The 72,089-nt window shown below is 43.8% G+C and overlaps 1 pseudogene; it reads left to right on the forward strand.

Moving 5' to 3' along the window:
- Window positions 1–39,615: 39,615 nt before the first annotated feature.
- LOC124552855 lies at window positions 39,616–39,733 on the forward strand (annotated as a pseudogene).
- Window positions 39,734–72,089: the final 32,356 nt, after the last annotated feature.

The raw sequence follows: 72,089 nt of genomic DNA on the forward strand, positions 1-72,089 counted from the left end.
TTCTTGGATGTTCTCTTAATTTCAGCTTGGATATAAACGACACTTTCTCACACGGAAATGGATGGTTTACCGTTGCCATAGTAAGAGGTTGAAGCAGAGTTCCTAGTGGCTCTGAGCACTATGGGACTTAACATCTGTGGTCATCAGTCCCCTAGAACTTAGAACTACTTAAACCTAACTAACCTAAGGACATCACACACATCCATGCCCGAGGCAGGATTCGAACCTGCGACCGTAGCGGTCGCGCGGTTCCGGACTGAGCAGTTCCTAGTGTACCTGGACTTGAAAGTTTTAATGATAGAGATGTAATTGCCTATCGTACTTATAATGTGTTTGAAATTGGTAGTAAAGATTTTGGTAAATCAGCTAATGACTCAACGTCTCCACTTGTCTTGTATACTCGTAGCAAAAGAAAAATTAATCCACGTTTCGCCACGGCAGTGACGTTCTTCAGCAAGATAACGCGCCATGGCACAAGACTAGGAGCGTGATGCAATGCTTCGAGGAAACAGTGGCGAGTTCCAGTGGATGTGCTGGTCTGCCAATTCGCCAGATTTGAGCCCGATCGAACACCCCTGGGGTGCTTTGCAATTTTGGCTCGATTTTTTAATCACATCAGTAGCGCCACGTACCCCCTCAATCCGTGAAGTGTCATTCCGTTTCCTGCTCCCCGTTGGGGTGACTCAGGAGTTTTGCCAGGCAGCGTAATTACTATCCTTCCTGCTACAATCTGTATATGAGGAAGCGCCACGTATATGCGAAACCAACAAAGACTGTTGTTTAATCACGTGTCTCGTCGAAATCGTAACTGAATATTCACTGTGATTACCTTGGAGAGCCCAGTCGCTTCTGCGCTGGACGCATTCGTGCAATGGCGAGGCGACGCAGCAATTTTCAAAGCGCGCTGGCGTGCGCTTACCTGCAGCTCGTGTGTACTCGCGTTAAGATGCATTCCCCGTATACAAGGCGGTACTCACCTGCAACATAAAAACGAAAATAATCTTAGAGAATCTGTGCAGATTTGCTGTTAAATTAAGCATGGAGTAACCGACACTCCGAAGCAACATAGTATAACAAATGGCCTTCTAATATCAAGAGAATAAATGTGGAAACTTACTTTATTCCTCTGTTACAAAAATGTGAGGGCAAGGCATCATCGGACCGACCGTCCAGAAACTATATACCACGACAGTACATTCAATATAAAAACGTGATACAACATTCAAAATTTATTTTTCCAAAGACTCAAATGGTTCAAATGGCTCTGAGCACTATGGGACTTAAGTGCTGAGGTCACTACTTAAACCTAACTAACCTAAGGACATCACACACATCCATGCGCGAGGCAGGATTCGAACCTGCGACGTAGCGGTCGCGCGGTTCCAGATGTAGGGCCTAGAACCGCTCGGCCACTCCGGCCGGCTCCAAAGAATCAGTGCACTTGGCTTCAGACCAAGGGCGGGACACTCCTAACGATGTTTATAAAGACACACCCAGTACCCATGAGCGCTACCTACGAGTAGAGCGCCGCACTCGAATGGATTACAGTATTTCAGTTGAAAGTAATGTACCAGTAGAGCCACATTAGAGACTTCTGTGTTACAGTAGTGTGAGTGAACATCCAGCATGCCACGACATACAACCGCGACCAATGATCAGACGCACATCATCACGTCATGAGCAGAAGGCTTGCCAACCTGGAAATTCCCTTAACAAAAAATGGCTCTGGGCACTATGGGACTTAACTTCTGAGGTCATCAGTCCCCTAGAACTTACAACTACTTAAACCTAACTAACCTAAGGACACCACACACATCCATGCCCGAGGCAGGATTCGAACCTGCAACCGGGGCGGTCGCGCGGTTCCAGACTGTAGCGCCTAGAACCGCTTGGCCACTCCGGCCGGCTTCCCTTAACATCTGACACGAAGTCAAAGTGATATGGTGCGGACATGAAATCGGTCGCAAACTGACAGGCAGTATTGATTACTTACCGTGAATTCGTAGTCCACGTTCAACAGTGCACAAAGTAATCGATATCCACGACTTTTGAGTCGAAGGAAGCATGGATTGAGTGCTCCATAACGCACTTCGGCGTTTGAAGAAGCTATATTACGTCATATATCTCATGAAACAGTTAGTAGACGATGACTGGACTCTCCACTGCCGACGACCATGGCGAGCACACGTCGTACACCGCAATACCACAGTCTCCGTTACGGATGGGCGAGGAGTCGCGCAGAATGGACGCCCAACGATTGGCACAGGGTGATGTTTACAGACAAAAGTCGTATCTGTTTGTGCCCTGATAATGTGGTCTCGCGGTAGCGTTCTCGCTTCCCGAGCATCGGGTCCCGGGTTCGATTCCCTGCGTGATCAGGGATTTTCGCCTGCCTCGAGATGACTCGGTGTTGTTGTGTCGTCTTCATCATCATCATTCATCCTCATTACAGTCTGAGGAAGGCAATGGCCAACCACCTCCACTAGGACCTTGCCTGGTAAGGCGGTGCGGGTCTCCCGCACCATTCCCCTACGCTCTGTCAAGGAGTATGGGAATTCATCATCATCATCATCATCATCATCATCATCATCAACGGCAGACAATGCGTCTGGAGACAACACAGTAATATCGAACTCCTCCAATACAGAGTCCCACATTTGCAACAAGGTGGTCATAGGGTGAAACTATGGTGTGACCTTACAAGAGGTCACCGTCCATCTCTCGCGGTTGTTGAGGGCAGTCTCACTGCCATTCGGCACAGGGACGGGACTCGACAGCCAACAATGGGATCGTGTCACCAACGTTTTGGTGAGAGTTTCATTTGGATGGCTGACAGCCGGTCATTGTGGTCGAGCGGTTCTAGGCTCTTCAGTCTGGATCCGTGCGATCGCTACGGTCGCAGGTTCGAATCCTGCCTCGGTCATTGATGTGTGAGATGTCCTTAGGTTATTTAGGTTTAAGAAGTTCTAAGTTCTGGGGGACTGATGACCTCAGATGTTAAGTCCCATAGTGCACAGAGCCATTTGAACCATTTGATGGCTCACATCTGACGTGCTCCTCGTTCAGTTCTCGTGAACACGTGGCTTCAGCATGTTAGGATCACTTGAACAGAGTTGTCTGCCTGTTTTCCTGGTATGTATCCAATACACCATGTGTGGGATCCACTGAAACGAGCCTGTTTTTGGACGTCCACAACAAACCACGCGCTCAGCGCCACTTACGACGAATCGCCATTGAAGAGTGGAATAGTTTGGATCATAAGAGGCTTGAGGATCCCATCTATGATAAGCCATGATTGATTCAAGTTTGCATCAGAGCAACTGGACGTTCAACCACTGCGAAAAAATCCACATGGAAGAAGACGGTTTTGAAGTTCCACAGATGTTTCCCTTTTTCCTTTATTTGGCTCTCTGGCAGACCGATGTGGCCGAGCGGTTCTAGCCGCTTCAGTCCGGAACCGCACGGCCGCTACGGTTGCAGGTTCGAATCCTGCCGTGGGCATGGATGTGTGTCATGATCTTAGGTTAGTTAGGTTTAAGTAGTTGTAAGTCTAGGGGACTGATGACCTCAGATGTGAAGTCCCACAGTGCTTAGATCCATTTGAACCATATTTTGGATCTCTGGACAAATTCCAACTGAATTTATACGCGTACCTCGGAGCTAGTTTTTGTTTTTCAAAGTATAGAACATGTAGATGAATCACTTAACTGCAAATTCTACCCTACGCAAAGTTGTTACTTTATTGATGTTCTTCTGTTTACAACATGTTCCCTCGTGGCTCGCTGTCCCTATGCAAAGGAGCATGATTTCATCTACTTGTTATTACCAGCAGGTTGTGGGTTATACTCCTACGCTCAGGCAAGTCTTTGTGCACGTCTCTGCAAAGTAAGCCAATCACGCAATTTTGAGACCGTTCTGATGGATAGCCCCAGATACTCTAACGAAATATTTCATTATGCTGTAACTTCCATCATTAAAAGGAATGAATTGCTGTCCCGAAAGCGAGGGAGGAAAGTTGGTGATTGGAACAAGCTTTGACATCGGCACGAGTGTAAACAAGTTTTAATATCACTGGACACTAATACTGGACTTTTTTTTGCACGTGCTGGGACCTTGCATCGGAAATCAGAAAAAAATCGCGCCGGGCGCGAGAGTTTGGCCATTAAAAGTTGACAAATTGGCAGCGGTGAGCGATGCCAGTGGCGGACTTTAATTAGGGCTCTCGATTTCATCTGCACGGGGGCGGCGGCAGGGCGCGGTCGCGTGTTTGAAATGTCGAGTCCGTCCACCGCTCTACCATTCCTGGGGCAGAATTCGACGCAACAGCAGGGAGTATACTAAAGCTTCGACTATACCACGCAAGTCACCTTCGGGAGTGCGATGTGGGGTACTTTTGGTGCTATTTTATATTCCGGACAACTGCAGCTGTTGAAAGGGGTGATGTGTGAAACATGACTTTTGTTACAGAAATTTCAATTCTATGGTATAAATGGAATAGCATATGAGTGGTTCAAGTCATACCTACAGAACAGGAAGCAAAAAGTTTCCTTATATGGGTCAAGTGATTTAAATAAGTTTGCCACTTCATCTAACTGGGGTGAAATTACATTAGGTGTTCCACAGGGTTCAATCATGGGTCCCCTCCTGTTCTTGATAAATGTGAACGACCTTCGTTCCTATCTGAAACAGGAAGCTGAACTGACACTGTTTGCTGATGATACAATCATCATTATTAATCCAGTAAAAGAAAGTCCAATTGAAAATGATACAAATAAGGTCTTTGGAAAAGTCGTTAATTGGTTTTCTGCAAATGGGATTGCTCTAAACTTAGAAAAAACACAGTACATCCAATTTTCTGCTGTAGAAACTACAGTTCCTTCAATAAATATAATACATCAACATAAGTCAGTCGACAGGGTAGAGCATACTAAGTTTTTGGGTGTACATACAGATGAGAATCTTAATTGGAAAATTCATATTTTGGATCTCCTAAAGCGACTAGGTTCAGCAACTTTTACGATCAGAATAATTGACAATTTTAAGGATATAGAAATTAGTAAGCTAACACACTTTGCATACGTTCACTCTCTGATGGCATACAGAATAATATTTTGGGGTGGCTCAACATTTAGATAAAAAGTATTCACTGCTCAAAAGAAAGTGGTTAGAATAATGCGTGGGGTTCATAGTCGCACATCTTGTAGGCATCTTTTTACAAGATTGGGAATTCTTACAACAGCCTCACACTACATCTACTCACTAATGAAATTTGTTCTGAACAACATGGACCAGTTTAAAAACAACAGTGACATTGAAACTTCCTGGCAGATTAAAACTGTGTGCCCGACCGAGACTCGAACTCGGGACCTTTGCCTTTCGCGGGCAAGTGCTCTCGCAGGAGAGCTTCTGTAAAGTTTGGAAGGCAGGAGACGAGATACTGGCAGAAGTAAAGCTGTGAGGACCGGGCGTGAGTCGTGCTTCGGTAGCTCAGATGGTAGAGCACTTGCCCGCGAAAGGCAAAGGTCCCGAGTTCGAGTGTCGGTCGGGCACACAGTTTTAATCTGCCAGGAAGTTTCATATCAGTGCACACTCCGCTGCACATTCTGAACAGTGACATTCATGATTATAATACCAGAAAAAAGAGAGACTTACACTATAATTTGCTCAACCTATCTTTGGCACAGAAAGGGGTAAAATATGCTGCTATAAAAATTTTCGACAAATCACCAGATGAAATAAGGTGTCTGACAGACAGCAGTAATAGCTTCAAAAATGAATTGAAATCATATCTCCTTGACAACTCCTTCTATACCATAGATGAATTCTTGAATAGGAATAAATAAATCTTTAAATATTGTATATGCATTTTATGTCATTTAAGGGAATGGGATAAATAATAGAAATATTAATCTTTAACTCTGTACTGTAATGTATACATATTAAAAAATTTTGATTCGTATGTGCATTTTTTGTGCACTTGACACGTTCCACATCATAACGGCTACAGTACCGTGCGAGTGATCAAAGGAACACGCAACCAACTAACTAACTAACTAACTAACTAACTGTGAGGAAGAGCTCCGCTTATAACCGGTAAAATTTTTTAATACACGACCGGTGAACCTACGCGGTAAAAAGCAAAGTACAGTGTCACCAGATTTTATGGGTATTAAAATGAATAAAAAATATACTCACAACGTTAAAAGGTCATATGCATACCAATCGCTCCTAATCAAAATTTACTGATCGGAGAATATTGTCAATACTTTGGCGATCGTTTCGATAAAAGACGTTTTACTTCCTTTAAAATCTGCCTGCATGTAACACGAAAAAGGAAATATTTTATATATTAAAAATATATGAGTGTATGACATCACACTGTCCACACGGATAGCTTCCGTTCCGCCAGCTAGCTAGTCTCTCTATGTGGTACGTGCAGGCTGGCTTTGCATTGCCCTGCACCGAGCTGCCCTAATGTGACTCTGTTAAGACACTGCCAGCTCATACATTCAGGTGTAGTAATATGCCGCGACTAATCACATTAGCAGTGACAATTCTTTATCGCCAATCCGGCCTCTTTCTTTTTAAAAAAATTAGTGTCCGCTCACTATAAAATATACATTTATTTCTTTTTAGATGCAGGCAAATCTTAAATAAAGGAGCAAGTCTTTTTACCTTTCTCTCGCCATAGTATTGGCGATATCCTCCGAGCAGTAAATTTCGACTAGGAGCGACGGGTATGGTTATGATCTTTTAACGCTGTGAGTATATTGTACACACTGCTTTATTAATTTTATGACCCATAATATGTGGGGACACTGTACTTTGCTTTCTACGGTGTAGGTTCACGTGATAAATGCGGCTAGGAGCCGCGAAAGCGGTCGAGTTTTAATAAACAACAGTTTTAGCAACTGTAAGTGGAGTTCTTCCCAACATGATACTTTTGGTACTGCTTGATGATTATCTGGTTTCCTTTGAAATGGATTTAATAAGAGCACCTTATTATATATGAGACTAAGCAATTACCTCGGGACTCATTCAGAGATTAATGTTGTCTATCACAACTTGCAGGCGCAACGAAAGTGTAACTTTCAATATTTTGTGTAATAGTAGAACCAATTCAAAATTTCTGAAACGTTGGCATAATCTACTCATGTAGAATCTTATGTTAAAAGTTTAACGCAGTGACAAGTATTACATTTTTGAAACTGTGTGTTTGTCATGAAGCAGTGTAACTGACGACGCGGAAATACCCGAAATTTATTCATCCAATATCTGAGAACGAGAACTCATAACGTCTTCCTACAAAGTTTGCATGTAATTTCTTACATTTACGATAATTTTTCTTCCCGACGTCCCGCAAAATATGATGAAAGGATAAATTTTTATCGATTGCTCTATTTTCGCTATTCGCACAGTAAAATTTAACACTCGCCAGGGTATCCGAGAGCACTAATGCGCTGCTTCCGGGACTCGGGTAGGCGCGCAAGGCCCCGCATCGAATCTGCCCGGTTCACGCCAGATGAAAACCCGGCGAGAATCACTGTTCAGACTATACCTGGACTCGTCCATGAACATAAACTGGGACCACTGTTCCAGTCACCATGTACTGTGTTCTTGACACCAGGGTCAGTGGAATGCACCTTGCAGGTCTCCGGCGAATAAAGCGTGTCTGTTCAGTCGTCTGTAGACTGTGTGTCTGGAGACAACTGTTCCAGTGGCTGCGGTAAGGTCCCGAGCACGCCTACCTTCAGTACTCCGTGGACGTCTGCGGGCGCTGATAGTAGTATCTCGGTCTTCTTGTGGTGTTGTACAATATGGACGTCCCGTACTGTAGCGCCTGGACACGTTTCCTGTCTGCTGGAATCGTTGCCATAATCTTGAGATCACACTTTGTGACACATTGAGGGTCCATGCTACGACCTGCTGTGTTTGACCAGCCTCCAGTCCCCCTAGTTTTCTACTCCTCATAACGTCATCACTGTGTGTTCTTTGAGCCATTTTCAAAACACGGTCGCCATTAGCACGTCTGAAAACGCCTGCACACTTACTCGCAGCACCGCACTCTGACATGCACCAACACACCTCTGCGTATGTGGACTGCCTCCAGCGCCACCGTGCTACGACCACACGTTAGATGCACCGCATGGTCAAACCCCGAGGTGATTTAAACCCGCAAACCGCCCATCAGAGCGTTGTTTCACCAAGTACCATCATTATCCTTAATTTATGACCACGTGTGTAACTTACGCCAAGGAAAACACACCCACCCATGCACGACCGAGGACTCTACCTCCGACGGGGACAGTCGCGCGAACCGTGACAAGGTGCCTCAACCACGCTGATACCCTGCGCGGCTCCAACGATTGTCGCAAGGAGTTTGCGTTGTAACAGTTGTGTTACTAAATGTGACACTTCTGTCACTCAATGTAACTGGGTTTTCTCTTTTGATGCTGTCAATTGTCAGGATGGGCATTCTAAAGCATTCTGTCAGGGTGAAAATATTAAATAAATTAGCTTTTCTCTCTTAATAACATGTGGGCAGGGTGGGTTCTTCCTTGGCTCGGGTATGAGGTCGAATGAAACATCATTTTTACATAAGATAACTTTTATTGAAGACTTGTACAACTGTATCTTACGGGATGTTCTGGTTCGAAGAGCGGCAGCTGTGTCGTTTGTGAAGTCTTCTGCTGCGGCAGCGGCGGCGGCGGCGGCGGCGTCTGATTACGCGTAGCGGTGTGTATCTCGTGTCGCCGTCTCGCCCAGTTGACTGGAGACGCGCAGCGCGAGGTGGCCCGTTTAATTATTGCGAGCGAAGTCGTGCATCGGATGGAGATACCTTGGATGTGGCGTCCCAGTGTTCCTCTTCTCTTAGCGGCCGCGTGTGTTGTGCGTCGACCAGCGGAGCGGCGCGGTGGGGCAAGGCCAGTGTCCCGAACTCGAACCACGGACTCCCGCTTGCCAGTCTTCGGCTGTCAGGTCTTCATCCCAGCTCACAGGTGACTGCTGAGGTGAGGCCGTCTCCTTCTCGTCCTCACGAGTCACCCGGGTACGTAAAAATCAGACTTCAAATACCTTTTATCTTCTGTCTTCTGGCGCCGCGGCTGCTGCTTGCTATTCCATTACAGCGGCGGACTTGGTGCGTCTGTGCATGATGCAGTCTCTTCTTGCATGACGGTCTTCAGCACCGAAACTGACTGAAAACTACTGCTACTCTTCTTTTCTTCCTTCGTCTCTCGTCTTCGTCCCCGTCTCCGTCTTCGTCTTCGTCCCCGTCTTCATCTGTCGGGCCCACCGCGTCTCGCGTATTTATTCACTTCAGTTCACTGGAGGTGAACGACTTCACGGCCATTGCCTCTTCTGTCACGTTGAAAAGCTTCTCGAAGAATCTTCTTGACCTCGGTCATTGGCTCTTGGAATGTAGGCAGGGGCCTCTGATCGCATGTGACGACTGAGAAACACGTGAGCCGGTCATTGCCTCTTCCATCACGTTGAAAAGCTTCTCGAAGAATCGTCGGTCATTGTTTCTTGGAATGTAGGCGAGGGCCTTTGCTCACATGCGACAACTGAGAAACACGTGAGCCGGTCGGGCGATGCCCTGACAGCTGAATCGACAGCGCCCGCTTATGTGGAACTTGCTGACTTCACGGTCATTGTCTCTTCAGCTCTGCTGTTGTGCTCGCTGTGTGCCAGTATGTAACTCTCCAAACTAAACCAAGTTTTCCATTTATATTCTAATTTCTAGTTCACTTTGATTTCACTAATTTATTTACTTAAGTACCACTCAACAGCGTGTTGTACACGCCAACAGCCCTCTGTAGCACAGAGCATAAAATGTTATTCACCTGAAAAGGCCATCTACGGCCAATTATTCGACGTCTAAAGGCGGAATTGGCGTGCAAATTCCAGCTTTCGTCGCCGATGGAAAGCAGTCAGCATGGGTGCATAGACCAGGCGCCTGCTGCAAACTCCCGTACACAGCAACGTTCAATGAACTGTTGTTGAGAGGACACCGTCGGTTGCATCTGCTCGGTCAATTGCTCGACAGTTGCACGTCTGTTCTGTCATCTATGTACTGTGCTGAACCACACTTCCCTCGGCAACGGCTTCTGATGGCGCTATTTCGTCATGCACGGTACACTTTAACCACAGCGACATGCGAACGAATACAGTCGTTTCAGACACGCTTCCACCCTTCGCTAAGAAGCCAATGATCACTGCCCTTTGTACATCAGTTAAATCGTTCCGTTTGCACTTTACAACTACGACTACACTGCTATCCGAACCCGCTCCTCGCTCCCTACGGGCTTTACATATCCCCCACTATTAGTTCTGGCTGGGTCTGAGCACTATGGGACTTAACATCTATGGTCATCAGTCCCCTAGAACTTAGAACTACTTAAACCTAACTAACCTAAGGACATCACACAACACCCAGCCATCACGAGGCAGAGAAAATCCCTGACCCCGCCGGGAATCGAACCCGGGAACCCGGGCGTGGGAAGCGAGAACGCTACCGCACGACCACGAGATGCGGGCACTATTAGTTCTGCTACCTGCTATCCGTGACTCGTTCTCTCACGTTGACTTCGAACATAGGCGGTGATCACACTATGCAGTGTACATGGGTGTGAAAGTTACACTTCTCGTCCATATAATTACATACCCCTCTGTATCCCATCGGAGTTTCCAAAGTTCTCAGAACAGGATTCCACGGGCGAGAGAGGCTGCTTTGGGCAGCGGTTTGGGAGTTTTATTTGCTGTGATTCCTAATCTATTACCTGAGAGCCAGTTTCACATACGAACAAGCACATCACACACTTTCCTATCTACGAGGTCTATTCGAAAAGTAAGGAACGAGAGGTGGCGGAAACAACAGTGAAAATCAAAACTGTTTTATTTGTAACATTTAGCTACAACTTTCAGTTACTTATCTCCATACACCCCGATCCGACTTAGACGTTTGTCGTAGCGTTGTGCCAACTTTCCAATACCCTCGTTACAGAAGGCAGCCGCCAGTGATTTCCGCCAGTTCTCAACGCTGGCCTACAGCTCGTTGTTTGTACCAAAATGTTGTCTTCATAGCTAGCGGTTCATGTGAGCAGAGATGAAACTCAGAGGGAGAAAATTACGGTCCGTATTGTGGGTGATCAAACATTTCCAACTAAAAACGATGAAGGAGCATCTTCATTGCCCCTGCAGAATGCGGCTGAGAATTGTCTTCAAGAATAAAACGCACGATACTGATGTAATGTTGGCTGCATAGCTTTAGGCGAAATTTCTCACCAGGTGCTCGTACTTGGCGGGAGGCACTATTGTTGTAGGTATCTTTATGTGCTCCCTGTGTGCTCAGAACTAGAAAGAACGACGTAATGCGATCGACGGGCGTACCAGAGACAGAGCCCAACACACCTGTGCAAAACTTCATCGGATTTTCACTGTGGTTTCCATTTCGCGACCGATCGTTCCTTCCATCCGAATAACCGTCGTAGCCTGGTTCTTACAATTCTCTGTACACGATTACTAATACGTCATCGGCTTAGGTCTCCGAGCAATTTCAATTAGAGTCGTTAACACTGGGTTAAGTGCTAGGGTCCAGAATATTGGTTCATATACAGACTGAGGTGACAGAAGTCAAAATGGCTCCAAGCACTATGGGACTTACCTTCTGACGTCATCAGCCCCCTACATTTAGATCTACTTAAACCTAACTAACCTAAGGACATCACACACATTTCTGCCCGAGGCAGGATTCGAACCTGCAACCATAACAGCATCGCGGCTCCGGACAGAAGCGCCTAGAACCGCTCGGCCCCAGCGGCCGGCTCACAGAACTCACGGGATAGCGATATGGACACAATGATTAAAAGGGTAGTGCATTTCAGGATCTGTCATTTGGACTCAACTTATTCATTGGTAAATGTGTCCCACGTTATCAATGCCGCGCGACGGTAGACACACTTTGAACGAGGAATGTTAATTGGAACTGGATGCATGCGATACACGCTTTCGCAAATCGTTAGGAGATTGAAAATTCCGTTATCCATTGCGTCAAGAGTGTGGCGAGAATACCAGATTTCAGACATTTTCTCTCAACCACGGACAACGCAGTGGCCGACGGTCGTCACTTGACAGCCGAGAGCAGCGGCGTTTGCGTAGGGTTGTCAGTGCTGACAGACAAGCAACACTGCGTAAAATAACCGCAGAAATCAATGAGGCGTGTACAACGAGTGTTTCCGATAGGACAGTACGTCGATATTTGGCAGGAGGAGACTGATCCGAGCGCCTTTGCTATCAGCAAGACATCGCTTGCAGCGTCTCTCCTTGGATCATGACCGGATCGGTTGGACCCTAGACGTCTGTAAAGCCATGGCCTGATCAGATGAGTCCCGATATCCGTTGGTAAGAGCTGTTGGTAGGGTTCAAGTGTGGCGGAGACCCCACGAAGCCATGGACCTATGTTATCAACAAAAGGCACTGTAGAAGCTGGTGTGGCTCCATAATGGTGTGGGCCGTGTTTACGTGGAATGGACAGCGTCCTCTGGTCCAGCTGAACCCACCATAGACTGTAAATAGTTACGTTCGTCTACATGGAGGCCACTTTCAGTCATTCATGTATATCATGTCCCGAAACAACGATATCATGTCGCTGGGCCACAGTTCTTCACGATTGGTTTGAAGATTATTCCCGGCAGTTCGAGAGTATGATTTGGTCATACACATCGTCCGACATGAATCACAACGAAGATTTATGGGACATAATCGAGAAGTCAGTTCACATCAGCCTCCACCGGCATCCGCCTGCTTAGCCGAGTGGTGACGTACTTGCCTATCACGCAGTAGGACCGGGTTCGATTCCCGGACGGGTTGGAGATTATCTCCTCTCGTGTACTGAGTGTTTCTCTGTCCCCATCATCATTTCATGATCAACGACGCGCAAATTGCCCAATGTGGCGTCACCTGCGCCGGCAACACTTCGACTTGGACAATATAGATGCAACATGGCTCAACATTTCTGCAGGGTACTCCCAACGACTATTACAGTACGTGCCACGTAGAGTTTTGTACTACGCCAGGCGAAAAGAGGTCCGACACGGTAGGAGGTATACCATGACTTTTGTCACGGGAGTCCGCTCCAATAGCTGAGTGGACAGTGCTGTGGCTCTGAGCACTATGGGACTTAACATCTGTGGTCATCAGTCCCCTAGAAATTATAACTACTTAAACCTAACTAACCTAAGGGCATCACACACATCCATGCCCGAGGCAGGATTCGAACCTGCGACCGTAGCAGTCGCGCGGTTCCGGACTGAGCGCCTAGAACCGCTAGACCACCGCGGCCGGTGTGTGTGCAGTGGTCAGTGCGGCGGTCTGTCACGCCAAGGGGCCCGAGTTTGATTCCTGGCTGGGTCGGAGATTTTCTCCGCTCAGGGACTGGGTGTTGTGTTGTCCTCATTATCATTTCATCATTACCAGTGGAAGGCAATGGAAAACCACCACTGGAGTCACTTCCCTAGAGGCTCATGCGGTGGACTTCTCTGACAAGGCTTTCCCCATGGCAAGACCTACCGTAAGGCAGACCACAAAGTTTAATTTGTCACGGGAGATACACCACGATATCTCTCACCTCATTGAGGATGCCTGTGAACAGCCATTTGCAGTTCGCCTCACTGCTTTAGTTGATATTGTGCCTCTCTGCACGGAGCTCCCTTCGTAGTGGGCTACGCAGCTCTGGCACAAACATATTCGGACCTATAATTGTCTCATGCGGGGGAAAAAGGCCACAGCCACGGCCTAAGAGATTGATTCTATTGTACATATTTCAAACTCCAGCGTAATTACGGTTTTTGTAGCCAGGTGACAGGGTGGCCTGCAGTTTCGAAGGAACGAATAAAGGAAATCCAGCTCTCGAGTGAAAAATTCTGCCTGTTGCTAACTAATCGCGCGGCCCTGGAGAAGTCAGAAGAATGGAGCACAGTATTCTTTAGAGCAACGCGGACGCTTTGCTCCGGTAATATCGCTGGCGCCCACTCACGGCACGTGAACAAACAAGTGTTTCTGGAAAGCTGTTTCCGCTCACTCGGTGTTATTTCCTCTGTCCTGTTTGCTCCAGGAAAGAAAACCTCTCCGGGTCACACGTTTTCCATGTCTGTTTGCCTCGCGGAACAGAAAGCTACCCCGCCCCTTGTCGATTTTCCGCTCTTGAGCGCTGCAGATTTTTATTTCCATTCTCCGTTAATGTTGGCCACGGCACCTCCTTCTCCAAAAGTAAACACAGCCCAGTACCAGCAGCCGAGTGTTTATCGCTCTCTGTGCAGAAGGGGTAAACACGAATATTCTTTGGTCAACACATCACACGAACATGACCATTCCCTACTATTTACTGTAATAAATCCAACGAATATGTTATACTCGGTGCGTAATTGTAGTATGCTAACTCTCTGAGGTCTGACTCCTCGCAACAAATACACCAATGACCCAAAACTTTCTGAGAAATGCCCAGCGTGAAACTGAATGCCATGATTAGCAATGGCACGATATGAAGTTTGAGGTGTGGAAATTGTGCCATGTGTCTGAAACGCATTAATTAAACACCCTCCAAAATAATTAATTAAGAATTAAATGGCTATTAAATGAAACTGTCACTCCGTCTTCAGGCCACTAGTGGCCTACAGGGACCATCCGACCGCCGTGTCATCCTCAGTGGAGGATGCAGCTAGGAGGGGCGTGGGGTCAGCACACCGCTCTCCCGGTCGTAATGATGGTATTCTTGACCGAAGCCGCTACTATTCGGTCGAGTAGCTCCTCAATTGGCATCACGAGGCTGAGTGCACTCCGAAAAATGGCAACAGCGCATGGTGGCCTGGATGGTCACCCATCCAAGTGCCGGCCACGCCCAACTGCGCTGAACTTCGGTGAGCTTACGGGAACTGGTGTATCCACTGCGGCAAGGCCGTTGCCAAATGAAACTAGAATCACAATTAATTCAGTTAATGAAATCAATGATAGTGTTATTGTAGTAAAACCATTGCACATTTGACAGAGGCCTTGGGGTACGATTCCAATAATCACGTAAATGGAAGAACAGACTACACAAAGTTGCAGCATGATTGTGTTGACATTAGCGGAAAAGACAGGTAGTACTGAAGAAGGGAATCCATTGAATCTTCGCTCAGAGCTGCAAGCAAGCTGGTCACTAAATCTGCGTGCAAGTCTTCAAAGTGAAGTTTCCAGTTATGAAATTTTATAAAATGGCTCCTATGTCCCTCTACATTGCTCACGGTTGTGGCTTATTGTAAGATCAGGTTGGAGAGCTTCAGAATCAGTTCAAATCAAATGGCTCTGAGCACTATGGGACTTAACTTCTGAGGTCATCAGTCCCCTAGATCTTAGAACTACTTAAACCTAACTAACCTAAGGACATCACACACATCCATGCCCGAGGCAGGATTCGAACCTGCGACCATAGCTATCGTGCGGTTCCGGACTGTAGCGCCTAGAACCGCTACGGCCACCTCGGCCGGCTTCAGAATCAGTCCTTGGTGGCATACAAGCAACACTGACCTAGCCAATGGCGAAGTCCAGATCAGCCCGCTACCTCTACACGGCCGGCCAGGGTGGCCGAGCCGTTCTAGGCGCTACAGTCTGGAACCGCGCGACCACCACTGTCGCAGATTCGAATCCTGCCTCGGGCATGGATATGTGAGATGTCCTTAGGTTAGTTAGGTTTAAGTAGTTCTAAGTTCTAGGGGACTGATGACCTCAGAAGTTAAGTCCCATAGTGCTCAGAGCCATCTGAACGATTTGAACCTCTCTACGTGACCCCATACACTTGCTCTGCAATGGATAAATTATTTCGAAATTTGTGGTAAATCCCTATGGGGCCAATCAACTGACGCCCTAGGTTTATACACTACTTGAACTAACTTACGCTAAGGACAGCGCACACCCATGCCCGAGGGAGGACTCGAACCACCGATGGAGGGACCCGCGCGGACCGTGGCAAGGTGCCTAAGACCGCGCGGCTACCTCACGCGGCTCTGCAATGGAGAGGTAAAGTGAAGACAGCTCTACGAAAACGGAGTAGAAGAACTAATTTTTTACTTAGTATTCGCTACAAAGAAAAATTGCATTTCCCCGTTATCACTCTTCATTTTTTCAGAAAGATACACTGAAGCGCCAAGGAAACTGGTATAGGCATGCGTATTCAAATACAGAGAGATGTAAATGGGCAGAATAGGGCGCTGCGGTCGGTCGGCAGCCCCTATATAAGGCAAAAAGTGTCTCAGTTGTTAGATCGGTTACTGCTACTACAATGGCAGGTTAGCAAGATTTAGATGAGTTTGAACGTGGTGTCGTAGTCGGTGCACGAACGATGGGACACAGCATCTCCGATGTAGCTACGAAATAGGGATTTTCCTGTACGACCATTTCACGAGTGTACCGTGAATGATTGGTTGGTTTAGAAGAAGGGGGGAAGGAACCACACTGCGTGGTCATTCGTCCCTTGTTCAGAACAAAACAAAGCCTCAAGCGTGAGAATCAAACATACGATACGTGTAACACAGAACGGAAAGAAAGGAAAAACCACAAGAAAGGATGTACCGTGAATATCAGGACTCCGGTAAAATATCAAATCTTCGACATCGCTCCTCTCGGAAAAAGATCCTGCATGAAAGACAGAGAATCGTTCAACGTGACAGAAGTGCAACCCTTCCGCAAACTGCTGCGGATTTCAATGCTGGCCCATTGGCATGTGTCAGCCTGGGCACTATTCAACTGAACCTCATCAATATGGGCTTTCTGAAGCGAAGTTCTATTCGTGTATCATTGATGACTGCACGACACAAAGCTTCACGCCACTTCTGGGCCTGTCAAGACCGACATTGGACTGTCGATGACTGGAAACATGTTGTCTGGTCGGATGAGTCTCGTTTCAAATTGTATCGAGTGGATGGAAGTATACGCATGGAGACAACCTCATGAACACATGGACCCTGGATGTCAGCAGGGGGCTGTTCAAGCTGGTGAAGGCTCTGTAATGGCGTGGGGCGTGTTCAGCTGGAGTAATATGGTACCCCTGATACGTCTAGATACAACTCTGACATGTGACACGTACGTAAGCGTCCTGTCTGATCATCTGCATCCATTCAAATCCACTGAGCATTCCGACGGACTAGGGCCAGTTCGAGCAGGACAATGCGACATGTCCATAATTGCTACAGAGTGGCTCCCGGAACACATTTATGAGTTTAAACCCTTGGGAGGCCGAACCGCACAATAAGCGTGGGTTCGGTCTGGGGCGGCGGTGGGGTGGGTGGACTGCTGTGGCCTGTTGTGGGGTTGTGAACTACTGAGGGCTGCGGCAGGGACGAAACCTCTCCGTCTTTTCTAGGTCGCCAGTTCAATAGACACACACACACACACACACACACACCACACACACACACACCACACACACACACACACACACACACACACACACACACACACAATGTTGTGTATCACGTATCCCGGTGTGAATAAACTATTCCAATCAAATGGGTCGTTGCGTTGTGATCTTGCATCTATTACAATCGTGTAACAGCTGCCTGGTGGATTTGGAAGCAATATGCGGTATGGAAAATATCTACACGGGTCATCTGAAAAGTTTGGCGAATCGTTTCAGAAAATAAAGAAAACAATGGTTCAAACAATAAAATTTTTACTGGAGGCTGATGCTTTGTCCATCAGATTTAACTGATCTTAACTCGATGGAATACATCTGAGAAGTCACTGGGCGCCAAACAGGAGCTCACAAAAGCGGCGACCTGTAATTTATGGGAATTACGTCACCTGCACTTAGACACGTATTGTCACTATTAGCTACGTAGTTAGTTTCATGTTCCATAGTTCATTTGAAGCTTCTTTTATCGGACTGATGTGGAATGGGTCAGTTTGAAGGACGTGTGTACATGATTATTGTTAACACTAATGTACCTATTATTTTTCAGGCCTACTCATCAAATTACACATAAACTAGTTTTTTGAGGGTACTACTCTATAAACAGAAATTCTTTCATAGACTAGATGAAGTTGTCTGCGAGAAATGATATTAGGTTCAAAAATTGTATTGATAACTATCAGAGATTTTATGTTACTCGGTAAATGGTAAAAAAATCTTTGTTGCTGCATATTGACACCTTACTGACCCAATGACAGTTTTAATAACGATTAGTAAAGATAATTTTTTGCTTTAGTGTTGTAGGTATGCACATCACTATTCATTTCAGACTGTGACAGATTATTTATGACGAATATAATTTGTGAATATATGCCCTATGATGGAGCAGTTAAAATGCGTACCTCCTTGAAGAGGTACCTACATTACTGCTAGCTTTTATTTAGTTGACACTTTTTAAGTCATGAGGTGCCCCAGAAAATTTGTCTGTAAGGCATTAGTGAGTGAAAATGTGCAGATTGTGTAAGGAGGCTGATTGGTCTGTTTCCAAGACAAGTTGTCATACAAAGAACAAAGGTAGCTGAAGTTGTCTCAGAAGCTCAGTAATGTTCTCCTTCCAGTTAAGGTCTTCATCGATATGTACCCCAAAAGTTTGGAGCATTCTACCCTATTTACTGACTCATGCTGACATGCTGCATTTATTGTTAGTTTGACTTTACTTGTTGTACAAAAATGCATAAAGTATTTTTTTTTTTTCAAATTGTAAGGTGGGTTCAGTTTTTGAGGGCAGTTTTATAATTCGTTGTAAAATATCATTTACCATCTCCTCTCTTGTATTCTGGCTATGGAATTTATAATAATACATGTATTGTCCGCAATAAGTACCACTTCTACTTGCAGAATGTTAAGTGGAAGCCTAAATGAAGCAGAATTGGACCTAAAATTGAACCCTGTGGAACTGCCTTTTTGATTTCTCTGGTGACTGACATTTTCTACTCTTTCACGATTTTGTAACTATTAAGTACAACTTTTGTATTATTGATATGTAATGACCTACTGGAGACCACAGACTCCTTATGCCAAAATAATGGTAAAATATGCCTGAATAACGTGCAAAATTTGGCTAGTGTACAAAATACCAGTTGAGAAACTTATTTTCATCCTTGTCCTGTCTCTTCTTCTTCTTGTTGTGCTTCGTCGTCGTCTTTACTACAGCCCTTGACAAGCCCTGAATTCCTCTTCAGTCTACCTGCTTTTCTCTCGCACTTTAGTAGGGTCAGTCAGCACATTGTTCAGCCGTCTTGCTCTTGAACAGGTTAGTTTCACTATTGTTTTGGGCATCCTGTAATCGGCCATCCTCTGTATTTACCCTAAACAGCGTATTCTCTGAGATTTAATAAATTTTACTATATTTTTCCCTCCTATAAGTTGTTGTACTTCATTGTTTTTTATTACTCTCAAACACACTATCCCTCCAAGATGACCACACATTTTTCATTGGACTTGCGTTTCAGATACACTTAGGTTACTTCTGTCCACTTCTATGATGGCTCACTTTTCTCACCCATATGTATCAACTTTTCCTGCAGAAGAATAGTATACTCCTAACTTCAAACCTTCATGTACTTAGATAATTCATACACACCTGTAAAGCAGTGCAATAGGCTCTATTTGCTGCTTACATTCTTTCTCCGACACATTTTCTCACTCTTAATTAATTGTAGTGATGTGGAATGTGGCACTTTATTTTCACATCACAGACCATTTTCTAAACATATCTACATGATGATAATTTACAAGCGTTTTTTTAACATACAGATGTTAGTAATTCCCACCCAACACATTTTAAACTCCACAGTAATAGAAACTCTTCTTCGGCAGAGAAGGAGTTATCAAGGAGAAATTTTTCCAGTTTGTTCTCAAATTTTACTTTGCTGTCTGTCAGACGTTTTACATTGTTGGACAAGTGAACAAAAATTTTGATTTCAGCTCTGTGTTTCCGTATTGGTGCTAAAAAATAACCTAAATGTGGAGTAAAGAAAGTCAGTTTTTCTTCTGGTATTGCAATTATGTGCATCATTGTTCCTATTGAAATGTAGTGGATTGTTTACAACAAACATCATGAGGGAATAAATATACTGGGAAATGGCTGCCAAAATGCGTAACTCCTTAAACAGATGTCTACAAGGTGATCATGGGTGAGCACCAAGTTCTGTTCTTACAATGCGTTTTTCAGCAATTAAGAATTTCTATGTTAAAGATGACTTACCCAACAACATTATTCCATAGTAAGTTATTGAATGAAAACATGCAAAATATGTCAGCTTACTGATTTGTCTTTTCCCATGATTTAAAATGATTCTAAGGATAAATGTGGCTGAGTTCCAAAAGATCCTTTTTGCAGTTTAAAATCTCACCAATATGGACACCTAAATATTTTGACGTTTTCACACCATTTGTTATTTCCTCACCCAGCGTTAAACTTATCATTGGTTTAGTACCTCAAGATGCACTGGACTGAAGATTTTGTTTCTTTTACAAATTGAAAGTGAGGCGATTACCAGAAAAACCAGTTATAGTTACTTTTATGATCACTGATTACTGTTTCTTTTTTGCTGTAGGGATGCTTGGACTCATTAAAATATTAGTGGTATCCGCAAAAAACTAATTTTGCTTGTTGTATATTAGAGGGAAGATTACACACATGAGAAACAATAGAGGACCTAGAATTGTACCCTGGGGAACTCAATACGTGATTCCTCACTAGTGAGAATTATCACCCCTAATTACATTGGTTGAGCTGCTGAGTACAGCTTTCTGCATTGTTTTGGCTAGGTATTACACTATTCATTATTACCGCTGGTGAAATGAAAGCAGCTGACACCATTAAAACACTCATTTGTGACCTTCACGTCCTATGGTGTTGTTTTAGTCTTAGAAATGGTCATTACCACCTATTATGTCCTGTTTTCGTTTTCATTAAGTGCAATTTTTGCTATTTCTGTTTCAATTATTTCGTACATTTCTTTAAGAATATTTATATTTCTTGCCACAGTACCAGTACCACCTGTATATGTTCATACTTAACAAGACTTCACCATTATTGCATCACCGTAGTTTATTTTTTGTATCACACTGTGCAGTGCCAATTTAAACAGGACTCCAGAGAGACTCTGTAAAGTTAAAGCTGTTGCTCATTTTGCTACTTATCTTTACTTTTGCCTTTGTGTCCAACGTCGTTAAAAAGTTTTTTATTGTTGGCTTGTATATTGTAACTGATACAAAGGAAAAGAATATACACCGCGTCACTGCCTATCCTCTTTGGCCGATGTTCTGAGAAGAAAGTCGACAATAGCGCCGAAAAAGAAATCACCCTTCCGGTACGAGAAGAAGCGGGTGTTCATTGTTAACGCGGAGGGGCTATGTTTACTCTCCGTGCGATTCGCTGTTGCCTGGACCGCCAGTACGGGGAAACAGCCTTTGTGTGTCCGCGCTCCCGGCGACAATAGTCGCTGGCGTGGATCGTTCGCGGGAAACTTCCAATTAGCAGTGGCTGGCGACCGCCTTCTGGCGGGGCGGCCGTGTGTGTGTGTGTGTGTGTGTGTGTGTGTGTGTGGGTGGGTGGGTGGGGGGTGCTACCTGTCGCTACACAATGGACACGCCCCGCGCACGTAGCTCGTTACGGCAAGGCGAGTCCCCGCCGACAACAAACGTGGCCTCGTTACCACAGTGGCTGGAAAATACGCGACTTGGCAGAAAAGCGTTGTCAACAAGCCTGGCGTCGGAGGGATGGGGGAGGTTAGGGGAGGGGAAGCGTCGGTCGCCAAGTGCGCCCTCGCCGATACTTGCTACCCTCCCAACAAAAAAAATAAAATGAAAAAGAATATCTCCGGAAGTTCGCCGCGCGATCCAATGGTCACCTTACAAATAGCACTTCTGAGCACTGCAGAACCTCCCCTCGGATCGGCACAATTCTGTCTGAGGCACCTCGACGCAAAGGTGTAATATTAACTTCACGAACAAAAGACGAGCGTGCAGAATGTCGCAGTAGCTTTGTGACCACAATGAAGTACAGTTCTGGATCTCGACCCTCGTATTAGTCCTGTTGTTCATCAGAGAATAAATATAGTTGCCCTCAAGGTTCAGTCCTTAGCCCACTTCTGTTCACTTAAATAAAGCTATCGAAGACAATGGCGCACTTTACAGAAATTCTAACGGTGCAGTGTATCACGTGCTCCAATGGCTGCCTTAGAAAGAATCGCTTTCGGGTACTGCAAAAGCTCTCCCTCGTTTCGCTCTGGGAAGCTACTTCTCAGTACCAGATCGTCCAGACTGTGGAAATATTTCTGACTCAGGTACTTCGATGTGTAGCTGCAATGTTAGACACATGAACAGAAGGCAAGCATGCAGAATATCGTACCAACTTCGCTAGTGAATTGAAGACCAGTTCTGGTTGTCCATCCTGGTATTAATACTGTTGTTCATTGAAGATTACATATGGTGTCCCGCAAGCTTCAATGCTCGGTCCACTCTTATTATTCACTTAGAGAATGATCTATCTATGGCACTGGAGCGCCCTCCAAAACCTGTGATTTGTGAAATGTGTTACCTGTTCCAATAGTTAGCCCACAGAAAAGCATTTCCCACTGAAAGTGTCCTGTTTCAACTACCTTTCACGTAACTATTACTTGTAATATCTAGCTGACTCTGAATTTTGCTATTTTTTGTTATTTTATTTCTAAACTTGGAGCAGGATTGTGTAAGGAGCCATTTTTATTGACTATCGATTGGTTTCTAATTAGGAATACTCTCTTCTATCATGTGAAGCGAATATTTGGTTAGATTCGTCGTTTCGTTTTTTGCGAACCATTATCATGCTAATAATGAATAACTGCTGTTGTCACTGGGTTGAGTGACTAATTTTTGCAGTCTTAATAAATTTTTGTCTGGTTGACCCATAGTAGAACCACGCAGTCTTACCACACTTAGTTTCCTGATCATAATGAATACTCTGGAGTCAGAGAAGATATTGACAGATTTGAATTAATTGGAAGTTTTAGAACTATAACGGCATGGTTGACTTAGCTTCTTGTTTCCCTTGATGTCGATCTATAATGACAGGGCATGACGGTATGCAAATCCTGTGCAACGTCTTCCTACAGGTCGTCTTTGTTTGCGATGTTCAGACTTTATTGCGTTCCTAAGAGTATCCAGAATCTGTCATGTCCAAACAAAGGCCCCTTGCTGATGTAAAGAATGTTTAAGAGAAATACAGCAACCTCTTAACCACCCATGTTGATAAAATTGTTCTTGGTATATGATGCGAGAGTCGAGAGTGAACATCCGACTCTCTGATAAATTTTTATTTTCATGGATTGTAATTCACTCTTCATTCTCCACCATGTGCATTCCCCCATTTTTCTGTGTCCCTTGTGAATCTACTTATGGAATGAGCCCTGTTCGGTAAATGAATAAATTGATTCTCTGAATCAGTGCTGAAGTCTCAACGTTAATTTTTGTTGCTGTTTCTACAAATAATTCATTCAGTCCAATATAAGACAACTTTACACAGACGTCACATGTAACTGAACCTCGTGGAACTGTTATATAGTTAATGCTTTGTGTACTTTTAATAAGAATCATACTGGTTTTCCCAAAAGTCCATGGAATATGGCAAAATGTGTGGTCCGAAAAATAAGACATAAGATACGAATAAGAATCAGGAATAAAAACCTCAGGGTTTGAGGAAGATATAGACACATTTTATTATGATTAATTATTAGATTAAGTGGAGTACATAATTTGCAATTCTGCAAGTATCGCTCAATTCTGAGTTGTGTATTTATTCACAGCACTGAACCGCAGTGTTTCATTAGAGTTAATTGGTGTCTGATGATATTTTGTTCGTAGATGTATTTTGGGGCACAAACTTTTGTGTATTTGTAATTGTCTGTTTAATGAGTCACTGTTGATAAATACTATCATAAATTCTTTGCAGATGAATGGAAAAACTGGTAGAAGCCGACCTCGGGGAAGATCAGTTTGGATTCCGAAGAAATGCTGACTCTACGACGTATCTTAGAAGATAGGTTAAGAAAAGACAAACCTACGTTTATAGCATTCGTGGACTTAGAGAAAGATTTTGACAATGCTGATCGCAACTCTCTCTTTCATATTCTGAAGGTGTCAGTATAAAATACGGGGAACGGAAGCCTATTTACAACTTTACAGAAAGCAGAAGAGTCGATGGGCATGAAAGGGAAGCAATGTTTGAGAAGGGAGAGGGACAGGGTTGTAGCCTACCCCCGGTGTTATTCAGTCTGTACATTGAACAGGTAGTAAAGGAAACCAAAGAAAAATTTGAAGTAGAAATTAAAATCCAGGAAGAAGTAATAAAAACCTCGAGGTTTGCACATGACATTGTAATTCTGTCGAGGGCATCAAAGGACCTGAGAGAACAGTTGAAAGGAATGGACAGTGTCTTGAAAGGAGATATAAGGTGAACATCAACAAAAGCAAAACGATGATAATGGGATGTAGTCGAAATCTGGCGATGCTGAGGGAATTAGATTAGGAAATGAGATTCTGCTATTTGGGCAACAAAAGAAGTAAGGATGGTCGAAGTAGAGAGGATATAAAATGTAACACGATGGCAAGGTAAGCGTTTCTGAAGAAGAGAAATTTGTTAACGTCAAGTTGAGATTTAGCGTCAGGAAGTCTTTTCTGAAAGTATTTGTATGGAGTGAAGCCATGTTTGATGTGAAACATGGACGATAAATAATTTCGACAAGAAGAGAATAGAATATTTTGAAATGTGGTGCTACAGAATAATACTGAAGATTAGATGGGTAGATCACGTAATTAATGAGGAGATACTGTACAGAACTGGAGAGAAGTGGAATTTGTGGCACAACTTGACTAGAAGAAGGGATCGGTTGGTAGGACATGTTCTGAGGCATCAAGGAATCACCAATTTAGTATTGAAGGGCAGCGTGGAGGGTAAAAATCGTAGAGGGAGACAAAGAGATGAATACACTAAGAAGATTCAGAAGGATGTAGGCTGCAGTAGTTACTGGGAGATGAGGAAGCTTGCACAGGATAGAGTAGCATGGAGAGCTGCATCAAACCAGCCTCTGGACTGAAGACCACAACAACAAATAATTCTGTCAGCAAATGTGGGGAAAATCATTTATTTCGCAGGATTGTTTTTGTTCAGTAAATTATCGGGAGACAGTTCACTTCAAACTATTGTATAGTAAATTACCGGGAGACAAAAAGGACAAACACACACACCGATGCCCGAGGGATTACTCGAACTTCCGCCGGGACCAGCCGCACAGACCATGACTGCAGCGCCTAAGACTGCTCGGCTAATCCCGCGCGGCACCGGGAGAAAATTCACTTACAAATGTCAACTGCGTTTTTCGTTTTTATTCTGATATGCGTAGGTCAACCTGTTCGCAAGTCTAATCAGTATGAGCCAATTTTAAGGAGAAATCGTGGAACGGAAACCACTGAGAGCAAAGGAGCGAAGTTTTCTCAGAACAAAGTAGGTTTGTGGGGCAGCACAAAACCCGTGATTAACCCCATGGTCCAAGTGTGTGATGGCGAGTTGAACATTACCCAAGAGTCTGGTAGCTTCGCGCCACATCCGGAGCCGAAAAGAGGGGGAACAGTGATGTCAATGGCTGCCCAGACAGAGCTGGTACAGGTTTACATGCTGCTCCAGTGTTCTATCACAGCTCTTTTCAAACGCTAATAAGCTGAGACCATTGAAAATGTTAAGTAACACTGAACGATAGTTTCACCTCACGAAATTTTTTGCCACAAAAGTTGATTTCCATCTGAAAAACAACAGGAAAGCATGACAAAATGTGAGGTAGTAACGTATTGTAACTTGTGCATAATACATTTATTATATGTAGCACTCCGTCTTCAGTGGCCTACCGGGACCATCCGACCGCCGTGTCATCCTCAGTGGAGGATGCGGATAGGAGGGGCGTGGTGTCAGTACGCGGCTCTCCCGGTCGTTACGATGGTATTCTTGACCGGAGCCGCTATTGTTCGGTCGAGTAGCTCCTCAATTGGCATACGAGTCTGAGTACACCTCGAAAAATGGCAACAGCGCATGGCGGTTTGGATGTTCACCCATCCAAGTGCCGTCCAAGCCCGACAGCGCTTAACTTCGGCGATCTCACAGGAACCGGTGTATCCACTGCGGCAAGGCCCTTTATATATATATATATATATATATATATATATATATATATATATATATATATATATATATATTTTACAGCCCACCGAAGCTGTTTCGCAGATAAAATAAGCGAAACGCGTATATCAATAAACAAACTGCCTTTCATTTAGTTGCATAGACGCAACTGAGGAACGAACGAAAAACAGGAGAAATGAAGAAATATTTATAGATATTTGCAGAGGGCGATAGTACTTCCATTTAAACGAAAACTAGGAATTAAATTTTTCTTAATGTATGATACCACACCTGGGATAAAAAAATTATTAGCAACTGCTGTTTAATATCGCGTTTGAAAATTAGATCAAAATTTATGGGTGGTGTAATAGCGTCAATTGTGGGGACGAAGGGGACTAAATTACCTTTAATTTGTAATTAACTGAAGGTTTAATTTCACCGTATGTAATTTGTGTTTTTTCACGTCTGAATACACAACACGAAGCAGTAATTTACAGTGCACGTACTGCATGTAAGCACAGAATCTGCTCGTAACTTGAAATGACAAGAGGCTGCAGTGCTATATCCATTATGTCTGTCTTTACTACACGAGATTCAGGTACGAATACAACTTCCTGACAACTGCAAATACCGCTACGTCCAAATTAAACACAGAAAGAGGAATTATAGCCGTTGTAGCTGACTGACCGTAAACTAAAGTGACCGAAATACTGATGATGGAAACGAGGGTTTACTAGGGAGCCGCAACCGAGATACGTGATGGTTAACTTGTAATACATAAGCCGGCCGATGTGGCCGAGCGGTTCTAGGCACTTCAGTCTGGAACCGCGCGATCGCTACGGTCGCAGGTTCGAATCCTGCCTCGGGCATGGATGTGTGTGATGTCCTTAGGTTAGGTAGGTTTAAGTAGTTCTAAGTTCTAGGGGACTGATGACCTCAGAAGTTAAATCCCATAGTGCTTAGAGCCATTTGAACCATTTTTTTTTGTAATACATACTACACAACTTTAAATACACATTTATTTACTTTATTTCACTTTACATATCGCATGGGTCTTATCAACTATACGCCTGTTTTACATGTCTCTTCCATTTCTTACCGTACAGTACACAGTTGGACCCGTAGTTGTTGATATCCTTGCTACCTTTTCCTTCCCAGATATTGCTCTTCCTCTTGTTCTCGTTAGATCTATTGACCCCCCGAATGCTTATCTAGATAATCAGGTCTCTATTTACATTCTACACTGATCTGCCAAAAGTCATACCATAGCGCCATGCATATATATAGATGGTGGTAGTAACTCGTAGCTGGCCGCTGTGTCCGAGCGGTTCTTGGCGCTTCAGTCCGGAACCACGGGGCTACTACGGTCGCAGGTTCGAATCCTGCCTCGGGCTTGGATGTGTGTGATGTCTTCAGGTTAGTTAGGTTTAAATAGTTCTAAGTTCTAGGGGACTGATGACCTCAGACAGATAGTGCCTGGAGCCATTTGAACCAGTAACGGGTACACAAGAATAAAAGGGCAGTGCATTGGCGAAACTGTCGTTTGTACTCAGGTGATTCTTGTGAAAAGATTTCCGACGTGATTATGACCGCACGACGGGAACTTACAGACTTTGAAAGTGGAATGGTAGTTCGAGTTAGACGCATGGGACATTCCATGCAGGAAATAGTTAGGGAAGTCCATATTCCCAGAACCCAAATGTGAAGAGTGTGCCGAGTATGCCAAATTTCAGGCATTACCTTATGAAACTTTCCCTTAGAAAAATTTATATTTTACTGTGCTGGGAAACCTCTACGTTATTTGATTTTCAAACAGCTGAGCAGCTGATCAACACTAAACTGGCACACAATATTTTTAGCGCAACGCAATCTGACTTTCAATAATCCCTACAAATCTATACCTTTCATGAATCACTTACCTCACAAAAATCTTCGTTACTCGAACTACTGCAATACAGAGAGCGCCAATACTGCCAGCTAAATAAAAGATTTTAACTACTGAAGGCACTAACTACTGATAGGCAAAGTTAGCAAATGAAAGATTTTGATAGAGGACAAACAATGTATTTACCTTAATAATATTCAAAACCCATTATACATATACATATATATATATATATATATATATATATATACATATATATATATATATATATATATATATATATATCAGTTCATGACATACGGTCTTACAAATTTCGTTTTTCTGACGGACACACGTCCAGATCGTCCGCTCTCAAAATTCCGCCATCTCTCTCCCCACATCCACCACTGCTGGCGGCTCACCTCCAACCGCGCAACGCTACGCGCTGTTCACATCCAACTGCCCAACACTACAATAGAGAATATTCCAACAATGCATACCAGCCACAGACTGCACACAGCACAGCCAGTGATTTTCATACAGAGCAGAACTTGACGTTACCAACATAAAAACCTAAACAGCCTTCTTACAACCTCTCATCACGCACAAGGCACTGATGGGGCCTCACTTAACAACATATTGCTTCAGCGATTGGGTAGAACTGTCAGTGCTACCAGAGGTGTAAACTGGTGCAAAAATTTCAAAAAATGGCTCTCAGCACTATGGGACTCAACTGCTGAGGTCATTAGTCCCCTAGAACTTAGAACTAGTTAAACCTAACTAACCTAAGGACATCACAAACATCCATGCCCGAGGCAGGATTCGAACCTGCGACCGTAGCGGTCTTGCGGTTCCAGACTGCAGCGCCTTTAACCGCACGGTCACTTCAGCCGGCCAGCAAAAATTTCCCTTAGTATTTTTCTTTCGAATGTGAACAATTTTTTCTTCATTTTTCTTTCTAATTATTTATGCTTTACAAACGTATAATGTTACCGACATAACAGTCGATTGATACAAGCTGAATTTGGAGAATTGTGTGATATTTTCTTTAGAATTTTAATGAAACTAGAAAGAATTTTGTTCGCTTTTGCTGGACTGGCATCTGGTATCCTTTGTATTGTTGTCATTATGAAGACTTTATAAGTAGTTGAAGCGGCCAACAGTCTTGAAAGTGAATGTCTCTACGGCCAAAGGTGTATCGCTTCTGCTTATCCTACTCATGTCCAGGTACTCTGTATTTTCTACATTAACCTGTACTCCTGATTTCTCATCGATTTTAGAACAATTTTGCATCATTCTGATTAATTTTGGAGATACCTATTAATGCTACGTCATCTATGTAGGCAAGTTTAGTGATGTTCACCTCCTGCAGCTGGAGTCCTAGCAGATCAGATTTATTAAATTCTTTATCGATCTTCTCTAAGGAGAGGTTAAATACAGTAGGTAAAGTGGTGTCCCCTTGTCTCAGGCCAGTGTACACCTTAACATTTTCAGTTATACGCGACACAAAATTTCGTCTACACACTACTGGCCATTAAAATTGCTACACCCCGAAGATGATGTGCTACAGATGCGAAATTTAACTGACAGGCAGAAGATACTGTGATATGAAAATGATTAGCATTACAGAGCATTCACACAAGGTTGGCGCCAGTGGCAACACCTACAACACGCTGACATAAGGATAGTTTCCAACCGATTTCTCATGCGCAAACAGCAGTTGACCGGCGTTGCCTGGTGAAACGTTGTTGTGATGCCTCGTGTAAGGAGGAGAAATGCGTACCATCCCGTTTGCGACTTTGATAAAGGTCGGACTGTAGCCTATCGCTAATTTATTTATTACAATGACCGGTTTCAACGACTACTGTGGTCATCTTCAGACCAATGAGTAAGAACTTCCTTCTGCTGGAGAATTTCCAGCAGAAGGATGTTCTTACTCATTTGTCTGAAGATGACCACAGTAGTCGTCGAAACCAGGCACGGTAATAAATTAATTGTAATCAAGACTGTTTTTGATAGTAAATATTCCTAATAAAGTTGCCGAATTTACGGCCCTCTAGAAAAGTTCTCGAGCTCAAATTACTTTTGGGACCGAGAGCTGGCTGAAACTCGTAGTGGAAAGCTCTGAGATATTTAGCGAGTCGTAGAACGTGTATCGTGAAGACAGATTTGAGGCCAGAGGAGGAAGAGTGTTCATTTCAGTTGACAAAAATATTGTGTCTAGTGAGGTCGAAGTTGAGTGCGACAGTGAAGTCATCTGCCCGCATATAACAGGCGTAAGTGAAACCAAATTAATTGTTGGATGTTTTTACTGGCCACCGGATTCTGCTGCGACAGTTCTAGAGTCATTCAAAGGAAGTCTACGGCCAGTAGCGCGCAAATATCTAGATAATGCAATACTAGTTGGAAGCGAATTTAACTTACCGGGTAGAGTCTGGGATGTTGATGGATTTATTGCGGGAGGGGGGGGGGACGACGACAGACAAACAGTAATGCGAAGTACTTTTGAACACGTTTTCTGGCAATTGTCTTGAACAGCTAGCTTGGCAGCCACACGCAATGGACCTTGTAGCTCCAAATGGACTGGACCTTATCGACAATGTCGGTATAGAAACATGGATTAGCGATCATGATACAATTATAGCAACTCTGATTACGAAAGTTAATAAATCAGTCAAGAAGGCTAGGCGAGTATTTGTACCAAACAGAGCAGATAATCAGTTATAAGAATCTCACTTAGACAGTGAAATATCATCACTTAGTTCCAGTAAAATGGACTTAGAGGAATTATGGGCAAAGTTTAAGCAAATTGTAAATCGTGGTCTGGAGAGTTGTATGCCTAGTAAGTGGATTAAGCATGGAAAAGACCCACCATGGTATAATAACGAAATTCGTATGATGCTGAGAAAGCAGAGGTTGTTGCAATGTAGGTTCAAAACGGAACGCACGGATGACGACAAGTGAAGGTTAGTAGAGATTCCTTCATCTCTGAAAACATCCATGCGCGAAGCATATATCAACTACAATCGTCATTACCTTAGCAAAAGGTCTGGCAGAGAACCAAAGAAAATTCTGGCCGTATGTGAAATCGATTAGCGGGTCTAAGGCTTCCATTCAGTTCCTTGCTGACAAGTCTGACGTAGCAGTTGAAGATAGCAAAACGAAAGGCGAGTTTTACACGTTCAAGAAATCGTTCACAGAGGAGAATCGTACAAACATATGGTCATTTGACCATTAGACAGACTCCCGTATGGACGAGATAGTAATAGGTTGGTTGGTTGGTTGGTTTGGGGAAGGAGACCAGACAGCGTGGACATCGGTCTCATCGGTTTAGGGAAGGATGGAGAAGGAAGTCGGCCGTGCCCTTTCAGAGGAACCATCCCGGCATTTGCCTGGAGTGATTTAGGGAAATCACGGAAAACCTAAATCAGGATGACCGGATGCGGGATTGAACCGTCGTCCTTCCGAATGCGAGTCCAGTGTCTAACCACTGCGCCACCTCGCTCGGTAGATAGTAATAAGCATATCTGGCGTAGAGAGGCAACTGAATGATTTAAAGGAAATAAATCACCGGGTCCGGATGGAATCCCAGTTACATTCTACAAAGAGTACGCTACTGCACTGGTCCCTTACCTATCTTGTATTTATCCCGAATCTCTCGCCCTGCACGAAGTCTCAAGCGACTGGAAAAAGCTAAGGTAACTCCAGTATATAAGAAGGGTGAAAGAACGGACCCGCAAAATTACAGAGCAATATCCCTCACTTTTGTTTGTTGCAGAATTCTTAAACATATTCTCAGCTCGAATATAATGAATTTTACTGAGACTAAGAAGCTTACAACCACGAATCAGCGTGGTCTTAGAAGGCATCGCTTGTGCGAAACCCAGCTCGCCCTTTTCTCACAGTGTATATCTGACGACTACGGCTGAAGGGCAACAGGCAGACTCCATATTTCTAGAGTTCCGGAAAGCATTTGACACGGTACCCCACTGCAGGCTGTTGCCAAAGGTACGAGCATATGGAATAATTTCACAGATATGTGAGTGGCTGGAAGTGTTCTTAAATAACAGAACCTACTATGTTGTGGACGGCGAGTGTTCATCAGAGACAAGGGTATCGTCAGGAGCGCCCTGGGGAAGTGTGATAGGACCGCTATTGTTCTCTACATAGACATATCTAAAACTGTTTTCCATCACCCCAGTTCCAAGAACTCCTGAAGATAGACGTTGACTGTGGATATTCTATTACAGACAGAGTCCCTTTGACTGTTCAGAGATGTCACTAAACCCACCGAAACATGTAATCAACCATGCATCAGCAGCGCCTATTAGATGGAGGGGGTCGGACCGCAGACCAGTTCCAGTCATTCCACCAGGAAGGAGGTACACGGCTCGTGTTGTTTGCAGTTCAACCATGCCCAGACGGTCAATACCGCGGTTCGATCGCGTCCGCATTGTTACTTTGTGCCGGGAAGGGCTCTCAACAAGGAAAATGTACCAAAGTGATGATGTTCGGACAGGGAGGAGATAATTAGAGACAGGAACTGTCGACGACATGCCTCGCTGAGGCCGCCCAAGGGCTACTACTGCAGTGGATGACCGCTACCTACGGATTACGCCTCGGAGGAACCCTGACAGCAACGCCGCCATGTTGAAAAATGCTTTTCGTGCAGCCACAGGATGTCGTGTTCCGACTCAAACTGTGCGCAATAGGCTGCATGATGCGCAACTTCATTCCCGTCCATGGCGAGGTTCATCTTTGCAACCACAACACCATGCAGCGTGGTACAGATGGGCCCAACAACATGCCGAATGGACCGCTCAGGATTGGCATCACGTTCTCTTCACCGATGAGTGTCGCATATGTCTTCAACCAGACAATCGTCGGAGACGTGTTTGGAGGCAACCAGGTCAGGCCGAACGCCTTAGACACACTGTCCAGCGAGTGCAGCAAGGTGGAGGTTCCCTGCTCTTTTGGGGTGGCATTATGTAGGGCAGACGTACGCCGTTGGTGGTCACGGAAGGCGCCATAACGGCTGTACAATACGTGAATGCCATCCTCCGACCGATGGTGCAACCATATCGGCAGCATATTGGCGAGGCATTCGTGTTCATGGACGACAATTCGTGCCCCCATCGTGTCAGTCTTGTGAATGACTTCCTTCAGGATAACGACATCGCTCGACTTGAGTGGCCAGCATGTTCTCCAGAAATGAACCCTATCGAACATCCCTGGGACAAATTGAAAAGGGCTGTTTAAGGACGACGTGACCCACCAACCACTCTGAGGGATGTACGCCGAATCTCCGTTGAGGATTGAGACAATCTGGACCAACAGTGCCTTGATGATGATGTGGATAGTATGCCACGACGAATACAGGCATGCATCAATGCAAGAGGACGTGCTACTGAATATTAGAGGTACCGGTTGTACAGCAGTCTGGACCATCACCTCTGAAGGACTCATTGTATGGTGGTACAACAAGCAATGTGTGGTTTTCATGAGCAATAAAAAGGGCGGAAATGATGTTTATGTTGATCTCTATTCCAATTTTCTGTACAGGTTCCGGAACTCTCCTAACCGAGGTAATGCAAAACTATTTTCGTGTGTGTAGATAACGATTTGGTGGACAGGATAGACAGCAATCTGCGGTTGTTTGCTGTTGTTGCTGTGGTGTACGATAATGTGTCGAAGTTGAATGACTCTAGGAAAGTACAAGATGACTTAGTCAAAATTACAGCGTAAGGTTCCCTGGTTCCCTGGAAGCAGACTCGGCAGATCTATGTCTCAAGCTTTGAGAGATAAAGACAACCTCATCGACTCAATTTTAAACAGCAATTTTCTTTTAATTCTTATTTTTTAGTAGAGATTCAAAAATGTAGGCCCACCGCTTCAAGCAGGGCCGTATTTGCAGACGTCGGTACGCTGGGGCAATGACCTCTCCGCCCTGCCTCCTTCTTCAACCCACTTCACCCCCCACTCCTCTTCCCGGACTCTAGTTCCTATTCGATTTACGTCAATTTTTGATTTCATACGAGGGTGGAACTTTAATAGTGGCAACTATTTATTTACAAAAAAAAACAATCCGTCTTCAGGCCACAAGTGGCCCATCGGGTCCATGCGTAGGCCGTGTCATCCTCAGTTGAGGATGCGGATAGCAGGAGCGTGCGTTCACCACACCGCTCTCCCTGTCGTTATGATGGTTTTCTTTGACCGGAGCCGCTACTATTCGGTCGAGTAGCTCTCCAGTTGGCACGAAGAGGGTGAGTGCACCCTGAAAAATGGCAACAGTGCACGGATGCCCGGACGGTCACCCATCAAAGTGCCGGGCACGCCCGACAGCACGATACTGACGGGAACCGGTGTATCCACTGCGGCGAGACCATTGCTCCTATTTATTTACAGCTCGTACAAAATAGATACGTGTTTCAAAGTTTTACTGACCTTCAAAGTAGTCACCAGCATTGTGTATAACCCGTTGCCAGAGATGAGCAAGTTGTAGGATACTCTTAGCAGTGCCAGTTGTGTTGACAGTTCGAGCGGCGCGGTCTATTGCCCGGCTAATTTGTAGCAGTTCTGAAGCGAATACCGTGAAGTGTTTCCTTCAGTTTAGAAATCGAGTTGAACTTACGAGGGCTTAAGTGAGGAGAGTGCAGTAGATAGCATATCACTTAGCAACCCCATCAGTCAAACAAATCAGTAACAGCTTGTACTGTACGCGCTTGAGTACTGTCCTGCAAAATGATGGTGAGGTGCTGCAGAAAGTGTCATCACTTCTGTATCTATGCTGTTCATTTTTGGAACACAACCTACGACCAGCTTAGAGACAGAAATGATAACACTTTCTGCACGACCTGACCATCATTTTGCAGGACAATGTTCAAGCACGTAGAGTCCTATACTACCTACTGATCTCTCCCGACTTAAGCCTTCGTGAGTTCAACTCGATTTCTAAACTGAAGGAAATACTTCACTGCATTCGCTTCAGAACTGCTACAAATTCGTCCGTCAATAGACCGCGTCGCTCGAACTGTCGATACAATTGGCACTGCTAAGAGTATTCTACGACTTCCACATCGCTGGCAATGGGTTATCTGCAATGCTGGTAACTACTTTGAAGGTCGGTAAAACATTGGAACACGTATCTATTTTGTACTAGCTGTAAATAAATTCTTGCCACTATTAAAGTTGCAACCCTCGTCCATTTTTGTTGCCCTAAAATTTAATGAATAATGCAGCTACTTAAACTAGTTCGTCATTCAGATTTGTATTTTCACGCACAGAAAAAAGTCGCAATTTTTTATCTTACATTTCCTTTCTCCGAGGTAGAGTTCGTTCCAGTTGTTTGTGCACGAGTTAGATTCTTCACATTACCGATCGGTTTTGATACAGTGTTTTATTTGTCTTTGTCTGTCTGTGTCTCTTGTTATGCAAAATAAGAATAGTAGCTAACACGCGCCATGGTCACAATTTGCAGACAAAGAAATGTCAACTAGTGCGTTAATGGTTGCGAAACTCTTCTACACAGGAGTTGCGACAAAATGTATCGTCTGAATTGAACAGGGAAATAAACGCTTCGCTAGACGAAAGTATTGCTTCGAGCTAGCTTACCATCAATGCTTTTAAATTACATACAGTCGTTTGTTCGTTCGTGTGTGCGTGAATGACTGTGTGGGGTTTTTGACGTAGACTGCTAAAAATACAGGCCGTTTCTAAAACGATTTTGTTGTTGTCATTGCCGTCTTCAGTCCGAAGTCTGGCCTAATGCACCTTTCCACGATGGTCTATCATAGACAAAACTCTTCGTCTCTGCTTGACCATTGCAACCGCTTCAACATGATTTGTATACTAATGTCTAGGTGTCCGTCTATAATCACGAACCACCCAATTTACCCGTATTAGCAAACTGTCAAGCCCTTATCTCACAGGATGTGACCTATGTACGGATCGCTTCTTTCACTCAAGTTGTGCCATAAATTAATTTGTACCCCAGCTCTCTTCAGTACCTCATCAGCCATTTTATTTTCAACATTCTTCTGTAGCACCACATTTCTAAAGCTTTTATGGTTTCTAGTTTGATTTTGGCATTCAAGAAAACTGATGTAAACTCTATTTTTATTCGACGTGTCGTATTTCAAATGTACGTGCTTGGTATTTTTTTCAAAGGGTAGCTTTCAACAGTCGGTATGATACGCCACAGAGGTTCAGAGAACAAGCAGCGTGATCTTTGGTTGCAGCTTGCGTTGTCGTTGCAGTAAGGATTGAAATCGAAATGCTGTGTGGCTAGGGCCTCTCGGCGGGTGCAAGTCTTTGGATGTGACGCCACTTCGGCTACTTGCGTGTCGATGGGGATGAAACGATGATAATAAGGGCAACACAACACACAGGCTCTGAGCGGAGTATATCTCCGACCCAGCCGGGAATCGAACCCGGGCCGTTGGGTATGACATTCCGTCGCGCTGACCATCAGCTACCAGGGGCGAACGCAGTAAGAATTGTAAGAGCAGGTATCTGAAGAGTCGGATCTAGGCAGTGCTACTGAGCGGATGGAAATGGCTTGCAGGTAAGAGAGATAAGGATACAGAGAAAGACGAATCATGAATTTTGATTTTGTAAAGACTAATTGAACACGTGAAGATTTCTGAGGTGAAGTGTTGCTGTACTGCTTGCTTGCGCGTAATTATGCTGTACGTGATTAACGGAAGGTTTTAGTGGAATCTCTCGCTCTGTTGGTTTTAGTTAGTAGAGACGAGACGAGAATTCGTAAAGCTTTCTATTCGCATGGACTGCATTCTAAAGTTATAGATTTTACTGTTTTTTCATAATATTTAGAAATTTTTGCTTGGCAGATTAAAATTTGTTAGAAATGATATGTATTTTAATGATGATGGTATTGTTACCGTGAAAGAATGTTTGATTTTGCAACACAGTTTTTCCGTTGGTCAAATTTCCTTCATCATTTAACTACTTCAAATTCCATGACCGTCTCCTCAGAAAAGAACTCCATTTTCTGATTCTTTGTGTCGCCCCTTTGCACTCCGATATCTTTTCTTTAGAATATTCATACGTCCTAGCATTACCCTACGCAAGGTTTTCTCTCAACCGAGCGAGGCGGAGCAGTGCTTACCACACTGGACTCGTATTCGGGAGGACGACGGTTCAAACCCGTGTCCAACCATTCTCTTATGTTTTCCGTGATTTTCCTGAATGACTTCAGCCGAATGCCGGGATGGTCCCGTTGAAAGGGCACAGCCGAATGCCTTTCCCATCCTTCCTCATCCGAGCTTGTGCTCCGTCTCTAATGACTTCATTGTCGACGGGACGCTAAACACTAACCTCGTCCTCGTCCTTTCTCTCTTATTTAGCTTGTTTGCCGCTGCGCCACGTAGTTTGTGTTCGCACTTCGAGCGGTAGTAAGTTTCCGTCGCCACAGCTAAGCCACACGAAATATGTTACGCGCAGTTTGGCATTACACACACGACTGTTAGGTCATTAACTCCTGGATTTGCTTTCCAAAGTGGATTTCCAGGTCCGTTTAGGAATAGTTCAGTTCACATTACATGACGCATGCAGACATGTTTATTTTCACAGCACTTTGTTACATCTGCGCGTGTAATGTTCAGTGTCTGGACTTTTGATTAGTCGGACTTAGTGCATAAATTTACAGCGCACTTTTGTAAAAACATTTGTGATCGTTATTCTTTCAAAATTCGATTGGTAATTTTATGTTTCATTCTGTTGGGTCTGTGTGTTCGAACTGCAAAGAGACGTCACCCATTGTAGAACTCTGCGTAGTTTCACAGTACAGCTTACGTAGTTTAGAGTTCGGGCTCTCTCATTACTTTGTTAGTTAAAATGCAGTTATACAGTTTTAAGTTGTTCATTTATGTGGCCATAGTGTCCATAGTTGCTTTATAATTCGTAAGGGTGTTTTTGATCCGTCGTTGCAAATACAAAAATGCGTGATTTTTTCACCAGATGCGTTTCGCTTTATTGAGGTAAACCATCATCAGTGGTCTGTAGTTAAGTTTATTTACTTTTTGATTTGCTTTTTAGATCGAAAAGTAGTTCGTTAAGAAAAGGTTGGTTAGTACGTACAGTTATTTTTCGGTTGCTTTCTCGCATACATCCGGAAATGCTTTGCTGGCACATCGTTGTCTTTCTGAGTTGCACACTGATAATTTTCGTCTACTTCTTAGATGTTCTGCAGCATTATGCATTTCTCACAACACAATCTTTCTTCTCATACTTCAAGCATGTGTTGATGTTTGTCTTTTGTAGTGATGCCAACATAACCTTTCCAGTACTTAGTCTGTGACCCACAAATATTCTTTTTTAAATTAGATGTGTGTAATTCTATTTAAATATGTTTCTGTGTATTTATATACTATGTAAGAGTAAAGTTTTTTTGTGGGAGGAGAAACGATGATGACTGGACATAAATATATAGCAGTGTGATGGAGTGTGGGTAAGAGGAGAAGGTTATGTTGGCAATACTACAGAACACAAACATCAACACATACTTGAAGTACGAAAACAAACAGAATGCAGTGGTGTGCATAGACGTGTGTTGTGAGAAATGCATAGTGCTGCAGAACATCGAAAAAGTAGACGAAAATTATCATTGTCTAACACAGAAAAACGACGATGTGCTGGCAGACGGCATTTCCCGATGTAACCGAGAAAGCAGCCCGAAAAATCACCGTACGTACAAACCAACCTATTCTTAACTAACTGTTTTTAGATCTAAAAAGCAAATCAGAATGTAAGTAATCCTGATTACAGACCTCTGAAGATGCTTTACCTCAATAAAGCGAAACGCGTCTGGTGAAAAAAAAAAAAATCACGCATTTTTGTAGTTGCAACGACGGATCAAAAGTACCCTCATGAATTATACAGTTTTAGTTTTGGCGACTCATTTTCTTACCAGATACCGTTTCTTTAATTGCACCATACGTTCCATTGAGCATTTAAACGCAGACACACACGACTGTAAAGAACAGTAGTTCAGGTCACTCCAGTTACGGTTCACGAAGTTGGACACCAGAAATATTACAAGCGTCAATACTCTTCTTATCTGAACTGCTTATCGTCGACTTTTCACTTGTGGACGAAGTTAGACGCTAAATAAATACCTATAGGCAAATACATCACAACTCTTAAATGTATGTCAGATGTTAGCGGATTCCTCTGTCTGACAATCGTGTTTCTTGCTACTGCGAGTCTGCACTACGACTTCCAGATATAATTTTGGTGTAATTTGTTGGTAGGCGTGTTTCTACATTTGCAAGATTACGTCTATTCGAATTTCGCGCCTGCGCATCGCTAGTACTGCTGGTATGAAGATGCAAATCAGGTTTGCTTTAAGTGTACTCTGCAACGGTCGTGAGCGTTAGCTTCTTTAAGACTGGACGTGGTGAGTAGCTGTTAATCAAGAACGCCTTTATCAGCAATTCACTGAGTTTGAATGAGATCCTGTAACAGGGGTACGAAAAGCTGGATGTTCTTTCTGCGGACGTGGCATGAATTTAGCTACTGTACACGATCGCTAGCAGCGGTGGTCACGGAAATATACGGTCGCAAGAAGACCGGATTGCCAACGGCCGTGCCGCAGTGGAAACGCCGGTTCCCATCAGATCACCGAAGTTAAGCGCTTTCGGGCTGGGCTAGCACTTGGATGGGTGACCATCCGGTCTACCGAGGGCTGTTGGCAAGCGGAGTGCGCTCATCCCTTGTGAGGCAAACTGAGGAGCTGCTTGATTGGGAAGTAGCGGCTCCGGCCTCGTAAACTGACATACGTTCGGGAGTGCGGTGTTCTGACCACATGCCCCCCATATCCGCATCCAGTGACGGCTGTGGGCTGAGGATGACACGGTGGCCGGTCGGTAATAATGGACTTTCCAAAACCTGTTCGGACGGAGTTTAGTTTTTAAGAAGACAGGATTCCGAACGTCACGTGGCACAAACGAGAGGGACGATTATCGTGTTCAGGGTATAGCTGTGGCGCATCGTACTGCATTTGGAGCAGTAATTTTGACTAGGAGTTGGCAACTCAGTGACACAACGAACTGCTGCAAATCGGTTACTTAAAGGACAATTCCAAGTCAGACTGTCGGTAGTGAGCTTTCCACTCACCCCAACCTACTGATACAGTACAGGCCATTAAAATTGCTACACCAAGAAGAAATGCAGATGATAAACGAGTATTCATTGGACAAACATATTATACTAGAACTGACATGTGATTACATTTTCACTCAATTTGAGTGCATAGATCCTGAGAAATCAGTACCCAGAACAACAACCTCTGGCCGTAATAACGGCCTCGATACGCCTGGGCATTGAGTCAAACAGAGCTTGGATGGCGTGTACAGGTACAGTTGCCCATGCAGCTTCAACGCGATACCACAGTTCATCAAGAGTAGTGACTGGCATATTGTGACGAGCCAGTTGCTCGGCCACCATTGACCAGAGATTTTCAATTGGTGAGAGATCTGTAGAATGTGCTGGCCAGGGCAGCAATCGAACATTTTCTGTATACAGAAAGGCCCGTACAGGACCTGCGACATGCGGTCGTGCATTATCCTGCTGCAATGTAGGGTTTCGCAGGGATCGAGTGAAGGGTAGAGGCACGGGTCGTAACACATCTCAAATGTAACGTCCACTGTTCAAAGTACCGTCAATGCGAACAAGAGGTGACCGAGTCGTGTAACCAATGGCACCCCAAACCGTCACGCCGGATGATACGACAGTATGGCGATGACGAATACACGCTTCGAATGAGCGTTCATCGCGATGTCTCCAAACACGTATGCGACCATCATGATGCTGTAAACAGAACCTGGATTCATCCGAAAAAATGATGTTTTGCCATTTGTGCACCCAGGTTTGTCGTTGAGTACACCATCGCAGGCGCTCCTGTCTGTGTTGTAGCGTCAAGGATAACCGCAGCCACGGTCTCCGAGCTTCTAGTCCATGCTGCTGCAAACGTCGTCGAACTGTTCGTGCAGATGGTTGTTGTCTTGCAAACGTCCCCATCTGTTGACTCATGGATCGAGACGTGGCTGCACGATCCGTTACAGCCATGCGTATAAGATGCCTGTCATGCTAGTGATCCGAGGCCGCTGGGATCCAGCACGGCGTTCCGTATTACCCTCCTGAACCCACCGATTCCATATTCCGCTAACAGTCATTGGATCTCGACCAACGCGAGCAGCAATGTCGCGATACGATAAACCGCAATCGCGATAGGCTACAATGCGACCTTTATCAAAGTCTGAAACGTGATGGTACGCATTTCTCCTCCTTACACGAGGCATCACAACAACGTTTCACCAGGCAACGCCGGTGCACTGCTGTTTGTGTATGCGAAATCGGTTGGAAACTTTCCTTATGTCAGCACGTTGTAGATGTCGCCAACCTTGTGTGAATACTCTGAAAAGCTAATCATTTACACATTACAGCATCTTCTTCCTGTCGGTTAAATTTCGCGTCTGTAGCACGTCATCTTCGTGGTGCAGCGAGTTTAATGGCCAGTAGTGTATCGTACATCATCGATCAACGCCAAATTCATCGTCCCTGTATTGCCCGAACAAGTGTAACAGACATGGAACACCATCCCACAAACTGACATCCGGCATGTTTGCATGCTTGTATTCAACCTTCTGGCGGTTACACCGATAATTTATGTACGAGAACTTGAATTTTGCAATGGCCTATATCGTGCTTACATTAACTTGTGATCTTAATCACACAAACATTTTACCAAGAAAAATGTGTTGCCGTGATATCATTACTTTACATTTATTACACAGGTCTGCGACATAAAAATTGTTCCAAATTTATTAAGTTTTTTTATAGTGTTTTCAACGCTGATTGCGGAAAAAATAGTGAAAAAATTCCATCACGTACAGTTATGTCACAAACTGCTTGTCTAGTTTTAGCTTTTTTCGATATTTCAGCACTCTAGTGAGTTTTAATTTGGTTTTTAGGATCTTCATAAACTGTTATTTAGCCATTTTCATGATACTTATACGTAAAATAAAGAGTAATTGGGAGAAACCAGCAGTATTTTCATGTCAGAGCCTGTCTGTCGCGCTGCCCTTTCCCCCGCCATCACCAAGCAGTGAGCTTCTGCTGTTGTCCTTCAGTTCACAGTACCTCTTCACTCTGTACTGTTCACGTGTTGTTGTTACTGGTGCTTCAAAGCAGTGACTGTTTTCTTGTGTTGTGAAGTTGTGCTATGGACAATGGGGACAATGAACAATGGATACCAGAGGATGTATCAACTCGCCAGATTGCGTCTGCTACATTTATGGTAATTATACCGTTAAAAAGGAACAAACAAAAATTTTCAATATTGTTGGAAAAGTATATTTCGCCTATTTTGGTACAAAGTTAGGCGATCAAGATAAGCATTGGGTCCCACGCAAAGTTTGTATCTTTCTTGTCTCAAGAAGGTGACCTGGTGTTTTGCAGTGATGTTCCTGGCACGTTCCAAAATAGAATATGCTCCTGTTGATTGGAGAATTTTTATTGATTCTTCAAAAAGAAGCAGTACTTCTACACAATGGAAATAAGTATGCTTCTATATCAGTTCTCTTAAAAGAGTGTTAAGAAAAACGTGAACTGGTTTTAGGCAAACTGTGCTATTGAAACCACAAATGGACACTATGTGGTGATTTAGAAGTGATTTCAACGCTGCTTGGCCAACAAAGTGGCTATAAAAAGTTCCCTTGCTTTATCTGTGAATGGGCAGTAGAGGCAGAAAGCTACACTACATAAAAAATGTTTGGCCTTTGAGAAAAACGTTACAGGGAGGAGTTAAAAACGTTGAGAGGAAAAACCTTGTGGATCCCAAAAAGGTGCTACTTCCACCACTTCACATTAAGTTGGGGCTGTTGAAACAATTTGTTAAGGCAATGCCAAATGATGGGGAGTGTTTCAGATACCTATGTGGACAGTTTCCTGGTTTATCCGAGGCAAAGCGAAACGAAGGAATCTTTGTCGGACCAGACATTAGAAAACTAATGACAGATCCCAACTTTGTGGACAAAATGGAAACAAAAGAAAAGGCAGCATGGACATCCTTTAAATTAGTTATTACTCGTCTCCTAGGAAACAAAAGAGATCCAAACTACAAGACAATCGTCGCAGACGTGCTCGACAACTTTAAGAAGCTGGGCTGTAACATGAGCATTAAAGTTCATTTTCTCCACTCATATTTTGACTACTTCCCTGAAAACCTTAGTGATGTAAGTGAAGACCACGGCGAAAGATTCCACGAAGACATCAAAGAAATACAAAGCAGATATCAAGGAAGATGGAACGTCAGCATGATAGCGGACTACTGCTGGATGATCCTCAACGAGTCCACAGCCGGAAAAGCAATAAAAGAAGATTCGACAGAAAGCAAAAGCGTTATTATAAGGACGTATGAGCTTAAAGAGAAATGGAAGTGTACTACAAATGTAGTTTAGAACATGATTTAGAAATAAAATAAAATTTTATAAAGTTGGAAAAAATGTGATAAATTGCTTAAATTTTGTATTATACCCAAAAAATACTCTCCTTTTTGTGAGAAAACTTGACGTGATAGAAAAAAAGGGATTGCATTTTTGAAATCAGCGCTGAAAGGTACATAAAAGTCAGTTATCAAGTTTCAAACAACTTTCAAACAATAATTTTTTGCAGACCTGTGTTATTTCTTAGCGTTGTCATTCTTTTTTCGTGAGTGAGTATGTATCGCTCCCTGCTCTGCAATAACTACAAACGCATTGTTATTGTGGAGCAAGTTTTAGCTACAGCTAAAATCTATGTGAGTTCTGAAGTCGAGAATAAATGATGGCAGCAGCATCACAGGGTCAACCATCTTTCTCACTCCGTACATCAGTGTCTTCGTGCTGTGCGTGCGTATGTGTGTGTGTGTGTGTGTGTGTGTGTGTGTGTGTGTGTGTGTGTGTGTGTGTTACCAAATGTTTGTCCTCCACTCGCTACCTCCTTGCCCGCCGCTCGTGCCTTGATAAAGAGCTTTGTGTATTATTTGCGAGCAAATTGGCCGTGTCAGGTCGCAGTATCGGCGGCGGTGTAAGCACAATTTGCAGAATTACCTCCCCCTCCCCCTCCCCCCACCCTGTTCCAGCTCCAGGGATCGGTCCTACCTAGGCCCCTGGAGTATTACGGCTGGCGGGACAGGCGGGTGATTTAGGACCCGCTCCCGACAGGCGGGCCTACTTTGCCGAATTAAATCCATAATGCCGCGGGCTTCAGGTGGCCACCGCCAAAGTTGGCACGCCTGGTAATGGAGCTCCCGTTAAAGTTGGCGCTGCTTCCTCGCCAATTGTGTCCCCGCATTAGGGGGAGGAATTGCTCGAGACCTCTTGCAGTGGCGAGGCTTAACTCCTAATGTGATGGCACGCGATTCTGCTAAGTGTCTTACTTTCGTGCGTGATCCATCTATCCGGAGAGATCTGCCCTATCTGCACTACGCAGAAAAACTTTCTTCGAAACCCCCCTGTAATTGTCTCAAATTCAAAAGCGTACGTTTGAAATGTTGACAATGTTGACAGGAATACTATCTTTCAAATTCTGAAGGTGGCAGGGGTAAAAATACAGGGAGAGAAAAGCTATTTACAATTTGTACAGATACCAGATGGCAGTTACAAGAGTCGAGGGGCATGAAAGGGAAGCAGTGGTTGCGAAGGGAGGTAGACAGGGTTGTAGCCTCTCCCCCATGTTATTCAAAAATGGCTCTGAGCACTATGGGACTTACCAGCTGTGGTCATCAGTCCCCTAGAACTTAGAACTACTTAAACGTAACTAACCTAAGGACATCACACACATCCATGCCCGAGGCAGGATTCGAACCTGCGACCGTAGCAGTCGCACGGTTCCGGACTGCGCGCCTAGAACCGCGAGACCACCGCGGCCGGCCATGTTATTCAATCTGTATATTGAGCAAGCAGTGAAGGAAACAGAAGAAAAATTCGGAGTAGGTATTAAAATCCGTGGGGAAGAAATAAAAACTTTGAGGTTCGCCGATGACATTGTAATTGTGTCAGAGACAGCAAAGGACCTCAAACAGCAGCTGAACGGAATGGACAGTGTTTTGAAAGGAGGATACAAGATGATATCGACAAAAGCAAAACGAGGATAACGGAATGTAGTCGAATTAAATCAAGTGATGCTGAGGGAATTAGATTAGGAAGTGAGACGCTTACAGAAGTAAATGAGCTTTGCTATTTGGGTGCAAAGCAACTGATGATGGTCGGAGTAAAGAGGACATAAAATGTAGACTGCCAATGGAAAGGAAAGAGTTTCTGAGGAAGAGAAATTTGTTAACATTGGGTATACATTTAAGTGTCAGGAAGTCGTTTATCAAAGTATTTATATGGAGGGTAGCCATGTATGGGAGTGAAACATACAAACAGTTTGGACAAGAAGAAAATAGAAGCTGTCGAAATGTGGTGCTACAGAAAAATGCTGAAGATTAGATGGGTAGATCACATAACTAATGAGGAGGTATTGAATAGAATTGGGGAGAGGAGAAATTTGCGGCACAACTTGACTAGAAGAAGGGATCGGTTGGTAGGATATATTCTGAGGCATCAACGGATCACCAGTTTAGTTCAAAAATGGTTCAAATTGCTCTGAGTACTATGGGACTTAACATCTGTGGTCATCAGTCCCCTAGAACGTAGAAATACTTAAACCTAACTAACCTAAGGACATCACACACATCCATGCACGAGGCAGGATTCGAACCTGCGACCGTAGCGGTAGCGCGATTCCAGACTGTAGCGCCTACAACCGCTCGGCCACTCCAGCCGGCCACAGAATACAGTCTGCCGCCATGTATTCTGCTGTGGGAATATCGCTCTGTGCTACACCGGCAATAGTGGCACAACGAAGTATTACTGGTTTAATTCTCTGCTCGTCTTCATGCGTCTACATGTAGATCTACGGAAATGTTCATGATCCCTACGCGAGATAAATGTTGGTTATAGTATAATGGCTGCACAGTCTTCTTCGAATATGGGTTTTCCAAATGTACCTAACTTGACGTGCGAGCGGACAAGCTGTCCCACAATTCCTATTCCAGGCTGCTAGGCGTTCTAGAGCAAACTTTTCAGGTAAAGTTTTCATAAGGAACCTACGTCCAGGAATGTACCATTTAAACGAAAAATGGGTTTGAAGATAAAATCACTTTCAAATCTCCATTTTCACAGTACGCCCACAGTGGAACGTCCGTCGTGCAGCTCTACCAGTACGTGGAGTACCATGAAGTGGGAGATTTGAAAGCGATCTGATCTTCAAATTTAGTTTATGTACAACTGATCCATTCTGAACACAGGTACCTACTCAAAATTCTATCTTCTGAGCCCTACCGACAACCCATAGAAGCTTGTAATATATGTCTACATGAAAGTGGGTGGTTATCTGTGTGTACATTCCACATGTGCTATACTACCGGATTGATTTAAATCAGAATTGGCACACGTGTGACATATTGTCCGGAAAGAGCTACTGGTGGTAGGAGCTAGGTCGCTGGCGTAGAGGTGGGGTGGGGGAGAAAGGGGTTGGTAATGCCTGACATTTAAGCTGCTGCACAACTGGGGTGTTATGCAAGTGCTATCGAAATGCATTCCAAGGAGTATATGTGCAGATGGGTACAACTGAGCAGTGTCAGGCAGGGAGTGGAGGAAGAGATGAATAGTTAGAGGGGGAGGATGAGAGGGGCACAAAAGAGCGGCAGGAAGAAATAAGCAGATAGAGGTGCAGGTGGGAGATGGACAGGCAGAGAGGGGGAGAAGGAAATGAAAAGACGGAGAGGTACGGAGGAGATGGACAGATAGAAATGGGATAATGATGTAGACAGAGGGATGGAGGAGGAGGAGATGGATAGACAGAGGGGGGAGTAGAAGGAGATGGACAGAAATTGGAGGAAGATCAGATAAGAGAAGGAGCAGCACGACATGGATAGAGAGAGTGAGGGAAGTAGGAGATAGACAGAAAGAGGTAGGGGAGGAAGAGTTGACAAAAGAGAGGAGGAGGGGTGTGATCGAAATACACTCCTGGAAATTGAAATAAGAACACCGTGAATTCATTGTCCCAGGAAGGGGAAACTTTATTGACACATTCTTGGGGTCAGATACATCACATGATCACACTGACAGAACCACAGGCACATAGACACAGGCAACAGAGCACGCACAATGTCGGCACTAGTACAGTGTATATCCACCTTTCGCAGCAATGCAGCCTGCTATTCTCCCATGGAGACGATCGTAGAGATGCTGGAAGTAGTCCTGTGGAACGGCTTGCCATGCCATTTCCACCTGGCGCCTCAGTTGGACCAGCGTTCGTGCTGGACGTGCAGACCGCGTGAGACGACGCTTCATCCAGTCCCAAACATGCTCAATGGGGGACAGATCCGGAGATCTTGCTGGCCAGGGTAGTTGACTTACACCTTCTAGAGCACGTTGGGTGGCACGGGATACATGCGGACGTGCATTGTCCTGTTGGAACAGCAAGTTCCCTTGCCGGTCTAGGAATGGTAGAACGATGGGTTCGATGACGGTTTGGATGTACCGTGCACTAATCAGTGTCCCCTCGACGATCACCAATGGTGTACGGCCAGTGTAGGAGATCGCTCCCCACAACATGATGCCGGGTGTTGGCCCTGTGTGCCTCGGTCGTATGCAGTCCTGATTGTGGCGCTCACCTGCACGGCGCCAAACACGCATACGACCATCATTGGCACCAAGGCAGAAGCGACTCTCATCGCTGAAGACGACACGTCTCCATTCGTCCCTCCATTCACGCCTGTCGCGACACTACTGGAGGCGGGCTGCACGATGTTGGGGCGTGAGCGGAAGACGGCCTAACGGTGTGCGGGACCGTAGCCCAGCTTCATGGAGACGGTTGCGAATGGTCCTCGCCGATACCCCAGGAGCAACAGTGTCCCTAATTTGCTGGGAAGTGGCGGTGCGGTCCCCTACGGCACTGCGTAGGATCCTACGGTCTTGGCGTGCATCCGTGCGTCGCTGCGGTCCGGTCCCAGGTCGACGGGCACGTGCACCTTCCGCCGACCACTGGCGATAACATCGATGTACTGTGGAGACCTCACGCCCCACGTGTTGAGCAATTCGGCAGTACGTCCACCAGGCCTCCCGCATGCCCACTATACGCCCTCGCTCAAAGTCCGTCAACTACACATACGGTTCACGTCCACGCTGTCGCGGCATGCTACCAGTGTTAAAGACTGCGATGGAGCTCCGTATGCCACGGCAAACTGGCTGACACTGACGGCGGCGGTGCACAAATGCTGCGCAGCTAGTGCCATTCGACGGCCAACAACGCGGTTCCTGGTGTGTCCGCTGTGCCGTGCGTGTGATCATTGCTTGTACAGCCCTCTCGCAGTGTCCGGAGCAAGTATGGTGGGTCTGACACACCGGTGTCAATGTGTTCTTTTTTCCATTTCCAGGAGTGTAGCTAGGAAAAGAGGAGTTGGACAGAGAGCGTGGAGGAGAAGATAAACATGGAGGGAGAAAAAGATGGAAGGAGGTACAGAGGAGAAGGAAATGGACAGAGAGAGAGAGAGAGAGAGAGAGAGAGAGAAACAGAGGGAAGGAGGATATTGACAGAGAGAGAGAGAGAGCAAGAGGAGATGGACTAATTGAAGGAATAACTGAGCAACACTGGGTACTCAGCTATCGGTTTGAGCGTAGGTACCACAAATCCGTAGCTCTTTATAGTGTTCCGATATTTCGGTGCTCCATTCAGGCTGTGGCACATTTATATTAAGTGCCTGAAATACAATGATCACCTGATCTATGGCCACTAACATACAGAGTGGAGTCGGTTTGATAGTTTATAGAACCTATTTCTATGCTGATATACCAATTCGATACAGAGTTTTAGCTCCTAAAAGAATTCATATTTCCCTGTTTTGTCTTTTATGTTCACTCTTTTTTTTCCTTATAGAACAGCATGAATTGTCAAAGAGGCTTCTTATTTTTCGGTAGCTCCGATTCTGTATTTCATGTTTTCTGTCTATTTGAATTTGTCAACGATTATTCACAGCCTTTTTCTGCTTTTGGCTTCTAAAATTATTATATATATGTAGAGAATTAATGCCTTTGGTTTCAGGATTATCCCTTTCAGAACTAACTGATCTGCCAGGTCAGACCTTAAAAGCATTTACATTCTTGTTGCTTGTTGGAGAGGCACAAATACTGTTTTGTTCTTAGCTCACTGTATTTTTGCTGCGGTGCTCGACATTCTGTTCCCAGCACTATTCCCAGCATGAAGTGGTCATTGGTCCGTATGAGGCTACTGGTCTTGCAATATGCACTGCAAGTTTTCCGTTTCCTTGTTCGGGCCTATAATTTTCCTCTGAAGGCAAACTGACATTCTTCTGAAAAACTCGTAGCGACTTCCTATCCAATTCTGCACTCAATTTTTAACTTTCCGCCCGTTTTATAACCTAAGCAGCCTTTCCTCTTCTTTTATATCTTCCACCGCCCGCCTCCTTCGTGTTCGTCTTTTCATTCGTACCTAATTTCTAAACGCTACATCGTTTTTAACCTGTGAATTATGCTATGGTGCGAAAATTGGCAAATGACCCTAGATAACGAGAAGTTTGAGATCATCCACATGACTGCTAAGAGGAATCCGTTAAACTTCGGTTACACGATAAATCAGTCAAATCTAAGGGCTGTAAATTCAACTAAATAGGTAAGAATTACAATTACGAACAACTCACAATGGAAGAGACACATAGGAAATGTTGTGGGGACGCTATAGTAAGAGTGCGTTTTATTGGCAGGACAATTAGAAAATATAACGTCATCTACTAAGGAGACCGCCTACATAACGCTTGTCCGTCCTCTTTCAGAATACTGCTGCGCTGTGTGGGATCCTTACCAGATAGGATTGGCGGAGTACATAGAGCAAGTTCAAAGAAGGACAGCACTTTATGTATTATCGCGAAATAGGGCAGAGGGTGTCACTGCCATGATACAGGATTTGGGGTGGACATCATTAAAACAAAGGCGTTTTTCATTGGGGAGGAATCTTCTCACTAAATTTCAATCACCATCTTTCTCCTCCGAATGGCAAAATATTTTGTTGACGCCGATCTACATAGGGAGTAACGACCACCATAACAAAATAATGGAAATCAGAACTCGCACCGAAAGATATAGGTGTTTGTGAAGGCGGTCCGACGAAGACTTTGCCAGACACTTAAATGTTACTTGCAGAGTATCCATGTAGATATAAATGTAGATGTAATTGAGATACATATGAGTGTGCTAGCAATTCAGATCGAACCTATGGTCATTAATACTGTTTGGATACTGTTCTGAAATTTTTCAGTAATAATCTGTATTATGTAGAGAGACAATTAGCAAGATACGAATACTATAGTGTATGACGCATTTAACCTCTATTTGGAAGATTTATTAATACAGGCTTTATACGGTCACTTCGAATATGGCACGAAATCGAACATGCACCTCACTAAAATTTTCAGGAATTGAATTCAGTATTATTATTATTATTATTATTATTATTGAATTCAGTATTATTATTCAGTTTTTGTTTACGATAAAATTACGCAAATCATCAAATAGAACAAGCAAATTATTATTAATTCAGTATTATTATTCAGTTTTTGCCTACGATAAAATTACGTACATGATCCCATCAAATAGAACAGGCAAATACACCATCAAATTGTTAAGGCTGTCGTGGCCACTTGTTGACAAATTGACTGTTGGCTTGGACGAATTGATGTGACTGGGATGTACTGTTATTTCGTAATAAACGTAAAATAAATGTGAAATGATTTTGTTGACTATTGTTCTACTACTTAAAATATTACTGTCCCATTTATGTGCTTGTATTAACTCAAATACGATATAGAATCTCAATAGTAACGGTGATTGAAAAGAAAATATTGTAATTTTCGCTTAGAACTAGTCAGTTTCCTGGTATGACACTTAGAACATTCTTAATAAATTATTTATTTTCCAGTTTGTTTCATTATTTTCATCAGCGACCAAGTGAGCAGCAAAATTCTGTGGTATGAGAATACCTTCTCAATTATTTTGTATACAAAAAAAAATTATATGCAAAGAGAGGCATCTTTTTTAGATTTTCCTGACGAATGTGAGGTTTGGCATGTGGAAACCTTTCCCATTTTCTATGATCAGTTAGTAACTGTAACTGCTTAATTGTGCTATTGCCATTTCGGGTAACACATGGTGATGAGATAGTAAACGGGGCGGAATTTTCAAAATTCTTAGCTGTCCACAGTGATGAGAACTTAAACTAGTAAAAAAACATTTTAGAGCTCCTGAAACAACGTAGTTCACCCATATTTGCTTTTAAAAACATTGCAAATCTTGGGGGGAGACAAAACAGTAAGTTGACATATTTTGCATGTTTTCATTCAGGTATGTCATGTGGTATAATGTTCTGTGGTAACTCATCTTTACGAAAGAAAGCGTTCATTCCTCGTATTGTGAGAATAATATGTGGCGCTTACCCACAGTCATCTGGTAGACATCTGTTTAAGGTGATTAGCATTTAACTACTGCTTCATAGTATATTTATTGCCTCATGGAATTTGTTGTAAATAAACTACCGTAGTTCAAAGAAAACTATACGACAAGGAAAAATGGCATTTATTATTCCACATTAAGGTTGTCTTTAGCACAAAAAGAGGTGCAGACTACTGCAACAAAAATTTTTGGTTACATATCCAGTGACATGAAACGTCCAACCGACATCAAAGTAATATTTGAAAAAAACTATAAAAGTTTCTCTTTGACAACTCCTCGCATTGCGGAGAATAATTTCTGTTATTGTGATGCGTAGAAGGTGGTGACAAGGTTCTTAACTATCCAGATACTACAACAGTAGTTATTTGGGGACACGATGAGAATTATTAAGCCGGAAGTTGTTCTGGTGTCTTAACTGGATTGAAGAATTACTTTCAAAACAGTCGCATAAGCTTAAACACTGCTAAAATACGTCTAATGGACTTGCAAATGCAATACCAACCGATTGGAGTGCGATGGAATCTTGTGGCTGATGACAGCACAGAAATAGAACTGGATAATGAAACTACTTTCCCTGGCGTAAGAGTACAACGGCATGTCTCATAGGAGCAATACATTGATCTTTTCTGCCAAAATTTAAGAAAATCGGTTCACGCATTAGGGACAACGCCACAAGTTCTAAATTATAACCAAATTAATATTATCCACTATACTTTAGTGTCTCCATACCTCACATATGGAGCTGAAGTATGTGGGTGTGTAGCTGCCAAGTGCGTCAACAGAGTATTCATCCTTCAAAAAAAAGGCACTAAGGATTAGGAGTAGGCTTAATTATAATGAGTCTTGCAAAGGCATTTTAAAAAGTTAGAACGTACGATCACAGCTGTAAGAGGATTCATTATTTAAATTTGTTTCCAAAAATCTTTAAATGTACTTGAACGTTCACTTAGGATTTTTATGCAATCAGTCTATGTCCGTCCGAACGTTTATCAGGATATTGCGTGCACTCGAACTTCGCAGCGCAATTTCTCACATACTACCAGTACAAAAACGTCTCTCACAAAAAATCGTCGTGCGCATGTTTCCGGTAACCAACAGACGTTAAAGATTGGCAATCTGGCAACACTGTAATCATATCTACGGTATCTACGTCTGTCGGGACACAGATGTAGTGCTCTGCTGTTGGTGCAGTGAATAGCATTCTGGGTTAGCACGCAGGAGGTCGAGAGTTCGATTTTTGTTCGAGGCTTACTTATTTTTATTTGTTAAAAATGCGTGGTACGGTATCTTGCGTCTTAATCCTCATTCAGTGAGTACACTAGGGCTTCTACAAAACGTTTGCAGTTACGCACAACGAACACAGAAACGGAAATACAAACGTGTTACACAAATCTTTTGCATGCGGTGGATGCAAATTATTTCGCACCACTGCGTCTACTAGATTCCTAACTTGTTTTGTGTGCACACTTTCCCAGTGGTCCCTTCGAGTAATGTCAGTCATTTTTCTCCCACATTCAGGTCCACTACTTTTCGTTAGGGCCTAAAGCGACCAGTATAATTAACAACAGGCTTTGCAAGTAATTTCAGTGGACCAGTGGAGAAGGGTAGAGAGAAAATAGGTTTGGAATCTAGTACATGCAGTGACACAAAATAATTCGCGTCCACAGTGTGCAACAAGCTACTTTAAAAGCTGGCCAATAAACGTGATTACGCCGCGTGGAGTGGCGATTAGAGGCGTCAAGTCACTAATTGCTCGGCCCCTCTCGCCGGAGGTTCGAGTCCTCCCTTAGGCATGGGTGTGTGTGTTGTCTTAGCATAGGTTAGTGTAAGTAGTGAGAAAGTCTCGGGACCGATGACTTCAGCAGTTTGGTCCCTTAGCAATTCACACGCATTTGAACATGATTGTACATCCATTTCTGTGTTTGCAGTATGAAACTGAAAAGGTTTTGTAGAAGACCCACTGTAATCGCAGTAAGACGATTAAGACGCCAGATACAGTACCACACAGACTACTTTTAGCCAAATAAAGAAAAATAAGCTTAGATCCAAAATCGAATCCTCAACCTCCTGCATGCTAACGCTAAACGCCATCCACTGCACCAATCGGACAGCACTGATCTATCTGTTACAAATGTGTGACTAGGGCCTCCCTTCGGGTAGACCGTTCGCCGGGTGCAGGTCTTTCGATTTGACGCCACTTCGGCGACTTGGGCGTCGATGGGGATGAAATGATGATGGTTAGGACAACACAACACCCATATCCTGGGCGGAGAAAATCTCCGACCCAGCCGGGAATCGAACCCGGGCCCTTAGGATTGACATTCTGTCACGCTGACCACTCAACTACCGGGGGCGGACATCTATCTGTTGACAGAGGTAGTTAACATACACGTGATTACAGCGTTGCCAGATTGCCAGTCTTTAACGTCCATTTACTGCCCGAAATATGCGTACGACGAGATTTTGTGGCAGACATTTTTGTATTGCCAGCATGTGAGGAATCGTGTTGCGAGGTCCGAGTGCGCGAATTTTTCTTATGGTGTATAATCATATGCCTAGCACGATAAAGGAGAAACTGATGTGAAGCCATCATACAACTGTTATTGAAGCAATATTGAGGATATTCAGCCCAGTTGGCCTTGTGATTATTAACCCAAGATGTTTCGGGATAACATTATCCCATTTTCAAGTGCTAAAGACAAGGAAACCAGATAATCAATCCTCCTTATACCGACAGATACATAACGATTACAGACGTCCTAAATTATGAGCTATCTAAAAAAATTTTATGCCACCACGCCTCGTCGCAACTTAAAAACAAGCTACGCACGTGCGTTGTCGACTCAAGCCATAAAACATAAAACCTCAGAATCCGGTGCATCCACCGTTGCAAACTGAAAGCTGCCGCCATCTCCTCAGCAGCAACGATAGTACAGCCTGTCACTACATCTTTGAGCAACGCCTGTCTGGTCCTAGCCCATTGTAACTTAAAACTACATCTACACTGCAATCTGAACGAAAATTGCATGCGCTAATCCAATAACACTAGGTAAAATGTGTTGGTGGCTTCTTCTTAGAGAGGATACGTTAAAGCATTCCGTCCTCAAACTTAAACCGCCATTGCACTGCTGTTTCAAGGTACAGTAAATCCCTACCTCCTCTAATTCTGATAGCAACAACCCTATTTCTTCAACGTGCAACACCCTCATGCATCCTGTTATATCCCCCAACGAATGCTGCTCATTCTTGAGGTGCTTTGCCACAGTTGACGAGCCGTTCTCTCTATTATTATGCTCTTTAAGTCTAACTTTACCGAGCGGGGTGGCAGTGGTTACCACACTGGACTCACATTCGGGAGGACGACTGTTCAAACCCGCGTCCGGCCATCCTGATTTAGGTTTACCGTGATCTCCCTAGATCGCTTCAGGTAAACGCCGAGATGGTTACTCTGAAAGCACACAGCCGACTTCCTTCGCCCTCCTTCCCTAATTTGATGGGACCAATGATCTCGCTGTTTGGTCCACTCCCCGGAACCAACCAGCCAACCAAATCTAACTTTAAAATTCCGCCCCGTCTCATCAGCTGTAGGAAAGCATCTTAAGAATAAGCAGCATCCGTTGGGGGATATAATGCAGAGCATGAGAGTGTCGCATGTTGAAGAGGTAGAGATTTATTGTGCCTTATGAGGAGTGCGTGGACCTTATAAGTGAGAGTACGGATGCGTCTAAAGGGCATTTCTGGGCACACTTCAGCGATATCCCCCGTAAGAAGCAGTCGCCAACCTAGTGACACAGGATTTACGTCAGCAGTTTCCGACTGCATGGAGGTCGCTTTAGGTTAGAATGGGCTAGGACCAGACAGGCATTTCTCAAAGATTTAATGACTGACAGTAGTATCGCTGGTGCTGAGCGTTAGGCTTCAGTTAAATATGATCGCTGGTAGATGATGGCGGCGGTCTTCAGTTTGCAATTGTACCGCGGGAACGGTGTGTGCGGAGCCGCTTGTGAGGTTTTGTGTTTTATGGTTTGAGTTTATAACCTGTGACGACGCCTAACGGCATAACTTTTTTTTTTAAAAGTAGGTCATAACTCAGGACGTCTGTAATAAAAAAAAATGGTTCAAATGGCTCTGAGCACTATGGGACTTAACTTCTGAGGTCATCAGTCCCCTAGAACTTAGAACTACTTAAACTTAACTAACCGAAGGACACCACACACATCCATCCCGAGGCAGGATTCGAACCTGCGACCGTAGCGGTCGCGCGGTTGCAGACTACAACGCCTAGAACCGCTCGGCCACTCCGGCCGGCCGTCTGTAATCCTTAGATGTCTGTCGGTATAAGGAGGATAGTTTTATCTGGTTTCCTTGTTTTTAGCACTGGAAAATGGGATAATGGTGTCTCGAAACATGTTGTGGCAATCATCAAATGATTGACAACTGGGCTGAATATCCTCAATATTGCTAAAGATGAAACGTTGTTAACAAAAATATCTCGAAATGTGCGCTTCATCAATTTACTTCAAATTTCTACGCGATATTTAGGCGAACATATTTATGTATTTTTTTAACCAACAATTTACAGGTCATCTGTTAAAACTCACTGCCGGAAAGAAAGTGCTCTGTTGTGTTGCGAAAACTTGCTGTTTCGTTTTCTTTGTCGCAGTCAGTTTTAACAACCATAGCAGGCATTTAAATAACAAAACGAATTTATTGTTTCTCACATGAAAATTCTATTTGTTTATGTAAAAGCATGACCAAAAACTGTGCACACAACAATATGGTGGTTTGTTTTCTTCCTCGCAGTCGATTTTAACGGAAGACAGGGAAGTTTTATTTATGACTTATCAGCTGTTGATTAGAATATTGCAATGGAATCTGAATCAACAAAACATTGTAATACTACGCGTTCACTGATTAAAACAATGTGAAACACTGTTACTGAAGTTACCGTGGTCACTGATCTAGCACCTGTAGAGGTCTCTTTCATACCATGTAACCAATTATCCCAACAGATTTACCCATTCATTTTAAGTAACTTCAGTTTCCAATCAAGGTTTAGTTTGCAATAACAGTAAACAAGGCACAAGGTCGGAGACGGGGGTTGAGAGGGAATAGGAGGTGGACAGAGAGAGGGCAGGAGGAAGTGCACAGAGAGAGAAGGGAGAGATGGAGTGAACGATGGGAAGGAGATGTGAGAGATAGAAGAGGGGAGGAGGTGACGGACAGGAAGAGGAAGAGGAGGAGGAGGAGGACAAAGAGAGGGGGTAGGAGGACATGGACAGAGAGAGGAGGGTGGAGATGGAGTGAACGATGGGAAGGAGATGTGAGAGAGAGAAGAGGGGAGGAGGTGACGGACAGGAAGAGGAAGAGGAGGAGGAGGAGGACAAAGAGAGGGGGTAGGAGGACATGGACAGAGAGAGGAGGGTGGAGACGGAGTGAACGATGAGAAGGAGATGTGAGAGAGAGAAGAGGGGAGGAGGTGACGGACAGCAAGAGGAAGAGGAAGAGGAAGAGGAAGAGGAGGAGGAGGAAGACAAAGAGAGGGGGTAGGAGGACATGGACAGAGAGAGGCGGGAGGAGGTGGAGTGAACGATGAGAAAGACGTGATAGAGAAGATGGGAGGAAGTGATGGACAGCAAAAGAAAGAGATAGAGGAAGAGGAGGAGGAGGAGGACAAAGAGAGGGTGTAAGAGGACAAAGACAAAGATAAACGGGGGGGGGGGGGCGTGGGGGCAGGAGTTTAGGACGTATATCCGATTGTCAGACATATTAAGCACTTGTGAAGCATTGTCAGGCTCGGTAGTGTGTTTATGAAACTAGTCAAGTAATTTTAAAATTCAAGCAGTACAGTAGTCTAAATAGAGATGCGCAGATTTACAATACCATGACGGAATATATTTATCATCTGGAAACATATTAGACAAAGTGCAGACAAGAGCCCCTACTACTACTTGGGTACCATATTTTATAAGAAACTTCCACAAAATTGAAGAAGCCCAAGTGTGGAAGCCGCTTTGAAGTGGCCTTAAACGTCCGCGGCTCGTGATCTTGCGGTAGCGTTCTTGTACGGGGTCCCGGGTTCGATTCCCGGTGAGGTCAGGGATTTTCTCTGCCTTGAGATGACTGGGTGTTGTGTGTCTTTTATCATCATTTCATCCTCATTTACTCGCAAGTCGCCGTAGTGGCGATAAAGAACTTGTGGAGCGGCGGTCGAACCGCCCCGCGAGGGGTCTCCCGGCCACCAATGACATACGCTCATTTTTCATTATGGCCTTCAAGGAATTGCTTACCGTTAAATGTTGTTTAGAGTACTAAGGAATCCCTTTCAGAGTAGAAGAATACTTTTATTTGTAGAAACAGTATATTATATCTGATACTAAACACGTTATTTACACTGTAATTTTTGGCTTTTATGGCAACAGGTGTAAAATATGTCCACAATTCAAAACAAATCCTTGTTTTTCTATAAAGAGGCTAAATAAAATAAAGAAAAACGGAAGTGTCGACGGCGATAGAGCTAATGGTGCTTAATTTCATTATTCATTATTATACGTACTCCGATTTTGCTATGAACTGATACAGTATGAAGAATACTACCGACTCCTATCCTCAAATATAATCTCTGTGCTCCTCGTTTGTGCTCTCTTGCTTCCATTAAAAATAGAAACGCGAGGTTTCGAATAGTTACACAGCAAGCAGCGTAGCAAGTGGCCGAAACCGGAAGCAATTTGGTAATGTTGGCAGCGCCAGCAACAAGTGTTTGCGGGGCCGGTTGGCGGCAGAGTTGGCGGCCGTGATTGCTGTTATGGATTGGCGGCCCAGGACAGTCTCTGGCCCGGATGGAGCTGGGCTGAACGCCGCCCGTTGCCGTGGCAACCCGCGCTTGCAAACGCGGGTGGGCAAGGTAGCGCGGCCGTGGGGGTCGCGGACAGGTGAGGGGGGAGGGGGAGGGGGCGGGGGAGGGGGCGGGGGAGGGGGCGGGGGTGGGGGGCTCCAGGCGTTGCCATGGACACCGCGCCGCCATCATCCGCGGCAGCAGCTACAAGTGGGAGGGGGGAGCAGACAACAAACAGGTGTATCACAGGGAAAGGGGGAGGGGGAGGGAAATCTCTGACATATGGGCGTGGCGAGGCCTCAATGACGGCACCTTGCGAGTAATGGCAGGCGAGGGAGGAGCTGAATGGGGGTGGTAGTGGAAGGAGGGGGGGGGGAGGAGGGTGAAGAGAGCTCTAAATGTGATCGGAAATCTGTTGCCTGCAAACAAAGTCCGGCCGAGGGCTCCAGATGTCAATAAAACCCTGGTGGAGAGTGAGAGGCGGTGGTGGGGGGGGGGGGGGGGAAGGGGTTGAGAAGGGAAGAGACGGATAGCGAAACAAAGTAGCTGTATAACCCTCCACACATTCAAAGATCTGAACGTTACCTGTGGATGAGTATCTGTGTGTGTGACTAGATGACCGTGCAAGATGGCCAGGCATCAGAAGCATGTGCCAGGAAAGTCTGCATTCATACATTCAAACAATACTGTTTATCTACTATGAATACGTGCATAGCCTGTCACGGTACGGTATTATCAGCTCTGAAAACTTTCCATATGCGCAGTGTGTCCCAGAAGGTATGGTCTGTACATAGACTCTAAAATCCATACCTTAAGAGCTATGAGCACTTCTGCATCTTCAACACTGCGAAAGAAATCTCTTCTGCTGGAAACTCTTTGCTTTCTGTATTTTGGAAGGTGGCAGTACGGACCAAAAGAAGTAAATACGCCCAGTAAACATGGGCTGTACAGTGCACATCTCAAGAGCGTTGAACGATTAATCTTCGCTTCTGAGAAACATCTCTTGTACTCGACAAGTGCTCACAGTTCTTATAGTACGCATTTTTCAGCCCATGGTTACCAGACAATTATTTCTTGTCTTTGTCGGTACTGCCTCCTCGCAAAATATGTGAAGTAAATAGTTTCCTGCAGAAGAGGTTTGTTTCACAGTGTCGAAGATGAAGTAGTATTTATACCTCTCAAAATAGGAATTTTACAGCCCCTATTTATTTCAATTTTTGCTTCGAATAATAGTTTTTATCATATCCCTGAACATTGACCCTTTCCTTCTGGCGACACCATGTTAGAATATACAGGGTGTTACAAAAAGGTAGGGCGAAACTTTCAGGAAACATTCCCCACACACAAATAAAGAAAAGATGTTATGTGGACATGTGTCCGGAAACGCTTAATTTCCATGTTACAGCTCATTTCTTCCTGTTTTCATACTTCATTTGTGTCCACTTTTTGACGGGCTATACAACGGGCCTTCTTGCCATTAAATCTGAGGGGGGCGAAATAAGGCGTTCGCCTTGCCAGTGCTGGATACCAAGTCAACTGGAAAACTCCCACTCAAAACACAGTATGGAAAAATCTCAGAGACGACTCATCTCAAGTACTTAGGTGCTACGATCCAACCTACAGGACCCAATACCATCTCCAACGCACGAAGAATACTCAGACAGCAAAAGGCGTACTACGTGGCTTGGAATCACCACAAAATAGTAGTATCTCGTAATATATAACTACGACACTGCCACACCGTTGTTTTACCACAACCCTACTACGCGGCAAAAACCACAGTAATTAAAGAGATGACAGAAATCAATAATATCGAGCAAAAAGGAAGACAAATTCACAGAAAAATCTACTGTGCTCTTCGGTGAGACGGAACCTGGGTCAGGCGACCAGCCGGCCGTTGTGACCGAGCGGTTCCAGCCGCTTCAGTCTGGAACCGCGCGACCGCTACGGTCGCAGGTTCGAATCCTGCCTCGGGCATGGATGTGTGTGATGTCCTTATGTTAGTTAGGTTTAAGTATTTCTAAGTTCTAGGGGATTGATGACCTGAGATGTTAAGTTCCATAGTGCTCAGAGCCATTAGTACCATTTTCAGGCGACCAGCAAAAGAACTCTGCGGAAACACAAACACCGCGGGAAAATTCAGGGAAAGATGCCTACGGTTTTACGATTACCTATGTAGGATGGATGAAAAGATACTCACTAAGAAAAGTTTTAAAACCATTAATGCAAGCAATTGAAAGAGCCGATGGTGGGGAGAGAAACATAATGAACGATAAAGAACGAATTGACAAGTAAAATTAGATACAGGAAAACTGAAGAAGTCTCAACAATAGAAACGACAGAAAAAAATTGACGGACGTAAGGATGGAAAAATACAGTGAGAATGGGTTATGGAAAATGGGTTATGGAAAAAAGAAATGTCGAAAAGGAGATGAAACTCTGATTGTCTGAAATTCACACGCTCTCCTAAAGGGGAATTATCGAGATTTATGTGGGAGGTAACGTTGCTCACGTACGTAGGTTTAACCTTAAAATACCTTACACGTGCCTCCTGGGTGGTGCTAATTGAGCAGCAGTGATTACAGGCAGCCAGACTATCCATAGGATCTCCTGGCAATGACATATCAACTACATAGCAGAAACTTCTTTTCAGAGCTCGTTAACAAGAAACATTGGACCAACTATCAGACTCCTTCTACTTAATATCGAAAGCATTAGCAGGACAAAGTGTGACTACCTGTCAAAATTTTTGCTGGACAACAATATCGATGTCATCGCCATTCAGGAAACTTGTATTTCCAGTGAAGAAATATTCCGAAGCCGAGGTAGAATTCCTGGATATTCTGCACTTGGTGTAACTTACCACGAGGTGTATGGAATTGCTACGTGTGTCCGTAACAACATAAACGAAGCTTCACTATTTCCTGTAAGTGTGGAGGCAGATATACATACAGTTGTCATACAGTTGCGCGGCATTACTATTACAAATGTTTACAAACCACCCAAAACAACATGGCCCGATTTTGTCCTACACACAGCAGAGCATCCTGCAATTTACATAGGAGACTTCAATACTTCAAATGGTTCAAATGGCTCTGTGCACTATGGGACTTAACTTCTTTGGTCATCAGTCCCCTAGAACTTAGAGCTACTTAAACCTAACTAACCTAAGGACATCACACACATCCATGCCCGAGGCAGGATTCGAACCTGCGACCGTAGCGGTCGCGCGGTTCCAGACAGAAGCGCCTAGAACCGATCGTCCACACCGGCCGGCCATTTCAATAGTCACCACGAACTTTAGAAGTACTCTCAAAATGGTGAAAATGGGAGCATGCCTGCAGAATGGGTCGAAGAGAACATTCTTCATCTAGTGTTTGATGTCAAAGATCAAGGCACTTTCAGGTCAGCTGCTTGGGAAAAGGATTCAAATCCTGACTTGTGCTTTGTTAGCTGCAACGAAACTGGCTTTCCCATCAACACGACAAGGAATGTGATAGACGCCTTTCCTGACAGCGAACACAGACCTGGCAACACGCGAACTTGTGTGTGGAGTGCAACTCTGCGTAAAGACGGAATTAATTGTTAAAGTTGCTATGTGTTTGTGCCATGTCATGTGAATTCTAAGACCGTATGGAGTATTTTGTGACTCTTTCGCACTCGGGAACTAACGGTTAATGAGCGGGAATCTTGTGATGAATATTAACGATAGACTGGCGATTGGACAAGTAAAACAAAATGAACTGACATCCTAATGTTTTAGATTTTCTCATTACCATTAGTTCTTAAACCTACCCCTTTGCTATATTATTACCGACTGTTTATGGCACAAGCGTTAGAGCTCACGAACGACTGAGATGAAACGAAATGGGATCACATCTACGAGGTGTGGCTAGAAAAAAACCGGACTAGTACTGGTGAAACAATAAAACGAATGCAATAAGGCTGAAAGTCGCGTGGCCTGTCACGTGACTCTCGCTCTGCCTACTGCTCGAGTTTCATCTGCCTCCTGCACTCAGTCTGCCCGTGGCGTCTGTTTTAAGTAGTTGACGTTTTGTCTGTGCGTCGGAAAATGTTGAGTGTACAGAAAGAACAGCGTGTTAACATCAAATTTTGTTTCAAACTAGGAAAATCTGCAAGTGAAACGTTTGTAATGTTACAACAAGTGTACGGCGATGATTGTTTATCGCGAACACAAGTGTTTGAGTGGTTTAAACGATTTAAAGATGGCCGCGAAGACACCAGTGATGACACTCGCACTGGCAGACCATTGTCAGCAAAAAACTGATGCAAACATTGAAAAAATCGGTAAACTTGTTCGACAAGATCGCCGTTTAACAATCAGAGCAGTGTCTGAGTTAACAGGAGTTGACAAGGAAAGTGTTAGGCAGATTCTTCATGAAAGTTTCAACATGAACAAAGTGTGTTCAAAAATGGTTCCAAAGTGTCTCACAATTGAACAGAAGGAACGCCGAAGAATGATTTGTTCTGACATCCTGGAAAACATAGAAAGTGATCCCACCTTCTTACAAAATGTTATTAGTTGCGATGAATCGTGGTTTTTTACTTACGATCCCGAAACTAAACGCCAATCGATGCACTGGAAAACTCCTGGTTCTCCACGACATAAAAAAGCACGAATGTCAAAATCGAAATTCAAGGCAATGATGATTGTTTTTTTTTTGACATCAAACGGATTGTGCACATTGATTGGGTACCAGAGGGACAAACAGTGAATCAGCATTACTACATTAGCGTCCTGGCTACCCTACGTGAGCGAGTACGGAGAAAACGGAACGATTTGTGGAGAAAAAAGTCATGGATCCTTCACCAAGACAATGCCCCAGCTCACAGTGCATTGTCAGTGAAGACGTTTTTGGCAAAACACAACATTCCCATCTTAGATCATCCACCCTACTCACCTGATTTGGCCCCCTGTGACTTTTTTCTTTTCCCTAAAGTCAAGTCAGCTTTGAAAGGAACTAGATTTGAGACTGTTGAAGCAGTAAAAGAAAAAGCGACGGAAGTAATGTATGGACTTACCGAAAATGATCTGCAGCATTGCTATGAACAGTGGAAAATTCGTATGGTGCGGTGTAGAGACCGAGGAGGAGAGTACATTGAAGGAGATAACATGAAATTGTAAATAATTGTAAATAAATGTTTTTCCCAGCATCTGTCCGGTTTTTTTCTAGCCGCACCTCGTACAACACGTGAGGTAAGCGAATTGGCTACAATTCACCCATGAGTAGAGGGGGGGGGGAGGATGGGGGCACACGTATCATCACTGTGCGCTCCTCAGTACGTATTGTGGCAGACGATAGTACCAATATTCATTCGCCTGTCAGCTGCGATAGTGTTGTTGTTGTGGTCTTGTGTTTTTGTTGTGGTCTTCAGTCCAGTTTGATGCAGCTGTTCATGCTACTCTATCCTGTGCAAGCCTCTTCATCTTCGAGTAACTACTGCAACCTACATCCTTCTGAATCTGCTTAGTGTATGCATCTCTTGGTCTCCCTCTACGATTTTTACCCTCCACGCTTCCGTCCACCAATAAACTGGTGATCCCTTGATGCTGCAGAACGTGTCCTACTAACCGATCCCTTCTTCTTGTCAGGCTGTGCCACAAATAATTCTTCTCCCCGGTTCTATTCAGTACCTCCTCATTAGTTACGTGCTCTACCCATCTCATATTCAGCATTCTAGTGCGAAACGTCCCCTTTTGAACAATTATACATGACTGTGCTTAAACTGACAGACAATATTTTGTTAGCGCAACGCAATCTGACTTTCAAAATTCCCTACAAAAGAATGGCCCTGACTAACATTAAACTATACCTTTCACAAATCACTTACCTCACAAAAATCTTCGCTGCTCAAGCTACTGCAATACAGCGAGCGCCACTACTGCCAGCTAAATAAAAGATTCAAACTATGGAAGGCACTAACTACTGATAGGGATAGTTAGCAAATGAAAGATATTAATAGAGAACAAACAATGTATTTACCTTGATATCATCATATATAAATATAGCAGTTCATGACAAATTTCAAACCTCCGCCATCTCTCTCCCCACATCCACCACTGCTGGCGGCTCACCTCCAACTGCGCAACGCTACGCGCTGTTCACATCCAGCTGCCGCTGCCTAACACTACAATGGCGAGTATTACAACAATGCAAAGCAGCCACAGACTGCACACAGCACAGCCAGTGATTTTCATACAGAGGTGGCGTTACCAATAAAAAAACCTAAACAGCCTACTTACAAGTGTAGTACCGCATTTCAAAGGCTTCTATTCTGTTCTTGTCTAAACTGCTAATCGTCCACGTTTCACATCCATACATGGCTACACTCCATACAAATAATTTCAGAAATTACTTCCTGACACTTAAATCTATACTCGATGTTAACAAATTTCTCTTTTTCAGAAACGATTTCCTTGCCATTGCTGGTCTACATTTTATATCCTTTCTATTTCGACCATCATCAGTTATTTTGCTCCCCAAATAGCAAAACTCATTTACTATTTTAAGCGTCTCATTTCCTAATCTAATTCCCGCAGCATCACCCGACTTAATTCGACTACATTCCATTATCCTCGTTTTGCTTTTGTTGATGTTCATCTTATATCCTCCTTTCAAGACACTGTTCATTCCGTTCACCTGCTCTTCCAAGTCCTTTGCTGTATCTGACAGAATTACAATGTCATCGGCAAACCTTAAAGTTTTTATTTCTTCTCCATTGATTTTAATTTCGACTCCAAATTTTTCTTTTCTTTCCTTTAGTGCTTGCTCAATATACAGATTGAATAACATCGGGGATAGGCTACAACCCTGTTTCACTCCCTTCCCAACCACTGCTTCCCTTTCATGTCCCTCATCTCTTATAACGGCCATCTGGTTTCTATACAAATTGCAAATAGGCTTTCGCTCCCTGTATTTGACCCCTACCACCTTCAGAATTTGAAAGAGGTATTCCAGTCAACATTGTCAAAAGCTTTCTCTAAGTCTACAAATGCTAGAAACGTAGGTTTGCCTTTCCTTAACCTATCGTCTAAGGTAAATCGTAGGGTCAATACTGCCTAATGGGTTCCAACATTTCTACGGAATTCGAACTGTTCTTCCCCAAGGTAGGCTTCTATCAGTTTTTTCATTCGTCTGTAAAGAATTCGTGTAAGTATTTTGCAGCCGAGGTTTATTAAACTGATAGTTCGGTAATTTTCACACCTGTCAACACCTGCTTTCTTTGGGACGGGAATTATTATATTCTTCTTGAAGTCTGAGGTTACTTAGAGTACTAATTGCCCGTTTTATGTGTTGCTTATCAGTTTATCATTAAGCGTTTTAACAATGGAAGAAGTTTTTATATTGCGCTACATTTTTGGTTGCATCTCGCGTATATTGGGAGGTAAGTATTTCAGATTGTGTGTGTTCTTGGACAGTAAGGTTAACGGTTAATTTTATGACAAAGCCGTTTCGTTTCGACGTTTTGTTTAAAAGTTGTTTGGGTGACAAAATGTAGGCTATAGTTGTGTAAACTGGGCCCCATTCAGTTGCCAAAACCGGACTCCTTATTTTTCATGTTTAAAATGTGCCTGAATCAGTGCACGCCCTCATTTTCTCAGAATTGTATTGCGGTTTCTTCCAAGAGGATAATGAGGAAGGCCGATCTGAACAAGTGAAGTCCATTGAAATCACTGAAACTACCGATGCAGTTCAGAAAAAGTAGCTGGGTCGGAAGAAGGCCAGCAGACAGTTTAATGTGCTTGTCCAACATGAACCACAGTACACCTGAGGAAGCAGCAAAATCTACAGCAGGCAGGCCTACAATTTTTTGGGTAAAGAATTTGAAGACGACTTGGTTTACAACTATGTTGCTGTGGAATTTTCTTTCTTTGGGTTTACTCGCATTGACAAGTGAAGAATTGTCACACAACTGGCAGCGGCAAACAACTCCCTCCAGGCTCTATATCAGAAAATACAGTAGATTAAATAAAATAATCTGCAAAGTTTTGGCATTGCCTACAGAAAAAGAGAATATTAAAATACTAAATTTATGTAATAGAGATTTGTGAAAGATTGAAATATCCAATATTTCCTACAGCACTGGTCAGTACATGAATTATTCACACTGGCAAACGTCTGACTACTTCGTTAAAAAAATAAAATAAAAAAATTAAAAAGGTTTACGTTCATAACACCGTATTTTTCCTGTTGCTTCTGTGTTTTGATTATTCCATTGTAGTCGAATCGGAGAGCGCCCGCGAAATTGTGTGTGTGTGTGTGTGTGTGTGTGTGTGTGTGTGTGTGTGTATAGAACTGATAGGATGTGTGAAAGAATGAATGTACGCTTTAATTGTTTTTGTACCTAATTAAGCCGCAGAAATTTGTGTCCATGAGATATTATCTACACTGCATACCTCATTAGAAGTAGTATATCTATTCATTGTACGTAATTTAACCAGGAAGAAAAATATTATTATAATTTTATTATTAATACCCCCAGTTGCCAATTTGTGATTTGCTTACAGCGGCCCATCTGCTTGCACCGACGAGCTCCCAAAATGAAGTGCAACATGACGAAATTCGAAGCGAATAGTCTGCATTACACCCAACTACAAAACTGCTAAGGAACTACACTTTTCTATCAAAACCTAGACAAAGTTAGAGTTCAGATTTAGAACAGTTTGATTCAGTGGATATTGTTAACAGTGAACGCTGTTCCTATCCCACACAGTTCTGCGTCGATATCTTTTCATTTTAACATTCTTTTAACGTCATTGGTGTTTTCTGTGTTGATATCTTCTCATTTTAACATTCTTTTAACGGTACTGCTCTTCCTGCATTGTTACAAGCAACGAAAGCTACAGTTATCCATCCGTTACCCAAACTGGAAGAAGAAGAAACTTTCATTAAAGAAAAATTTAACTTCGCACCACAAAATAAAGTAGGTCCATGAATAAGAACAAATTGAGTAGTTTTACCTACTCCTCTTACTTCATTCTTTTTACCCTTTGCAGAAGATGTCGAAGCACTAAGAGTGCCGTCCACATTGACAAGTGATGCGTGCGTGTGTGCGTGTGTGTGTGTGTGTGTGTGTGTGTGTGTGTGTGTGTGTGTGTTTGTGTGTGTGTGTGTTCCAGCATAACTTTGGAAAATATGAACAAATTTTAACCATACTTGGTACACATGGGACTTATCACGCTTTGAGAATTACCTTGTGAGTAAGATAACACCTATGCGTCTATTTGCGGACTGGAGGACGTAAAATAATGAAATGCAGCCGTAAGTGTGTGACACTCGGAGAAAATGCTGCAGAACTGGGAACATACAAGCTTATCTGCCTACAAAAAGGAATAATTTTTAGCTAAGACAATTGTCGCAAATCTCTGGAAGTGGTGAGGATGTGAAGACGAGGAAGCGGAAAAATACTGGAAAACGAACGATATCAGTGCCCAGACTATAGATATAGACTTTAGGGTCGCTGGTGTCATTCGAGACAATTCTGCTAACATTTAACTCTCAGTACTTGTGGCGGCGGTTGTTTTAAAAAAGCATAAACAAACTAAATTAGTATTTACACTACAGACACGTTCGAGATTGTGTTGCTAACTTTTAACGCGTAGTGATTGTGGTTGCGGTTCTTTTAAAAATGCGTATATAAACTAAGCTACTATTTACACTACAGACAATTTCCATTCCGTTTTCCTGTCTAATGTAAGATTTGAATAAATAAGTTCAAAATGGTTCAAATGGCTCCGAGCATTATGGGACTCAACATCTGAGGTCATCAGTCCCCTAGAACTTAGAACTACTTAAACCTAACTAACCTACGGACATCACACACATCCATGTCCGAAGCAGGCTTCGAACCTGCGACCGTAGCAGTCACGCGGTTCCGGACTGAGGAGCCTAGAACCGCACGGCCACCACGGCCGGCAATAAATAAGTAGAAGTAGAAAACATATAACTGCTGAAGTGCTTGTTATGAAATTATTTTCAGTTTAAACAGATTCTAACGCTAATGGTCTTGTCGCAGTGGTAACACCGGTTCCCATCAGATCACCGAAGTCAAGCTCTTTCGCGCTTGGCTAACAGTTGCATGGGTGACTGCCTGATCTGCAGAGCCCAGTTGGCAAGCGTGGTGCACTCGGACCTCGTGAGACAATTTGAGGAGCTACTTGACTCAGGCGGTCGCGGTGGCCAAGCGGTTCTAGGCGCTTCAGTCGGAACCGCGCTGCTGCTACGTTCGCAGGTTCGAACACTGCGTCGGGTATGGATGTCTGTGATGTCCTCAGGTTAGTTAGGTTTAAGTAGTTCTAAGTTCTAGGGGACTAATGACCTCAGATGTTAAGTCCCATAGAGCTCAGAGCCAATTGAACCATTTGAACTTGGCTGAGAAGTAGCGGATCCGGTCTCGAAAACAGACAAATGGCTGGGGGGGGGGGGGGGAGCGGTGTACTGACCACATGCCCCTCCATATCCGCATCCAGTGACGCCTGCGGGCTGAGGGATGACACGGCGGCCGGTCGGTACTGTTGGGCTTTGAAGGCCTGTCAGAAGAAAGTTTTTAACGAGAGTCTGGCACTATGTATAAGCAATTAGCTAGCTTACAATAGGCTCCCCGCTTAATCCTCTCTCAGTATGTAATGACCGCATAGTAGATATGAAGTTATATACAGCCTTTAATCCTTCTATTAGCAGAAAATTTTCATGAATTTTCTGAAAACTTTCTCATAACCTGTCTGTGTTAGTATTAATTACAGGGCTAGATGATGTACTGCATGTATGAACTCGGTTCGTAATGCAACTAAATAAGTCGCGAGGGGTAGCACACAGTCTCAGGCACTTTGTCACGGTCCACGTGGCTTCCCCCCGTCGGCTGTGCGAGTCCTCCCTCGGGCATGGGTGTTGTGTTGTCCTAGGTGTAAGTTAGTTTAAGTTAGATTAATTAGTGCGTAAGCTTAAGGACCGATGACCTCAGGAGTTTGGTCCCATAAGACATTACCATAAATAAAATTAATTATAACTCAGTATATTCTATGAACATCTAAAGTCTTATCACAACGCCGTAGTGCTTATCAGGCGGCCCCATGCCTTTTTTGTTTTTAAAATGGATCGCAGCACAATAAAACATCACATTAAAACCTGCATTTATGCTCCAACGACAGATACTGTGATACCCTCTCGATCGTGACCCCGAATAACACAAACAATCAAGTTGCCTTTCATTGGGTGGTGAATAATTTGAGTCCAATCCTATGCCAATATAGAATTTTTTAACGGGGCTACACGCAATTCAATTTATGGTACCAAGCAAAGGTAATCCGTGCATTTTTTTATCTGGTAAGATTTGTACCTTCAGACCCTTCCTTGTATCGGATAAGACTTTCTTAGTATATTCCTGGGGGCATTACATGTGCCCAACTGTTGTCATATGTGGGTACAATCCAGCAGTGTCGAACATGATCGTTTTAATGGTCCAGACATTATCGTGTGGGAAGCCGTAATGTCGCGTGAGCGTACTGGTCTCGAAACCTTTGAGCACTGGACGCTCACTGGTCAATGATATTGTGACACTGCACGCCTTCCCCGAGTGTGTCTTGTCAGGGGAGCATTCGGCCGTGATCTAACTTCATGGGCGACAACGTGCGAATGCATCGAACAGCGCCAATGGAGGAGCTGCTGGAGTTTTATTTATTTAATTTATTTATTTATTGTTCCGTGAGACCACATTAAGGAGAAGTCTCCATGGTCATGGAACGAGTCAATACATGAAATTACAACACGATTGTAGAAACAGATAAAATGAAGTATAAGAAACATATTCAGTTGTAGATTGTAGAAACAGATAAAATGAAATATAAAAAACATATTCAGGTGACACGTCGTTAGTTTAAACAAAGAAAATCAAGAATGTAACACTGGAATTTGCGTAATTTTTTAGCTCTTCCAGAAGCTCCTCGACAGAGTAGAAGGAGTGAGCCACGAGGAAACTCTTCAGTTTAGACTTAAAAGCGTTTGGGCTACTGCTAAGATTTTTGAGTTCTTGTGGTAGCTTATAGAAAATGGATGCAGCAGAATACTGCACTCCTTTCTGCACAAGAGTCAAGGAAGTGCATTCCACATGCAGATTTGATTTCTGCCTAATATTAACTGAGTGAAAGCTGCTAACTCTTGGGAATAAGCTAATATTGCTAACAACAAACGACATTAAAGAAAATATATACTGTGAGGGCAATGTCAAAATTCCCAGACTGTTGAATAGGGGTCAACAAGAGGTTTTCGAACTTACACCACACATAGCTCGAACAGCCCGTCTTTGAGCCAAAAATACCCTTTTTGAATCAGAAGAATTACCGCAAAAAATAATACCATATGACATAAGCGTATGAAAATATGCGAAGTAGACTACTTTTCGTGTTGGAATGTCACTTATTTTAAATACTGTTCTAATGGTAAATAAAGCGGCATTTAGTTTCTGAACAAGATCCTGAACATGGGCTTTCCACAACAGCTTACTATCTATCCGTACGCCTAGGAACTTGAACTGTTCCGTCTCGCTTATAACATGCCCATTCTGTCTGATCAAAATATCAGTTCTTGTTGAATTGTGAGTTATAAACTGTAAAAACTGAGTCTTCCTGTGATTTAGCATCCAATTATTTTCCACAAGCCACGAACTTATTTCATGAACTACATTATTTGATAATGTTTCAATATTACACACAAGATCCTTCACTACCAAGCTGGTGTCATCAGCAAACAGAAATATTTTTGAATCACCTGTAATACTAGAAGGCATATCATTTATATAAATAAGAAACAGCAGTGGCCCCAGCACCGATCCTTGGGGAACGCCCCATTTAACAGTGCCCCATTGGGACTGAACATCATTACCACTCTCAATATTGCGGAGAATTACCTTCTGCTTTCTGTTCTTAAAGTAAGAGGCGAACCAATTGTAAGCTACTCCCCTTACTCCATAATGTTCCAACTTCTGCAGTAATATTTTGTGGTCAACACAGTCAAAAGCCTTCGTTACATCAAAGAAAACACCTAACGTTCACAACTTTTTATTTAATCCGTCCAAAACCTCACAGAGAAAAGAGACTATAGCATTTTCAGTTGTTAAGAGATTTCTAAAACCAAACTGTACATTTGACAGCAAATTATGAGAATTTAAATGTTGCAGTAACCTTGTATATATATACAACCCTCTCGATAACTTTAGCAAACACCGATGGCATAGAAATAGGTCTATGATTATCGACATTATCCCTGTCTCCCTTTTTATAAAGTGGCTTCACTACCGAGTGAGAAGATATTCGGTGAATGCACTGGCCTACCCGTACCTCAGTCTTAAATACACACATCAAAAAAAGTTTTGCATCACCTCGGTTCCGCGAGTTCCGGAACCTGTACAGAATATTGGAATAGAGATCCACAAAACATCATTTCCGCCCTTATTATTTCTCACAAAAATCAAACATTGCATTTTGTACCACCATACAGCGAGCCTTTCAGAGGTGGTGGTCCAGATTGCTGTACACACGGGTACCTCTAATACCCAGTAGAACGTCCTCTTGCATTGATGCATGCCTGTATTCGTCGTGGCATACTATCCACAAGTTCATCAAGGCACAGTTGGTGCAAATTGTACCA

Source organism: Schistocerca americana, chromosome 10 (genome assembly GCF_021461395.2).
Source record: "Schistocerca americana isolate TAMUIC-IGC-003095 chromosome 10, iqSchAmer2.1, whole genome shotgun sequence".
Lineage (NCBI taxonomy): Eukaryota > Metazoa > Arthropoda > Insecta > Orthoptera > Acrididae > Schistocerca > Schistocerca americana.